The sequence below is a fragment of the Chiloscyllium plagiosum genome, unplaced genomic scaffold (assembly GCF_037043375.1).
Source record: "Chiloscyllium plagiosum isolate Xiang-an unplaced genomic scaffold, Cpla_swu_hap1 HiC_scaffold_16, whole genome shotgun sequence".
NCBI classification, from domain to species: domain Eukaryota; kingdom Metazoa; phylum Chordata; class Chondrichthyes; order Orectolobiformes; family Hemiscylliidae; genus Chiloscyllium; species Chiloscyllium plagiosum.
The window spans coordinates 19,906,462-19,978,550 of record NW_028270154.1 but is presented as its reverse complement, the minus strand read 5'-3'; the positions used below and the strand labels follow the sequence as shown (position 1 = coordinate 19,978,550).

The following is a 72,089-nucleotide window of genomic DNA, read 5'->3' as shown; positions in this document are numbered from 1 at the left end:
CTGTGTCTCACACCTGCACACACACACCATGGGTGCTGGGGAAAAAAGAAAAAAAAAAAAAAAAAAATAAACAAGAGTGTCACCCTCCCCCTCACTGTTTTTGATCACACAGCACTGCCCTTTGATGTGAAGGGCAGTGCTTGTCACTGGCCACCCGAGTGTTTTCCTATCTTCCTGGTGGTGGAAATTGAATAAAGATTGGTGCACTTTGTGTCTTTCACTGTGTCTCACACCTGCACACACACACCATGGGTGCTGGGGATAAAATAAGCACTACCGCACTTAGGTGGTAGTGTGGGGTTAAAAAAGAAAAAAAAAAGAGAAAAGAAAAAAAAATAAACAAGAGTGTCACCCTCCCCCTCACTGTTTTTGATCATACAGCATTGCCCTTTGATGTGAAGGGCAGTGTTTGTCACAGGCCACTTGGGTGTTTTCCTATCTTCCTAGTGGTGGAAATTGAATAAAGATTGGTGCACTTTGTGTCTTCCACTGTGTCTCACACCTGCGCACACACACACCATGTGTGCTGGGGAAAAAAAATAATAAGCACTACCGCAGTTAGGTTAAAAAAAAGAGAAAAAGAAAAAAAAAAGGAGAGAAAAAAAAACAAAAAAAAAGTGTCACCCTCCCCCTCACTGTTTTTGATCACACAGCATTGCCCTTTGATGTGAAGGGCAGTGTTTGTCACAGGCCACTTGGCTGTTTTCCTATCTTCCTGGTGGTGGAATTTGAATAAAGATTTGTGCACTTTGTGTCTTTCACTGTGTCTCACACCTGCACACACACACACCATGGGTGCTGGGGATAAAATAAGCACTACCGCACTTAGGTGGTAGTGTGGGGGTTAATATATATTAAAACAAAAAGAGAAAAAAAATAAACAAGAGTGTCTGCCCTTTGATGTGAAGGGCAGTGTTTGTCACTGGCCACCCGGGTGTTTTCCTATCTTCCTGGTGGTGGAAATTGAATAAAGATTCGTGCACTGTGTCTCTCACTGTGTCTCACACGAAAAAAAGAAAAAAAAAACAGGTGTGCCGGAGAGGTGGGCGCCACAGAGAGTGGAGTGCATCATTTCTCCCTCCAACTCTATTTTGATTTAGTCCTACCCTACCCTTCACTGTTTTGATCACACAGCACTGCCCTTTGATGTGAAGGGCAGTGTTTGTCACTGGCCACTCGGGTGTAAAAAAAAAGAGAAAAAAAGAAAAAATACATAAATAAACAAGTGTGTCAGAGATTCTGTTATCTCGGAGATGTGGCTCCGAGGAAGCCAGACCAATGTAAGTACTATGCATATGTCAATAAATGGTGATTTGATGATAGGATACTGGGCTCTATGGAGTTATTTCAAGAGTCAACTTTCAAGTTTCTTGTTAATAATGATTTTATAATAGCTAAAGAGATGCCTTTGTCTTGGGTAAAAGATGCAATCTCCACTGTGAGATACGTCAAGAGGGCTACATGAAAGCATTCTGACCACACACCCGAAAGCTATATCAGATATTCTTTGCTGTTGCTTTCAGTGTTTTGAGATTTATTTTGTTTGGCTATATAAAATTGCCAGATAAACAGAGAATGTTAGAAACTTACTGGAATTTTGTGAATGATTAGAATATGGATTGGGACAAATCTTTCACTGAAGTGTGTTGTGAATTTCATATTTTAAACCTGCAATTCAAATGGAAAATTTAAAAAAAGCTAAATTGCCATTGTAGAGAAGACTGTGCACGTAGGGTACCTGAAACTAAAACCTGACTGGAAATTCACGAACTGTCAGGTTTCTCTGATATTTTCTGAGCTGACCTGGTATCTTGTAGTATTTGCCATCTCTACCAATGTGGGGCACAGGGTAAGATGCTTGACATAGTTCACTTCACCAAATCCTCCTTGATCCTTGCTTTGTCTCGGGCCTGGCTGATAATTAGTGGTTGGATAAATCATTGCAGAGTACCAACAGGGAGAGGCACTGTTCTGAGATAACAAGTAAATGTATTGCATGATAGAAGTAAGTACAATCACATTTAGTCAGGCTTATTTACTCAGACCTGGTGAAACTGATACAGTTACATCTGTTTCCTCTGAAAACTGGAGTAGAACTCACGAGACTGTATGTGACATCAGCAGAATGGGTAGAGCCAATACAAATTGAACAAAATCTCTTCAGAACCATGACCTTATAAAATATCTCCCCCCCCCCCCCGCAAGCTTTCTTCCCCATATTGAATCCCATTACAGAATCATATATTTACTGTGCTACATTTACCCATCAAACATCTCCCACTGGTCTCTTAACTTCAGACATAGCAGTAGTCTGGACATTTCACACCTTCCTCAGAATGCATAGTCTTTCGAATTAGAAGGCAGCTAGATAGGGCTCTTATCTGAGGATTGTCAATCCTGGTTCAGATCTATAGATCATTTCTCTGGTGGGGATTTCTTTTATCCCTCAGATTATCCTTCATAGAGGACATTATTCTTTGTGGATTCATTGTTATCTGGAGCACCCTAATCTCCTGAATTTCCTTCATAGAGGAAATATTCTCAGTTACCTCAGGTCGTTTTATAATGCATCATTGGGAGGACCTTTAATCTCACAAATCTCCAACCTGGAAAGGGCAACTGCACTGTTGAAACAATCACTTTCTTCTCCATCATATTCTATATTTCTGTACCAGCCAATATCCTTGATTGGAACTGGCACTCAATAAGTTTCTAGATGCTTATAAAAGGTAGTTCCTTCTTCTTGACCTTGTCCTTGATTTGAGAGTATTCGACTGGTTCTGACTCATACAGAAATATAGAAAATAGGAGCAGGAGTAGGCCATTCAGCCCTTTCAACTTGTTCTACCATTCAAAATGAACATGGTTGATCATCCAACTCAGTAGCCCCTCACTGATTTCTTCCCACACTCTTCGACCACTTTATCTCTTAGAATTATATCTAACACAATCTTGAAGACGTTTAATGTTTTGGCTTCAACTGCTTATAATGCTTACTCCTCTGAGTTGTTGATCAGGCTGTACCTCTTCAATCACCAAATAGAGTTGCTTGATTAGTGAAACAAACTTTTTCAGACTTAGTCCTGCTACTAGAAAATTGTTTCTCACTCTATTCTCTTCAAAGCATTGATTGTTTTAGAAGATAGAGGATTGAATATTTCCACTATGACATCTGTGACTTTCTCTATGTTGAGAACATGAAACAGCTTTGTTATTCTAAACATAACTTATCTTATTCGATTCCTCCTTCTGGTTAGGTTATGCCTGGGAAGCCAGATAAGACATAGGAATTTGGCCAGTTATGGCTGATAGCTTTCTCAACCTCATTGTAGAGTTTATAGATTCATGCAGCATGGAAACAGACCTTTCAATCCAACTCATCAAGCAGGTCTCCTAAACTGAACTAGTCCCATTTGCCTTCATTTGACCCATATCCCTCTGAATCCTCCTTATTCGTGTACCAGAGTCCACCACTTCCTCTGGCAGCACATTCCACATATGCACCACCCTCTGCGTGAAAACATTGCTCCTCAGGTCCCCTTTAAATCTGTCCTTTTTCACCTTAAACCTATGCCCTCTAGTTTTGGATTCCCCTACCCTTGGAAAAAGGCCTTGGCTCTTCACCTCACCTCTGCCTCTCATGATTTTCGCCCCGTAACACTTGATCCCCTGACTAATCAAGAATCTTTCTTTGTTCTTAAATCCACTCCGTGAATTAGCCTCCACAGGCCTCTGCGACAATGAGTTCCACAGATTCACCACCCTCTGGCTAAAGGAATTTCTCATCTGTCCTAAACAGCTGTCACTTCACTCTGAGACTGTGCCCTCGAAACCTAGTCTGTCCTTTTGGAGGAGACAACTTCTCCATGTTCACTCTAACCAGGATTATGAGTATTCTGTAAGTTTCCATCATATCATCCTTCATCCTTCTAAACTACCCAAAGACCCAGAGTCCTCAACCACTGTCCATATAACAAGCCTTTCAACCCCAGGATCATTCCTGTAAACTTCCTCTGGACCCCCTCAAAGGCCAGCACATCCTGCCTTAGATACAAGATCCAAAACTGTTCACAATATTCAAATGTAGTCTGACTAGAGCTTTGTACAGCCTTAGCAGTACATGAAGTCAGAAGTCATAGAGATGTACAGCACGGAAACAGACCTTTTGATCCAACTCATCCATGCCGACCAGATATCCCAACCTAATCTAGTCCCATTTGCCAGCACTTGGCCCATATCCCTCCAAATGCATCCTATACCCATCCAGATGCCTTTTAACTGTTGTAATTGTACCAGCCTCCATTACTTTGGAAGCTCATTCCATGTACGCACTATCTTCTGTGTGAAAACGTTGCCCTTAGGTCCCTTTTATATCTTTACCCTCTCACCCTAAACCTATGCCCTCTAGTTCTGGACTCCTCCATCCCAGGGAAAAGATTTGGTCTATTTATCCTACCTATGACCCTTATGATTTTATAAACTTCTATGAGGTCACCCCTCAGCCTTCAATACTCCATGGAAAACAGCCCTAGCCTATTCAGCCTCTCCCTATGGCTCATATCCTCCAAGCCTGGCAACATTCATGTTAATATTTTCTGAACCCTTTCAAGTTGCACAGCATCTTTCCGATAGGAAGGAGACCAGAATTGCACACAATATTCCAAATGCGGCCTTACCAATATCCTGTACAGCCATAACATATCCTCCCAACCCCCGTACTCAATACTTTGACCAATAAAAAAAAAACAAACGCCTCTTTCACTATCCTACCTGTGACTCAACGTTCAAGGAGCTATGAACCTGTACTCCAAGGTCTCTTTGTTCAGCAACACTCCCTAGGATCTTACCATTAAGTGTATTAAATCCTGCTAAGATTTGCTTAATTACACTCCACTGCCACCCTTTGGAATCTTCTTCACCCCTTTTGGCAAAGCTATCTCATGTCCCCTTTTTGGCCTCCTGATTTCCCTCTTAAGAATACTCCTGCTGCCTTCATACTCAAAGGATTCACTCGATCTCTCCTGTCTATACCTGACATACGGTTTATTCTTTTTCTTAACCAAACCCACAACTTCTCTAGTCATCCAGCACTCCCTATACTTACCAGTCTTTCTTTCACTCTAACAGGAATATACTTTCTCTGGACTCTCATTATCTCATTTCGCATTTTCCAGCCACCCCTTAACCTTCGAGCATCTGCCCCCAGTCAGCTTTTGAAAATTCTTGCCTAGTACAGTCAAAATTAACCTTCCTCCAATTTTGAACTTCAGCTGTTAGATCTGGTCTATCCTTTTCCATCACTATTTTAAAATTAATAGAATTATGGTCGCTGGCCCCAAAGTGCTCCCCCACTGACACCTCAGTCACCTGCCCTACCTTATTTCCCAAGAGTAGATCAAGGTTTGCACCTTCTCAAGTACATACTGACTCAAACGTTTCTCGTACACTCTTAACAAATTCCACTCTATCTAAACCCTTAACACTATGGCAGTCCCAGTCTATGTTTTAAAAGTTAAATCCCCTATCATAATCACCCTATTATTCTTACACATAACTGAAATCTCCTTACAAATTTGCTTCTCGCTGACTATTAGAGGATCTATAATACAATCCCAATAAGGTGATCATCCCTTTCTTTTTTCTCAGTTCTACCCAAATAAACCCCCTGGATGTATTTCCACAAATATCTTCCCTAACTGAAATGCTATCCCTTAACAAAAGCACCACTCCCCCTCTTCTTTTGCATCCCTTTCTGTCCTTCTATAGCGTTTGTATCCTGGAATATTAAGCTGCCAGTCCTGTCCATCACTGAGCCACATTTCTATAATTGCTATGATATCCCATTGTAAGGTTCTTTTCCAGAGGTTTTGCACACAGGATGCAGTTCACACGCACAGTCTGCAAACAGTTAAAGTTTATTAACGCTTGTACAAGCTCGGTGACCCTCTTCGCAGGCAAGTGAAGTCGGGTCAAAGTGAGGCCCTGAACAAAGAAAATGCATCCCCTTTAAACAGGTCAGCTTGGCCATGCTCACAGATATTCTGGCCACTCCCCCACAGTCACATGCCACTCAAGACAAACCCCGATTGCTCAGTCACATTCTACCCCTGGTAAAATGGCAGGATGAGATCATCCTCAGAGATAAGGCAAATGCTAATTCCCTAATCCTGAGGAATCATTATGCAGATGATTTCCTGACTCAGTGATTCCTCAAGACAATGCAGGTACAACATGCTTCTGGCCAGAAAGCATTTCTGGATGGAAGAGACTGAATCATACTTTAACTTGACAATAGCAGGGATGTAATAGCAAATTACTGTCTTAATGGAAATGTAAATTGCAATGGATGGTCATCCATATTCTTTCATGATTGTCTTCCACACCCAAAGACAGTGCAGTTTAACCCTTTAATATTATATTAACTTACAGAGAGATATTCCCATTTAATCTTTTAATATTACACCAGTCTCAGTTCCTAACCATGCCCTGAGTTCATCTGCCTTCACTGTTAGGCTTTTTGTATTGAAATAAATGTAGTTTAATTTATCAGTCCTTTCTTGATCTCTACTTTGTCCCTGACTGTTTGACTCGCTTCTTTTCTCAACTGTACCAGTCTCAGATTGATCTCTTCCCTCACTATCTCCCTGGGTCCACCCCCTCCCCCCTCCTTACTCATTTAAATCCTCCCGAGCAGCTCTAGCAAATCTCCCTGCCAGTATATTAGTCCACTTCAAATTCAGATGCAATCCATCTTTCTTGTACAGGTCATTTCTACCCCATAAGAGATTTCAATGATCCAAATATATGAATCCTTCTCCCATAAACCAGCTCCTCAGCCACACATTCATCTGCTCTATCCTCCTATCCCTACCCTCACTAGCTTGTAGCACCGCGAGTAATCCAGATATTACTACCCTTGAGGACCTCCTTTTTAATATTCCTGCCTAACTTTCTATATTCTCCCTTCAGAATCTCATCCTTTTCCCTTCCTATGTGGTTGGTACCAATGTGTACAATGACCTCTTGCTGTTCCCTCTCCCCTTTGAGAACATTCTGCACCCTCTCTGAGACATCCTTGATCCTGGCACCAGGGAGGCAACACACCATTCTGATTTTTCCCTGCTGGCCGTAGAAAGGTCTGTCTGTGTCTCTGACTAGAGAGTCCCCTAATACAATCAATCACTTGGAACCCGATGTACCCCTCATTACATTAGAGCCAGTCTCAATATCAGAAACTTGGCTGTTCGTGCTACATTCCCCTGAAAGTCCATCACTCCCTACATTTTCCAAAACAGCACACTTGTTTGAAATGAAGATAGCCACAGAAAATTCCTGCACTACCTGCCTACCTTTCTTGGAGTTAACCCATTTACTTGACTGTATCTGCAGCTTTACTCCCTTCCTATAATTGCCATCCATCACACCCCCTAGCTCCTTGTCGCCTCTAACTGTCACTCCAACTGATCCATTCGATCTGATAGGATTCGTAATCAATGCCATTTATTGCAGTCAGTAGCCCGGAAACACACTCAAAACTGACACATTCGACAAGAGCAGCATATAAAGGCAACTTTTCTCCTTCTAATCTACAGACCCAGAAAATAACACCATCTTATTGCTCAACAAAACACTGCTCCAGGCTAACTTAATATTTTTAAAAGTTAATCAAGAGACAGAACCCAATAAAAAACATATAATCAAGAGCGAGCCCAATCTATTCCCTATTGCAGATTTACAACAAGGCTATTCTTAAAACGTGTAAATCACACTGTAAATTTTTGCTATAAATTCTGTGTTACGATCAAGCCCTCCACTATCACCTAATGAAGGAGCATCGCTCCGAAAGCTAGTGTGCTTCGAATTAAACCTGTTGGACTATAACCTTTTGTGTGATTTTTAACTTTGTACACCCCAGCCCAACACCGGCATCTCCAAATCATTCTTAAAACTATTCATTTATCTGTTTTTGTACTGTGACCTCTCCGAAACAGGCTCCTCCAAGATCAGTTGTGAATTTCGCTGTTTGTTAAGTTTTCCTAGAAACACTCCGATGTCCAGTGATACATGAATTCAAACAGCAAAGGTAGAAACTGCACATATTCACTGCTATGTCAGTTAGCATTGTAGGTTTCTTTCTCACTCCCTTGCAGACAATGTGCTCACTGCCTTTGTCTGTCTTTCTCTCTTTTAAAAGTGCCATTGTTTTGACTTTTTCTTTCTCCAAAGTTCCAAAACAACTACAACAGCTGATAAAACTGTAACTGTTGCTCCTGGAATTCAAGGAAATCACCTCCAACACTTAAAATACTTCAAAAAAAAAGAGCAGCTGTTACAGCTACAATTTTTTCACGCCCTCCATCTTGGTCAGAGTCATAGAGATGTACAGCATTGAAACAGACCCTTTTTGGCCCAACCCAACCTTGCAGGCCAGATATCCCAACCCAGTCTAGTCCCACCTGCCAGCACCCGGCCCATATCCCTCCAAACCCCTCCTAGCCATATACCCATCCAAATGCCTTTTAAATGTTGCAATTGTACCAGCCTCCACCACATCCTCTGGCAGCTCCTTCCATACCACCCTCTGTGTGAAAAAGTTGCCCCTTAAGTCTCTTTTATATCTTTTGCATCTCATCCTAAACCTATGCCCTCTAGTTCTGGACTCCCTGACCCCAGGGAAAAGACTTTGTCTATTTATCCTATCCATGACCCTCATAATTTTGTAAATCTCTAAGGTCACTCCTCAGCCTTCGATGCTCCAGGGAAAACAGCCCCAGCCTGTTCAACCTCTCCCTCTTGCTCAAATCCTCCAACCCTGGCAATATCCTTGTAAATCTTTTCTGAACCCTGTCAAGTTTCTCAACATCTTTCCAATAGGAAGGAGACCAGAATTGCATGCAATATTCCAACAGTGGCCTAACCAATATCCTGTACAGCCACAACATGACCACCCAACTCTTGTACTCAATACTCTAACTGAAAGGAAAGCATACCAAACGTCTTCTTCACTATCGTATCTACCTACGATTGCACTTTCAAGGAGCTGAGACACCTTGGAGTACAGGTTCACTATTCAGCAACAATCTCTAGGACCTTACCATTACGTCAATAAGTGCTGCAAAGATTTACTTTACCAAAATGCAGCACCTTGCATTTATCTGAATTAAACTCCACCTACCACGTCTAAGCCCATTGGCCCATCTGATCAAGATCCTGTTGTAATCGGAGGTAACCTTCTTCACTGTCCACTACATCTCCAATTTTGGTGTCATCTGCAAACTTACTAACTATACCTCTTATGCTCACATCCAAATCATTTACATAAATGACAAAAAGTAGAGGACCCAGCACCGATCCCAGTGGCACTCCAGTGGTCACAGGCCTCCAGTCTGAAAAACAACCCTCCACTACCACCTCTGTCTTCTATCTTTGAGCCAGTTCTGTATCCAAATGGCTAGTTCTCCCTGCATTCAGTGAGATCTAACCTTGCTAATCAGTCTCCAATGGGGAAGCTTATCGAATGCCTTACTGAAGTCCAGATAGATCACATCTACCGCTCTGCCCTCATCAATCCTCTTTGTTACTTCTTCAAAAAACTCAAATCAAGTTTGTAAGACATGATTCCCCACGCACAAAGCCATATTGACTATCCCTAACCAGTCTTTGCCTTTCCAAATACATGTACATCCTATCCCTCAGGATTTCCTCCAATAACTTGCCCACCACCGACGTCAGGCTCACTGGTCTATAGTTTCCTGACTTGTCTGCTCTTTTACGTTAGCCCTTTTAAAATGAATGCTAACATTGCATTTGCCTTCCTAACCACCAACTGAACCTTCATGTTAACTTTAAGAGAATCCTAAACTAGAAACTGTTGAAGGGCTTTTGCCCGACATGTTGATTTTCCTGCTCCTTGGATCTACCTGACCTGCTGTGCTTTTCCAGCACCACACTTGACTCGAAAAACAACTGAGATCAGGCTAACCAGTCTGTAGTTTCCCATCTTTAACCTCCGTCCCTCCTTAAACAGGGGTATTACATTAGCTCTAATTAGTTCTAGCAGAAATTAGCTCTAGCTTGAATTAGAACTAGAATCTGTATCACAGCAATGTATTTTTTCTGGAAATCTTTTAAACTATTTCTTTTGCATTGAAATCTTCAATAAATCTTAAAATGTCTTTGCTCACGTACAGACTATTATGTAAGTTGAATCTACCAATCTTTTTAAACTTCGTAACATCGTCTCTCTGCATTGCTGACTTGTTTTTTTTCCCCACCTTTAAGATTTTGCAATCTTTTCCAACGATTAAAAAGGTGGCTTCTGACTTATTCTAGGATTTTTCTGCCTTCTATAGCTAAGATGGTGTTTTCCAACTTCTAATGAGATAAAAGATTTTTCTGTCCTTCATAGTCAGAAATACCATGCATTTCTTTTCCTACACCTGTTAAATAAAGTGCTCTGGTTGGAGCCTTTATAAATCTTCCTACCATAATCAGAAATGACAAAGGTAAAGTCTTCCCCACTAGCATCAAGGGTACCTGTTCAACAAATTAATTAATTAATAGCCTGACATAGTCAGACCATGCAGTTCATGTCAAAGGTGCATCCATCACTATCCCTTACTTCATACTGCCTCACAAATAGGACTGACCTGGCCGAGGTGGTAGAAACACAATGGAATATAATCAAAATGAAACGATCCTTGAAGTCATCAACAATGAATGTGAACCCCCTGTTGTCAACTATGAACAAGGAAGTATTCTGCTGATTACCACATAGGGCCCTCCCATCAGCTGACAATTAAATTCAACTCCATGAACAACATGCAACCACATCAGGTTCACTAATGTCCTTTAGGGAAGGAAATCTGCCATTCTTATCTGGTCTGGCTAAAATGCGACTCCAGGCCTTCTGCAATGTAGCTGACTTTTAACTGCCCTCTGAAATGGCTATTGCAAGTCATGCAGATCTAGGGCAATTAGGGATGGACCAAAAAATAGCTGGCCCAGCCAGTAACACCCACATTCCAAAATTTAAAAAAAAACAAGCTAGAAAAAGCACTGAGGGCTGTAAAGGAACAGAATGTGCTCTGAATGGAGTTCCTAAAGTCCACCAACAGAAATAGCTTAATAAGTACCACTGACAGCCCTAAAAGGTCAGATATCAGAAATATTTATTGGACAATGTTTTTAAAAAAAAAACAATGACCAAATTATTTAAATTAATTGAAACATAGAAGGCATCTTGACAGGGTAGATATGGAGAAGAATATTTCATCATTTGGGAGGTCATAGAACTACAGTTCATGAACCTCTTTCTCTTAGAAGGTCACAAATCTTCGGAATTCTCTTCCTGAAAAGATAGAGGAAGCAACATCCTTCAATATTTTTAAGGCAGAGCAAGGTAGATTCTGCAGATGAAAGGCTGAGAGGGTAAACGGAAATGAAAATTTTGAATTACAAATCAGATAAGCCATGATCTTACGGAGTAGTGGAGCAGACTCAAAAGGGACCGAATGGCTGACTCCAGCCCCTAATTTGTATGTTTGTCAGTTCACCATACACAATGTCAAAAAGACAAAATTTATTAATCTTCCCTTGACATTCAAAAGAATTATCCTCAGTGAATACCTAATTATGAACAATCTGCACATGAACACTTACCGAAAAGTTAGAGTGTCAGGGTCACACACCATAGAAACAGACCCTTCAGTCCAACCAGTCAATGCCCGCCAGAATCTCAAACAAACCCCTCCAAACGTTTCTTATTCATGGATTTTGCTGTGTGTTTTTAAGTGCTGTAACTGTACCCATATCTACCACTCCTAGAAGTTCATTCCACACTGAGCACTGTAAAAATTGCTCATGTCTTGAAAATCTCTCTCCTCTAACCTTAAAAATATGCCCACTAGTCTTGAAATCTCCCAAGGAAAAAGATACCTACCATTCACCTTACTTATACATTAGTTATCTAGGTTTTATAGAAAAAAATATGCACAAGAGGATGCCAGAATCTGGGAATTTTGTGGCAAATAAGTCACCTCATGCTTCCAAAGTCAACCCAATGTCCACAAAGCACTGGCCAGGACTTTAACAGAATACTCTAAACTTTCTTGGATGAGCAGAGCTCCAGTAATACTCGCAAATCTCTATGCAATGAGACAAAGCAATTCACTTGATTTGACATCCATTCACAACTTCACTCTCACCTCACTGACACTGTTCAGTACTATCAACAGGATACATTGCATCAACTTGCCACAACTTACCAAGCCTTTCAACAGCACCTTCCAAATTAGTGACCTCTACTCTCCAGAGACACAAGGACAGCAAACAGATGGTGCCCCTTAAAGTTAGACAGTACCCCACTTTAGAACTATATTGCTATTCCTTCATTATTGCTCTGTTAAAAGTCCTGGAACTCCTTCCCTAATAGTACTGAAGGCATAGCTACATCAAATAGTCTGCATAGTTTGGTAAAACAGTTCACAATTACCCTCAAGGGTAATGAAAAATGGGGCAATAAATGTTAGCTTTGGCAATGATGCCACATCTGATGATTTAATTAAAAAACAGCTGCAAATGGCTTAGTATTACAAATATTAATGTGTTTATAACAGAGTCTGATATGATTTTAGAGGAAGAGTTACCTTACTTCTTGCCTCTACAATGCAATTGCATCCTAATGAGCTAACTACTTGGCAGTAATCCAAGGTTAAAACCATTTAAAAATAACTGATTAACTAACATTCCTTTGGGTTTGCACTTTTCGACTGACTCTCCAGCATCTGCCACCCTCATTTTCTGCTACTTTTGTTGTAATGTTTAGAATGGGCTCAAGATTTTAATATTTTAGATAGTGACCAGGTATTGCCTTCAGTCCATATTACAAACTTTATTTCTAAGCCACTAACTTCAACAATCTACATGGCAACTGTCTGAGCTTCAGTTAGATCTCTGTACATATCTAATCTTGATGTTTTGGGCAATCCCAATTTTAATCGCTGCACCACGAGCAGCTTTGCTTACAGCTGCCTGGTCAATAATCTCTGGATCCCCACAACAGTAGTCTGCCTCTCTGCCCTACTCTATTGTTCCATAAAGCCCTTACATGTTTGAACAAGGAGCAGCAGTGTGCCATTCAGCCCCTCGAGTTTGCTCTGCAATATGATCCTGGATGATCATATTGCAACCTTAAAGCCATATATCTGCCCATCTCTGATAACTTGTCAACCCCTTGTTTACAAAGGATCTTGAAAATATACTTACACACTGCTTACACTGCCTTTATGAAAGGGTGCCTGAAATATTCAAACACAAAATAGATTTCTACTCTTTGCCTTCTGTTAGTTAGCCAATCCTCTATCCGTCCTGGTTCTATGCCTCTAAAACCATTGGCCTATCTTATTCACAAGCCTCCTGTGCGGCACCTTGTCAAAGGCCTTTTTTGGAAATCCAAATAGATCATGTCCACTGCTTCTTCTTTGTCTAACTTGCTCATTAGCTCCTCATTAGCTAACAGGTTTTTCAGAAAAAAACATCTAGCTCATGAATACCCATTGGGGAAAACTGCAATCTTTACCTGTCTAGTCTACATGAGACTCCAGACCCACAGCAATGTGGATGACTCTTCACTGCCTTCCAGGAAAATTGGGATTAGCAATAAATGCTGACCTAGCCAGTGATGCCCATATCCCATGAATGAACAAAAAACATTATTGAATTTATAAGCCACATTCAGTCCCATTTAAAAGCTGGTTTGCAATAAGGAACTTGCAGGTTATAGTTATATTACCCATAGTCTAGAAGTGAGTCAATATATCTTCAACCTTGCGTAATTTTTATATCTCAGCAGTAACTTTGAAAGATGTGGTTATGATAAGATGGCAATGCAAATACAATACTCCATTGTCTCAGTGAACAATCACTGAATCCCTACGTGGGAAGCAGGCCATTTGGCCCATCGGTCTACACTAACCCTCCGAATAGCATCCTACCCAGACCCACACTCTACCTCATCCCTGTAACCCTGCATTCCCCTTGACTAATCCATCTAACTTACAATGTTTTGAACAATATGGTGATTCATTGATAAAGATAGGACCAACTTAAATTAAAATAGTAAAGAAATGTCACTACAGTTTTTCTTCCCATTGAAGCATGCAATGTCATTGGACTGATGTGAAGCAGCTTTGCGCCTCCAAGTTGCAGTGGTGGTCATAACTCCAGGAACAAGCACTACTCAGATAAACAAGGAAGTCAATGCTAATTAGTAAAGAACTCTTTGAAAAGGCTACCTTGCACCCATTTGCTTAATGTTAGTAGACATTAATCTAAAATATACAAAAGATTGCATAAATCCAAAGCTGACAGATGATGTTTTTAACAACACTGATCCTATTTATCAAAGTAGAGGTTCAATCCATTTATTTTTTTAAAAAGGCACAAAGCAATGCAGGTGCAGAATGCTTAAGAATGTTCAATTCAGGCTTTTTATGCTTCAGTAATGGCACAATATTGGTAGCACAAAATTTTGGAAAGGTCTGTACCATCTATTGTACCAAGCACAATAAACCATACTATTTGACTTCCAAACATTGTACTGGATACTTTGCAAATTTGATGGAAGAAATAGCATTTATAAAATAAAGCTTCTACTACTTTATTCATAAAACTAACATCCTAGTGCAGTTGAGATCACATCATAGAGAAGACCGAAAACAATGATCATGTAATTGCCTCAAAAACAAAAACTTCTGTCGCAAAGATGATAGCTAGTGGAGACTTTATAACAGGATTGTCTTTATAACTGAAACTTCTAGTATGAAAGATTGATTACAAATCAAAAGGCAGCCATTTGACCCATTAAACCCATGTTGCTTCTCTCAGCATTTAGGTGATTTTAATTCCTTGCCCTATTCCATGCAATTTTTTTAAAACATTAAACTATTTTTCTAATCAAGCTGTTCCGGGATGTTGTTATGCACCTCCAGAGCAGGTGAGATTTGAACCCAGGCCTCTTGGTCCTGGGGTAGAGAACCTCTGCACCACAGAAGGCCCCCCCCTAACTATTGCCTGCAAAGTCCCGCAATTGTGTTCAGGTATTTTAAAAAGCCATAACTGAATCAATCTCCACCCTTTCAAGCAGTGCATTTCAGCTTGTAACCACTTACTGCACTCAATACTGTTTTCACACGTTTGCTTTCTTCAGCAATTAATAATCTCAGTATTTATTACCCATCTCTAATTTCCCTTGTGAGCCACAGTATTAAGTACTTTCAAACAAGAGATATGAAGAAAGTTGAGAATAGTACAGGTAGATAGATTTGAGGTAGTGGAACCATTATGACCTTAAATAACAGAGCAGGCTTGTTAGCAAAGATTAGGAACTGGAGTAACTGATATGCTTACTTTTTTCATATTTGTTCATGGACATTACTGGTGTATCAGCATTTATTGCCCATCAGAAGATAGTGGGAAGCTACTTAACTTTGCAGTCTATAATATACAGCTTCTTGTTAGGAAGGGAGTTCAAGACATTTGATCCAGGAATACTGAAATGCATCTTGTAAATCATACCACTTTACTAATCACCTTAACTCAATGTCTAGTTTTCAGTTCTGCAACAAATAGCTACAAGGGTCACTTTCAATCATGATTTTGAACAGCCTCACTAAAGATCCTCAATCTTCTCAAACAATAATCCTTGCTTCTCCAATATATCAGTGTAACCGAAAATGCCTCATTCCTTGGCCTTTCCCATAAACTTCATCATTCCTAAATGGAGCTCAGTTTTGGTTGAACATACTAGTCGGCGTTGAACCAGTGTTGAATGAAAAAAAAAAATTGCAGCACTACTCTTCCTTTAGAGAATGAATTCCAAATACTTAACCCTGTTGAAAAAAAATTCAAGTATTTCTTATCTGTCTCACACAAGTGACCCTCTACTTTTGAAGTATTATCTAATTGTAGATTCACCCACAAGGGGAACATTTTCACATCCACCCTGCCAAGGCACCCCTGGATCTTGTATGGATTTGTCAACAAATTAGCCATATAAACAAATCAGCAATGCAATAGTTTGGTGCTTATATAATTTTAGGTTAATATTAAAGTTAATAATCCAAATGATGAAGTACTTTCAATTACGTTTTCAAAGTATGATTTACTAGGCTTCTCAAAATGGTTTGTTTGTAAATAGAACAAACATTTTGAAATGACACCGCATATAGATTAGCAACCGCTGCTTTTCCTCCAGTGTAAACCTACTAAATTATTAGTAATAAGAATTGTTACTCCTAAAGGGTAACAAACCTGTTCCTAGCTGGATCCTTACAAGATAATGTAATCGTATATGTTACATTTCACTGTATCCTTGGCGCTGTCAATACTACAGTTACAAAGGATTCTTCTGGATGAATGCAGTGGTGGTGATGGGAGAGAATGGTGTTTTTCTTCAATATAACTGTTGCCATCACCATAGCTGAATTGCTATAATTATTTCAGTTGTGTGCCCACATGTGTTTGCAGCTTACTGAGGCAGCTCAATTTGTTGATTATAGGCAATGAGCCAGTCACATCTGGTTATCCTGCACGGTTGAAATTCAATCCACACCTGTCACTGCTCCAACTTTAGATGTAAATTTTACTTTCCTCACGTTCAGGCATCTTTTGGCAGGATGTAGATCATTCCACCCAGCTGCAGATTTCCTCTTGGGCTATCAAATATGGCAAAATTATCAGCAGCTTCCAAAATGACAAAGCATGACCCTAATCCATATTTTCTAAATTAATCATTCATGCACTTTCCAATCTTGGTTCGTTCAGCTTATCCTGGTAGCCTATGGAGCAGATTTCAGATGATCAACCATCTTCTCTCCAGCCTTCTTAAACATTCACGTATTGAGTTCTTTTCATATCCCTGAGCCAGTACTCCATACTTCTGGCAAAGATCCCAATATTGCTTCGCATAATTATAAACTTGCATTGCCAGCAATCAAGCAGCTGTATTTATACTTTAACAGTTGAATGAACGTAGTGCACTTGGTGACAGGTGAGCCCAGATCAATATTTTTTTTTATTCAGCAGTCTGATTCCTTGTTTCGATCAACATTTAATCAAAACGCAAATAATAACAAAAATCATAAATGGTATAATATATTTGTATGTATTCCATCATTGCAGAAAATCTCATTGCAAGGGATCTATATCTAGCAAGCACAGTGGTTACCTCACAATCGTGTTGGGATAGTTGCTTAACTGCCAGGAAACATCACCTTTTCCTTGTGTTGCCAAATCAGTAACAACTGAAAGCAATGCTCAATAGCAATTAGCAAACAATCAGAATCATTACAGTGCAGAAAGTGGCCACTCAGATAGAGTCTGCACGAACCCTCCAAAGAGCATCCCAACTCAGATCCAGCTCCATGATCCCACATTTACCATAGCTAACTCACCTAGCCTGCACATTCCTGGACACCATGGGGCAAATTTACCATGTCTAATCTACCACTGGAGGACATGATGGAAACCATGCAAAGGGAGATTCTGAAAACTCTGCACAAAGGCTGGAATTGATCCTGGGTCCCTGGCGCTGGGAAGCAGGAGTGCTAAGCACTGAGCCACTGTCTTAAGACGGACAGTCAAAAATTGAAGACTCACTACCAATATTATCCAGTTTTCCTTTCTCACATTTGTAACTCAAAAAGACCCTTTCAAACCTCCATTTTCAGGCTTAAATACAGTGCACCGAACACTAATATCTTACTGACATTAGTTTTCTTAAATGAAAAAAGCTCAAATCTCTAATTTGCTACTAATATTTTTAAAATCTTCATTAGTGTTGATAATTCACATTTTGATCAACTGCCATTAACTACCTGCATACCATTACAAGGAGGGTGTTGGAAAAACTATTAAATTCAATTTATAAATGATGGCAAAATTTGAATTCAACTTGAAATGGGAATTGTAAATGCCCTATGTGAAAGTGAGTTACATATAGAATAATTACACTAAAACAGTACATAATTTGGTACTGAAGTGATTATTCTGGACCTCAAAATAATCGACTCCCCTCCCGTCCTAACTATACTCCCAGCGAAAATTGTGTTTTCATCTGAAGAAATTAACCATCTACCTATAAGATCAAAAATAAACTCAAAGATATTAGGACATTAAATGATGCTTCACTTTAAAAGTATTTGTTTTTCAACAAACATGGACAGGTGAAGGTATGTGTGTATGTGAGACACATGAAGGTAAGTGACATTAGATGGAGACGGTAAACATGATTTAATGTTTGCCTGGTTTTTAACCTAAAAAAATATAACTTGTTTTCTACAGCATGGGCAAATTCATTTGCTCTGAAGTCAAAAAGTCATGAACATTAAGCTCAACCAATGTCTAAAGCACCAAGCAGGACTAGCTGTGCTTTTCAGAGTCATAGAGATGTACAGCATGGAAACAGACCCTTTGGTCCAACCCGTCCAGACATCCCAACTCAATCTAGTCCCACCTGCCAGTACCCGGCCCATATCCCTCCAAACCCTTCCTATTCATATACCCATCCAGGGTTGGAGGATTTGAGCTATAGGGAGGGGCTGAACAGGCTGGGGTTGTTTTCCTGGACCGGAGGTTGAGGGGTGACCTTATAGAGATTTACAAAATCATGAGGGGCATGGATAGGATAAATAGACAAAGTCTTTTCCCTGATGTCAGGGAGTCCAGAACTAGAGGGCACAGGTTTCGGGTCATTTGATAATTGGTAACGCTTTAGAACTGAAGATCAATTTTTCTCCAACTTTTCTACCCTTTGCAATCAAAAGCATCTCCTATTATTGTCCCTTTTTTTTGTTACAGGTTAACTCAAAAAGGATTAGGTAGGAGACTACATTCTATAGTTTTTCCTGGCTCACATTTTAAATTTCCCACTAGTATTACTGAGTCATCAGTAGACTCAAATCTAAATTTTATTTGTAGTTATACAGGCATCTACATTCACCCAACACAGAATGTTCTACCACTGGAGATCATCTGGTGATCTTCTATGCCTGCGGTGGCTCTAAAACAGTTGCCATCCATTACAATTCCTCTGCTCTTATCTGGTTATCTTTAAAAGTATTGTCAAATATCTATTTATCTCCCTTATAAAATCTATCATGGATTTTACTATTTGTCACTTATTTCTGGTTGAGCATTCCATGTCCGAACAACTCTCAACACAAATAAACCCTCATTGCTCACTTATACTGATCTTAAACTCGGCATTTCATAACACTAAATCAATGAGAAAACACCTCCTTCCCCACAAATCACATCAAAAAAATCCTCAAATTTTAAATTCCAAAGTATTCCCTTCCAGTTTGACTTATTTGCACCATACCCCAATCAAATGTAAAGTTTAAAATAAAAGTCAGTCAGAGATATTTGAGTAATCCTTCTTATTGTCTCTATTACAAAACACCACTTTAGGGTAAGGAAATAACTTGTCAAATTAGTTTCTGTTCTACTTTATTCTTCTATGTTTCCTAATTGACGCAGCCAGAAATGAGAATCACTACCACAAAAGTTTTCTAACATGTGATCCTGGCATTATGACAAATGGTATGTTAAAAATAAAATACAATGTTACTTTTACATAAGCAAATTCAGTTTGCAGTTTGTAGAGCATGAATTGATCTGCTAAGTATAACTAATGCTCAATGAACTTTTCATATTCGAGAAGCAAACTCAGCTGAAACTCCAGTTGAAAACACAGTATAAAATCCACTTTGTTCAAAGTGAACAAACACTGCTTCGCAAACAAATGAAACAAAAACATACAACGCACGTGTGGAGTAAGCTCCTACAAATAAAAAACAATGGAAGAACTACCATGATCCATGCATGTCAATTATCAGCCATTGTTTTTTGTTACAGAACAATTATGAAAATCTGCCAGGTCAACACATCCAAGAGCTAGATGCTGCTACATAACGTGTTTCTCACGTTGATCACCTGGGCTTGTTTTCCAGTGATTTTTTAAAATATTAAAAAACATTCATAAACTAGGTTTATTTTGTACCAGCTGTGTTTTAAATGCAAACCATTTAAGCTTGAGGTTATAAGAGTCTCTAGACTGCATGTAACATGTACCTGAACTGAATTATGAACCAATGTAGCCCAGTTGAAGATTTCTTAAAACTTAAGCTTTTAGTATTTTCAGTACAATTTTACTCAGACAACCAAATACACACCCCAAATGGCCTTCATCCCTGAACAAACACCACAAAGTCGTGCATATTGAATAAAGCAATCTACATTTATTTGTACAACTTTGCCAAGATTGGAATGAGAGATAAATAGAAGGCACAACCATACGCTTTACAATACAAACTAAACCAGAAAAGTTTTCTGCATTTACAGTTTAAAAAAAATTCACAATTCCAGAGGAAACGTGTCTTGATGTCAAGTATGCCAGAGTTGAATGTTTTTAAAAAGTCCCACAGTAAAAGATTCTTCCAATGATAAAAACAAAAACGTTAAAAGAAAAAAGTTGAAGACTTACATCTATTGTATTAGTCCACTCCTGATCTTAACAGCACAGCAGTTCTGCACAGGAACTGATAACTTGCTCCAGTTTACAGCATTGCAGCTTATTATCAACCATTTAGTGATCACACAGGTTCCGTTCCAAATACAGATAGCACTGTGTTCCCTTTACCAAATAGGAGAACACTATGCCAAGTAGATAGAGTGCTTTAAAAATTGCTGAGTGCTACATTACAAGTTTTTCCGAAGATGGATGTCTGTGCAAAACAAAAAGCAACCTGGTTTCCAATTTAAAAAATATGCACCAAATTTCAAGGGCCAACACGTTCCTGGAGCAGCTGGGAGGCAGCAGGTACTAAAATCCAGTTCATAGCTGTTAGTCACCCCGATCCACTGGAGTCAGAATCTGTCTTCAAATCAAGATTCTGGTTTTAAAATCCGTTTTGCTTAAACAAATAAACATTTCAGACAGGATGTTTCGTGGGACGACGACTACTACACAAGTCGAGAACAAAAGAAAAGGCCATTTTCTGTACTGAAAAAATGATAATCTGTACAGGTCGAAATCACATTCCAAAAACAAAGCTGAATCACAAGAGCATGAGAGAGAACATCTGTACCATCAGCTCACACCAACAGCTAGTGAGGGTACTTTCAGTGGCGTGGTCCTGAGAACCGAGGCTCTCCTTGTCCACCTCCTCTTCCAGCTCCTGGTCCGGGTTTCTGCGTTAGTCCTCCTCTGGACAGACCGCCCCGGCCTTCCCGATCACGCATCATTCCACCACCAAGCCCACCACGGGGTCCACCAGGTCCTCTTGGTCTATTTTCTCGGCGGTCATCACCCCTACGTTCACCTTCACGAATAGGCCGGGTTTTCTTCTCCTCCACGTTTAGTCGGAGCTCTCCTCGGAACTTAATGGGCTGTAGAGGAGGAGAGGACAAAAAAGTAGTTTGAGAAAAATGCTTCAATTAATTTTGTACATATGTAGCTCTGAATTTACACTAACAAAATATGTACACATTCTTATATAACTGCGAAATACTGAATCTTCAACCAGATTCAATGCAGCAGTAAAGACATAGGTTTCAGAATAACAATGTATTTTCTAATCAATTTCTTGCAAATAAAAACCAGATTTGCTGGGTTTTAATAATCAAAATTATATTCCCTTGTTGAAATCAAAGTCTTAACTTATCAAAACAGGATATATTACCTTCAACTTTTTCATATTTCATGATGAATGATAATTAAGAAATTTAAAAACAAACATTGTACTGGTAGGGTACTGAAGGAGGAAAAACTCAAGCCACATTAATCACAAAATATGAAACATTCAACAAAATGGACAAACAGCTTACCTTCCTGGAATACAAAAAAACTGTTCTTTATTACATATTACCTTGCTGCTCAAGATTTTCTGAACTGGCTCTGGATCATCAAAAACCACAAATCCAAAATTGGGCAGCTTTCCACCACTACTCTTGGTGTTAATACGGAGTTCCACCACGTTGCCATACCCTGCAAAAGAAGAGTTGACAGAGTGATGCCCAAAACAGTTTGTACTTTATTATGCATGTCAAAATTCAATACGTTCATTTCCCCAAATAGGTGACGACCTACACTCCCGTGGGTGGTGCAGATTAACTATAATAAACTGAGTTACACACCTAGTTTCTACAAGCAACTGTTTACAGCCTCGAATAAATAGATTTCAGCATTAAACTCCATTTAATTCTGTATATTCTATCAAGATGATTTATTTCATGGTAAACAATCTAAACGCAGCAAGTAATACATTAAAGATGGTAGGATCACTCAAAACAAGTTTATATTGCAAAAATGTTGTTATTTTGTTCCTTTCGATAGATAAGTTTTTTGAAATTCTAATAAATGTAAAGTTAAAACAACAGTGAAGCTATCCCCTTCAGAAATTTATTTTCCAAGGCTTAAAAACAGAAAATAATAGTAGGCTATTCAACTCATCGAGCCTTCTCCACCATGCAATACAATCATGGTTGATCGTCTAACTAACGCCATACTCCTGCTCTCTTCCCACAACCATTGACACCTTTAATGTCTATTCCTTTCTTAATTATATTCAGTGACTTGGCCTCCACAACCTGGAGGTGTAGAATTCCAGTTTCACCATCCTGTGAATGAAGACATTTTTTCTCAGCTCTATCCAAAACCATATAGCCATTGCCCCAGACAACTCCTTGCATTCAGTCTATCCAGCCCTGTCAGAATTTGATTCGTCTCAATGAGACTGCATCTCATTTCTCTAAATGTCAGTGAATACAGGCCTAGTTGATCCACCTTATTAACATATGACAAACATACTATCCCAGCCATATCTCAATCAAATATTTTATACCACTACCCAAGAACTAGAGTCTGATCCTGTTTTTTTCTCCTAAGCTTCCTTAAGCTAAGCACTGGTAGCTACACTTAGAGAATCAGCAGCAATGAACAATCTTATACCTGAAGCAGTCATATACACACCAACACTTCTCAAACTATAGCATAATGGACAAGGATTTTCTGTCAATTTTAAAATGTATGCTCTCTATTTTGTAAACTTGCAATAAGGAGGCTGGTATAATTGCAATATTTAAGAGTCATTTGGATGGGTATATGAATAGGAAGGGTTTGGGGGGGGGGGGGGGAAGAAAGAGATATGGGCCAGGTGCTGGCACGTGGGACTATTTTGGGTTGGGACATCTGGTCAGCATGGATGGGTTGGACCGAAGGGTCTGTTTCCATGCTGTACATCTCTATGACTCGAAGTACAGAAGAGTGCAAGCACATATTCCTGAAGAGGCCAGTAATGCTCAGACAGTAATTGAAGGAATAATAAAACTGAAGCAAATAAAAGCAAAATATTATGAATGCTGGAATTTAAACAAAAACAGAGCTGGAGAAACTCAGCAGGTCTGGCACATTTCAGGAAAGAAAAACAGCTAATGTTTCAAATCTGATTTGACTCCCTTCGGAAAACAAAAAAAAAGAGCTCTCTATAAAGTGGTTTCGTTGGTGGCTTTACAGTAATGCACAATTTACCAAATAGTTAATACATAACACAAGAGTCATTGGACTAGAGTATATTGTTTTAAACCAATGGACTAGAAAGTTCCAGATACCACCTTCAGCAGATGTGGTTTCAACTAATCTCAACAAGTACAACAACTGCAGTGATAACTGCCCTGCATATTCATATCCTAAAAGATCCATTAAGGCCAGAATCAGCCTCAATACAATGCCCTAACATGTAGCAGGGTAGTAATGACACTTAAAGAACAGCCAACTATGTACAGAATTATGGTGAGTGGCACAATATACCTTCAGCAATTGTGTACCTAAAGGAAGCTCAAAACAAGGAAAAATGAATTCACACATTATTAAAAAGAATGCAATCTTATCCTAACGCTCAGAATACAACATTGTGTAAATTACAAAAGAAAACTGCTAAAATGTATTGAGATTTTAAGGAGCAGCAGCGCTTCTGAACAAGTTGCAGTAAACTAGAGAAAAAAATTCAACAAACCTGTGAAAAATTCTTTCAGCTCTGTTTCATCAATATCATGAGGCAGGTTCCCGACAAATAACTGATGACTGTCTGGGTATCGGATTGCGCGTCGTGTCTCTGTATCCCCTGGTTCATTTTCACTCCGACCTGAAACAAAGAAACCTACTTTCAAAAAGGGCTAGCATATTCCCGAAACTAATTTCAAAAGCATTTTAAATCAAAAATTAACGATTAGGATGTTCTTAAAAGGTCCTGCAAATACCATATATTTAATGAAAATTGCAAACCTGTACAAACTAGCCACACTTTTTTATCATCTAAAGTCAGTTAACAAAGTCAATTCACCAAATTAAGGTTTGAAATGACAAAATGCACTACCTCCCAACATATAACTGCATTGCTGTTGAATCAAATCCAATATTTAATTGAACGGTGATTTATTTCAGATTATTCAAGCCCTTGTTTTTCACACCAATATAAAACACCCCCCAATGACTCCCCAAAATTATCTTCGGAGAAAACTCAATGTCATCTCATTGATCAACTCTGCCAACTCCCATAGCTCAGCTTCTTCTTTATTCCTTCACCTAATCCACACGGGTTAAAAAGTGTACACATCATTTTTCTGTAATAAATGACTCAAATTTTATTTTTTAAAAAGTGCCTCAAGATAATCATTTTGGAGCAATTCAGGCTGAAGTCATAAACCTAGGGAATTCTGAATCTCAACTTATACAACAGTCCTGAGGGATATATTGTAGGCCCAAACAAGGAGGAGGGATTTCTAATAGGAAACAGCTACAGTAAGCTACACAGTAAGCTATACAGTTTAGCCATGGATCCTTCTACTTGTTCCTAAACTCTCCAGATTAAAGTCAGTCAGTCAATATTGTGCAGTATGTGAAATAGAAACCCAAAAGCTCTTTAAAGTTTGATTTATTTTTGTAATCAATTCTCAAAAAGTGTAGGACTGTACTTTCCAAACCTTTTCCCACACGTGATCTCAGTTTAATGCTTCAGACTTCTCTTCACCGCAAAATCACAATTATGGAGGAGGTGAGCGCTATGGGAGCTGCTGAGTAGTAGATGCAATGGGCTCACAGTGTCAAAGGCTAGGGAAGAGAGGATCAATTTTTTTTTGAGCTGGAGGCTTGAGTGGGAATGTGGACAAACTAGGTGCTACATATTGAGATATTTGATACAAAGGCAGGGTTTCTCAAACATGAAGCTAATGCTTTCCTTTTTGCAGCAGCAACCCATGAATATATAAAAACCGTGAATATATATTAAGCCTTTGAAGAAGCCTCACAAAAATCAGTCTATGCTTATAAATAACCACTGCTGCTCCAAATGTCCCAACCCAAAAATTTCATTAGGGGCGAAGGAGGAACTCAGTAGGGTCTGTTTGGACAGCAAGTTTAAAGTAACATTATTTCAATTTACCTGTTGACTTTTATATAGATGAGATGGTTGTCACTGTGCATCTTGTAGCATGTAGGTGGTTAACATTTAGGCTAGCAGATTAGGCACCAAGGAAGCACATTGCTTTGTACAGGGTAGTGTCCAACTTTACTATTGCAATTGCACCTATCCAAGAAAATAGACTAAATTCCATTTTGATGGTGTTAAATGTGAAGGACCCATCACCAACAACCAGAATCTAATCTGCTGTAGTTGGCATAGTTGAAATTCTGGTCAACGGTAAACCACAGATTGTTAGGTGACTCAAGAAATGCTAATCCCATTGAATGTCAAGTCGGTGTTCAGTTATTATGGGAGAGGTCTGCTGACATCAGAAAACTAGGTAGATTGAGTCTACAGACCCTGTATTAAAGTTTACAGCCTGAGAAGGGATCTCATTCAAGTGCACAAAGCTTTTGACAGGGCTGGACAGACTGGATACAGGGATGATTTTTGCCCTGGTCAGGGGAACTAGAACAAGAGAACACAATCACAGCATAGGCCATAAGCAGTAGGCCATTTTGGACACAGAGGGGAAATTTCTTCAGTGAATGGCAAACCTGTGGCATTCTCTACCACAGAGGCTGTGGAGGCCAAGTAAGTAAATCTATTTTAAGAGAGAGATTTTTAGAAGCTGAAAAAGGTGTAAAGGGGAATGGAGAGCAGAGATTACAGTGTTGAGAGAGAAGATCAGCCATGATCTAACCATCACATTCAATGACATTACCTTCATTGAATCCCCCTATATCTTGGGGATTATCACCGACAAGAAACTGAACCAAACTAGCCATATAAACACTAGCTACAAGACCAGGTCAGAGGCAATGAATCCTACAGTAACTCATTCCAGATTCCACAAAGCCTCCTCACAATTTAAGTCAGGAATGTGATGGAATACTTCCCTTTTCTTGGATGAGTGCAGCTCCAACACGCACATTCACATTCCCTCCTATCAACTCTCTCACAGTAACGTGCACCATTTGCAAGATACATCATAAAAATTCACCAAAGCTCCTTTAACAGTATTTCTAAACTCACATCCACTCCCATGTAGAAATCTTAGAATCCCATTAAAGGATATGAAATTATAGATATCTCTGAACACTATCAGCAATTTAGCATGGCCAATTCACCTCACCTGCACATCTTTGGATAGTGGGAGGAAACCGGAGCACTTGTAGGAAACCCACACAGATACAGGAAGAATGCGCAAGGCTGGAATTGAACCGGAATCCCTGGTATTGTGAGGCAGCAATGCTAACCACTGAGCCACCATGCCGCTCCAGAAGGGTAGAGGATACAAGGAAACATCACCACATGAAAGTTGCCCTCCAAATCACTCACTAGTTTGGCTTGGAAATATATCCTTTAGTGTTAGTTGCTCAAATCTTAGAACTCCTATCCTGGAACTGTCACACTGGTCAAAACACTGCTTTGTTGTTAAGGTCAATCAGTTTCACTTGATTTTTGGTGTGCATTTTTTTTTTAAAATCCTATGACTGGTCAACAGCTTTACTAGGCTCAGCAACCAAGTCATTGCGGCAATACACAAACTGAGCATTAGTAATCATGTTATGAACAAGGACACACCAAGTCCTCCTGACAGCACTGTTGATGACTCCTTCCATCACTCTGTTGTCGAATGGGAGTAAGGCAATTGGTCATTCATTTGTCTCACTCTATTTCGGAAATATCAAAGCAATCCAGCACATTAACAGTACATGCCAGGGTCATGGGTGCCCTGGATCAGTTTAGCAAAAGGTTCGACAGCAGAAATCTTCAGTACTATACAGAGGACACTCGATTATCCGAATATCAATTATTGGAATATCCGAAGGAGATCTCAAAGTCCCAATAGAAAGATTATATCGAAGACACGTTTCCAACACTGATCGTGTCTTTTGTTTACAGTGATTAAAAGTGAACTCGGCTGACTGAAATGCTACCGAGGACAATCCTGGACTGATGGAAAACCAGACACCATCTCCAAATAACTGACCTCCCGCCCTCCCTCTCCCACCCACCCCCAAAGACTTTCCCTGGAGTTCTACACAGGTTAGAAACATCAGTAACCTTGGCCATGACAGTACACTCAGACATATCTTGTTATCAACTGTGTAATTTTAATAGGCTGAAAACTGGCACAACTAGTGATCGAGAGCCCTCAAAGGATTACCCTCTTCAGGCATTTAGCCAAAGACTGATGAAAATGTTCAGCCTAAATTGTTTACACTCACACAATGAACTTCACCACCATTAAGTATTATGGTGTCATGGAGCTACGTCCTTCCATTAATTTCCTTAACAATTTACAGTCAACCATTGAGATGACGTGCTGATTACGTAATCACTTACCCGGCTATAGCCTGGTGCTTTTCCTTACCATCTTTTAAGTAGTTAAGTGTCGATTCAGAGTTGACACTTCATCCTGTCAAACACCTAGTACTACTCCCAACATGTTCCTCTACATATCTCACTGAAGCAGAAGTCGCTATCTGACTGGATGGTGATAATCTAGGAATACTCAAGTCATGACATGGCTGGGTGAAACGTGAATGCTCATGCTATTACAGATAAAAACTGCAGTCCATATGCCTTCAGGCCAAGATCAAATGTTTACAGCTTTCTCAGGGGTAAGTTAACATGAAACCACTCACAGCTAAATCATTAAGATAGCACTAGTCACTCAAAATGCACAGTACAGGTCATCTTTCCAGATGTCAACCTACTTCAGTTGTTGGTATTTTGAGATTGGTTAAAACGGTCACCTCCTCAAAAACTTTGTTTCCATTACCAATCACTAAAACAATATCATATGCCTCAAGTTACAAAAAAAAAGTTAATATTTTAAAGTCAGGATAAAAGGAGCCAGGGTACCAAAACCAACCATTCTGATTCTCCAGTTTAATGTAATAAAATAAATTTCAGCATAAACACTATCTGGCTTTTAAGACTGCTGTAATAAAAAGGTCAGTGCTTCAATTTCATCTTAAGAGCAAAATTTAATATGAAATGAAATTTAGCTTTACAGATTATAAATTAATCATATTGTTTAAAATAGATCAACTATTGTTCAGTCTTAACCAAAAACTGATACTGTGGTAGTGTACAATTATACTGCTATTGAAAGCCCATGCCATCTTTTAACAACACCCATGCCTCAAGTTGTTGAATCAGTTCTTCATCATTCCACCTACAAGGAGTTCAAGCAGATATGCTCTTATGTTTATTTTCTGACTACCTGTCATACAACTAGGTACACATTTGTCAGCTTGAGTTGGAACCTTCAAATACAGTCATGTTTTCGCATTACGTGGCAGATATCCAACTACTGCTAAAAGCGGTATTGCTATCATAACTTCTGGCATAACAACACTTTACCTGGTCTGGGGCCCCGAGGTGGCACACCTTGCCGTTCCCTAATGCGCTGATCACGAGGCCTTGGTGGTGGAATCTGAATTTCTGGTTTTGTCTCTGGTCGGGGCTATAAATAAGCAAAAAGAACTCTGCTCAGATTGAACTTCAAGAACAATCCTAGCAGTAAAATTTACAAAGATGCTGTAAGTGTTAAGCTTACACATTGAGGATTCAGTATTCGAAACTAATGGGATACGACATTAGCAACAGAGTGTGAAACAAAGAACATACAACACAGGAATAGGCCTTATGACCCACCAAGACTGCAAGATCACATGATGGCTTTCTGAACGAAAACCTTCCTGCCTCTACACAGTTGGGTATACCTCTCCTCCCTGTCTATTCAAACGTCACTTTACCTCAATCATTACTATTGTATCTGCCTCCACAACAACCACTGGCAGCGGATTCCAGACATCTATTATACTGTGTTTTAAAAAAACTCATCTCCTTTAAACTTACGCCTTTTTACCTTAAACTTGTGTAATTTAGTAATTGATATTTCTACCTTGGGAACAAGACTCTGACTATCCATGTCTTTCACTTTTGTAAACTTCCATTCAATCACCCCATATCTTTGGGCAATGGGCTGAGTGGCAGATGTTTAATTCAGATAAATACGAGGTGCTGTATTTTGGGAAAGCAAACCTTAGCAGGACTTATACACTGAATGATATGGTCCGAGGTAGTGTTGCTGAACAGAGACCTTGGAGTGCAGGTAGATAGGATAGTGAAGGCGGCATTTGGTATGCCATCCTTTATTGGTCAGAGTATTGAGTACAGGAGTTGGGAGGTCATGTTGCAGCTGTACAGGACATTGGTTAGGTCACTGTTGGAATATCGCGTGCAATTCTGGTCTTCTTCCTATCAGAAAAATGTTGTGAAACTTGAAAGGGTTCTGAAAAGATTTACAAGAATGTTGCCAGGGTTGCAGGATCTGAGCTACAGGGAGAGGCTGAACAGGCTGGGGCTGTTTTCCCTGAAGTGTCAGAGGCTGAGGGGTGACCTTATAGAGGTTTACAAAATTATGAGGGGCATAGATAGGGTAAATAGACAAAGTCTTTTCCATGGGGCCGGGGAGTCCAGAACCAGAGGCCATAGGTTTAGGGTGAGAGGGGAAAGATATAAAAAGAGACCTAAGGGGCAACTTTTTCACGCAGACGGTGGTACGTTTATGGAATGAGCTGCCAGAGGATGTGGTGGAGGCTGGTACAATTGCAACATTTAAGAGGCATTTGGATGGGTTTATGAAGAGGAAGGGTTTGGAGGGTTTTGGACCGGGTGCTGGCAGGTGAGACTAGATTGGGTTGGGATATCTGGTTGGACCGAAGGGTCTGTTTTCATGCTATACATCTCTATGACTAAAATGAAAACAAACCAAGTTTAGTCAATCTCTCCTCACAGTTAAGTACTTCATTGCGTCATTAATTTGTACCGCATGGATATTCAGAGTTTTAAGCAGTGCAGAAAAAGGCCCTTTGGTCTATCATGTCCACACTAATCATCAAGTATCTATCTATCTATTCTAATTCATTTTTTCTCAATTCCCTATCATGGGATATGGGCATTAGAGATGATGCAGGCATGATGGATTTAATAGCCTCTATCTGCACCATAATAATTGTGATGCCAACACTTAGAACATAGAAGAATACAGCGCAGTACAGGCCCTTCGGCCCTCGATGTTGCGCCGATCCAAGCCCACCTAACCTACACTAGCCCACTATCCTCCATATGCCTATCCAATTCCCACTTAAATGCCCATAATGAGGGAGAGTCCACCACTGCTACTGGCAGGGCATTCCACGAACTCACGACTCGCTGAGTTTATATTTTGCACACTATAGTATTTCAAGTGCTCATGTTATACTAAAATGGCTTGGTGGTTCCTATCTCTAAATGGTGAAAAGGCACTAGGGAGACAGGAGGCAACCTACTCAAAGAATTCAAAGAATCTGCTCTGCTCTTATAGCCATACTATTCAAATGTACTGTCTTTTCAAGTTCAGTTTCAATGGTAACCTTTGCAGGACGTTGATACTGGGATGGGCATCCATTTAAAACGCTAAAGGCCGATAGTGTGATTCTATTGTTAGAAATGGTTAATTTCTTGACACCTGGATAACATAGATCAGAGTTATAGGGAAGTAGTAACTCCAAAGATGGCAGATAGATGGGTGACAGTGAGGGGGACTGGGAGGAAGCAGCCAGTGCAGGGACCCCCTGCGGCCGTTCCCCTCAAGAACAAGTATACCGTTTTGGATACTTGTGGGGGGGGGGGGGGGACTTACCAGGGGTAAGTAACGGGGCTCAGGTCTCTGGCACGGAGCCTGTCCCCGTTACTCAGAAGGGAAGGGTGAAGAAGAGCAGAGCAGTAGTAATTGGGGACTCGATAGTTCGGGGCACAGATAGGCGGTTTTGTGGGAACGAGAGAGACTCACGTTTGGTATGTTGCCTCCTAGGTGCAAGGGTACGTGATGTCTCTGATCGTGTTTTCCGGGTCCTGGAGGGGGAGGGGGAGCAGCCCGAAGTCGTGGTCCATATTGGCACCAACGACATAGGTAGGAGGAGTGCCGAGGATGTTAGACAGGCTTTCAGGGAGCTAGGTTGGAAGCTCAGAGTTAGAACGAACAGAGTTGTTGTCTCTGGTTTGTTACCCGTGCCACGTGATAGAGAGTCGAGGAATAGGGAGAGAGAACAGTTAAATGCGTGGCTACAGGGATGGTGCAGGAGGGAGGGATTCCGGTTTTTGGATAACTGGGGTTCTTTCTGGGGACGGTGGGACCTCTATAAACGGGATGGTCTACACCTGAACCTGAGGGGCACCAGTATCCTTGGGGGGGGGGGGGGGGGGGGGGGGAGGTTTGCTAGTGCTCTTGGGGGGGGTTTAAACTAACTCTGCAGGGGCATGGGAACCCAGATTGTAGCTTCAGGGTGCAGGCCTGGAGTGTAGGGAGGTTAGGAACATGGCATCAATTTCCAAGGAGGGTGCCTGTAAACAGGAAAGTGGCTTGAAGTGTGTATACTTCAATGCAAGAAGTATACGAAATAAGGTAGGTGAACTTGCAGCGTGGGTTGGTACCTGGGACTTCGATGTTGTGGCTATTACAGAGACATGGCTAGAACAGGGACAGGATTGGCTGTTGCAGGTTCCAGGATTTAAATGTTTTAGTAGGGTCAGAGGTGGGGGTAAAAGAGGGGGAGGTGTGGCATTGCTTGTCAAAGATAGTATTACAGTGGTGGAAAGGACGATGGAGGAGGACTTGCCATCTGAGGTAGTTTGGGCTGAGGTTAGGAATAGGAAAGGTGAGGTCACCCTGTTAGGAGTCTTTTACAGGCCTCCTAATAGTCCTAGAATCATTGAAGAAAGGATAGGGAAGGTGATTCAGGAGATGAGTGATAGTAATAGGGTGGTTGTTATGGGGGACTTTAACTTTCCTGATATTGATTGGGAAAGCTATAGCTCAAGCTCGTTAGATGGGTCAGTGTTTGTTCAATGTGTGCAGGAGAGTTTCCTGACACAATATGTAGACAGGCCAACAAGAGGTGAGGCCATACTGGATTTGGTTCTGGGTAACGAACCAGGCCAGGTGTTAGAATTAGAGGTAGGTGAGCACTTTGGGGATAGTGACCATAATTCGGTGATTTTTACTCTCGTGATGGAGAGGGATAAGTGTGTACTACAGGGCAAGAGTTATAGCTGGGGTCAGGGAAATTATGATGCGGTGAGGCATGACTTAGGATGTGTGGCTTGGAAAAGTAGACTCCAAGGCAAGAGTGTAAATGATATGTGGAGCTTGTTCAAGGAGCAACTATTGAGTGTCCTTGATAATTATGTACCTGTCAGGCAGGGAGGAAAGGGTCGTGCGAGGGAGCCGTGGTTTAATAAGGAATTGGAATCCCTTGTTAAATGGAAGAGGGCGGCCTATCTTAAGATGAGACGTGAAGGTTCAATTGGGGCGATTGAGAGTTATAGGGTAGCCAGGAAGGACCTGAAGAGAGAGCTAAGAGCAGCAAGGAGGGGACATGAAAGGTCCTTAGTCGGTAGGATTAGGGAAAACCCTAAGGCTTTCTATAGGTATGTTAGGAATAAAAGAATGACTAGGGTAGGAATAGGTCCAGTCAAGGATAGTAGTGGGAAGTTGCGTGTGGAGGCGGAAGAGATTGGGGAGACACTGAATGAATACTTTTCTTCAGTATTTACTCAGGAACAGGGCATTGTCGTTGATGCGAATACTGAGTCACAAATAAGTAGAATGGATGGCTTTGAGGTATGTAGAGAAGAGGTGTTGGAAATCCTGGAAAAGGTGAAAATAGATAAGTCCCCTGGGCCTGATGGCATTTATCCTAGGATTCTCTGGGAAGCAAGGGAGGAGATTGCAGAGCCATTGGCCTTGATTTTTATGTCCTCTTTGTCTACAGGAGTAGTGCCAGAAGACTGGAGGATAGCAAATGTGGTTCCCTTGTTCAAGAAGGGGAGTAGGGATAACTCTAGTAACTATAGGCCAGTGAGTCTCACTTCTGTTGTGGGCAAAGTCTTAGAGAGAATTGTAAGGGATAGGATTTATGCACATCTGGATAGGAATAATGTGATCAAGGATAGTCAGCATGGTTTTGTGAAGGGCAGGTCGTGCCTCACAAACCTTATTGAATTCTTTGAAAAGGTGACGAAGGAGGTTGATGAGGGGAAAGCGGTAGATGTGGTATATATGGATTTTAGTAAGGCGTTTGATAAGGTTCCCCATGGTAGGCTACTGCAGAAAATACGGAGATATGGCATTGAGGGTGAGTTGGAGGTTTGGATTAGGAATTGGCTGGATGGAAGAAGACAGAGGGTAGTAGTTGATGGCAAAGTTTCTTCATGGAGTGCCGTCACTAGCGGTGTTCCGCAAGGATCTGTTTTGGGACCATTGCTGTTTGTCATTTTTATAAATGACCTGGAAGAGGGGTTAGAAGGTTGGGTGAGCAAGTTTGCGGATGATACGAAAGTCGGAGGAGTTGTTGACAGTGAGGAAGGATGTGGCAGGTTACAGCAGGATATAGAGAAGCTGCAGAGCTGGGCAGAAAGGTGGCAAATGGAATTCAATGTAGCTAAGTGTGAGATGATTCACTTTGGGAAGAATAACAAAAAGATGGGGTACTGGGCTAATGGTCGGATACTTGGTAGTGTGGATGAGCAGAGGGATCTTGGTGTCCATGTACACAGATCTCTGAAAGTTGCCACCCAGGTAAATAGTGCGGTGAGGAAGGCATATGGCGTACTGGCTTTTATTGGTAGAGGAATTGAGTTCCGGAGTCCTGAGGTCATGATGCAGTTGTATAAGACTCTGGTGCGGCCGCATCTGGAATATTGTGTGCAGTTTTGGTCGCCATACTATAGGAAGGACGTGGAGGCACTGGAACGGGTGCAGAGGAGGTTTACCAGGATGTTGGCTGGTATGGAAGGAAGATCGTATGAGGAAAGACTGAGACACTTGGGGCTGTTTTCATTAGAGAAAAGAAGGTTTAGGGGTGACTTGATTGAGGTGTACAAGATGATTAGGGGGTTAGATAGGGTTGACAGTGTGAACCTTTTCCCGCGTATGGAGTCGGGTATTACAAGGGGGCATAGCTTTAAATTAAGGGGGGGTAGATATAGGACTGAAGTTAGGGGTAGGTTCTTCACTCAGCGAGTCGTAAGTTCATGGAATGCCCTGCCAGTAGCAGTGGTGGACTCTCCCTCTTTATGGGCATTTAAGCGGGCATTGGATAGGTATATGGAGGATAGTGGGTTAGTATAGGTTAGGTGGGCTTGGATCGGCGCAACATCGAGGGCCAAAGGGCCTGTACTGCGCTGTATTCTTCTATAATAATTCTATAATAATAATAACACTAATGCTACTCCTCATGTCCGGGTATTGTCCAGGTCTTGCTGTAGATGGGCATGGGCTATATCAGTACCTGAGGAGTCACAAATGTTGTGCAATGTTCAGCAATCAACGAACATCACAACTTCTAATCTTATGATGGACAGAGAGCTACTGATGAAGCAGCCGTAGATGGTTATGCCTATGGCACTACCGAGGATCCCCTGCAATACCCCTAATAACTACAACCATCTCTTTTTGCACTAGGTATGATCCAATCAATAGGAGTCTCATCAACTTAGTTTTGCTCAGGCTCCTCGATGCCATATGCAGTCAAATGTTGCCTTGCCAATAAAAGCAGTTACTCTTACAACACCCTGAGTTCAATATTTTGTCCATGTTTGGAGCAAAGCTGTAGTGAGGTCAGGAGCAGAGAATCTTTAAAGAACCCAAACTGAGCACCAGTGAGCAGTTTACTCCTTTGCACATTGCCACCTGATATCTCTATCAATGTTCCCTTCCATTACTTTGATGATGATCAAGAGTAGACTAATAGGGTAGCAACTGGCCAAGTTCATTCACCCTGCTTTTTGTACACAGGATATAACTGGGCAAATGTCCATGTTGTTGGGTATATGCCAGTACTTTAGCAGTACTGGGACGGCCTGACTTGGGGTACAGCTAGTTCTGGAACACAGATCTTAACATTATTTTATGCTGTCTAGGCCTACAGCCTTTGGAGTATCTAGTACGTCCAATCATTTCTTAATGTCATGTAATGTCATGTTCAAGACAGGCACCTCTGATACTCAGAGCCTCAGGAGAGGCAGCAACAGATCAACAACATTGACAAAGCAGCTTCAGGAGGTTAACATTTCATTTTTTAGGTATGCATGCTGCTGCTTCTGGCATACCATCCTGCAATCTTCAATACACCAGGGGCAATCTCCTAGCCCCATGCTAAAAGTAGAATGGACAATGTGCCAGGCCAAAAGTTACAGAATGTGGTTTAATGAAATTCTGCTGATATAGGCTATATCAGGTCATTGCTACCCAACTTTGGTTTGCTCAATCTGTTTGAAGTCTGTCTCATTTTGCAGTGTCAGAAAACAAGACGAAGGGCAGCCTAAACACCAACTACAGTACAACCTCAATTATCCACACATCAATTATCCAAATTCCAGATTACCTGAAGAGGTCAATCACTTAAATGTCATTATGGTGTGCATTGCCAGATGACCAAGAAACGTTCGATCACCGGCACTCAAATTACCGTTGGTTTACAATAGATCAGTTATCAGTTAAACTGCATTATGGTTTGCATTGCTGGATAACTGAAGTGTTCAGATAACCAGTACTCAAATTACTGGTTGTTCAGGTAATCGATCTGATCGTAATCAATTATCTGAACAAAATTCTCCCCCCGCCCCCGTACAAAGTTTAGATAATTGAGGTTCTACTGTATATTCTTTAGGGTTCAGCCAGCTTGGTCAGTAGTGGCCCAGCTCAGCCATTCTTGGTTTCCCACTGAGAATCCATTTAGCGGCCCTGCCACTGCTTCCTCCAAGTGGTGCTCTACATGAGAAGTACTGATTCATTCATCAGGAGTAGATGGCAAAACAGCTGGATGTACACAATCAACTCCAGCGATTGTGCATTTAGCAAGTACCTTGATCACTATTCAGCAAGCACACATTTATTTATGGTCGGATTAGGCTGAGAGATGATGATCAGTTGCTGTTTGGTAAACTACAAAACAGCAATTGATATCCAGTGAGCTGCACATTGGCAAGCAGTTATCAGGAAAAGTAGTGGAGAAGGAAACTGGAATGAATGCGTTTTAAGAAATATTGGCACTGAGGTCCCATTAATACTTAATGGATTACCTGCGGTGTTGGCGCTTTGACAACATGAGGTGGAATTCCAGTGGTAGGGACAATGCCACTCGGGGGTAGGTTCTTGCTTGTTACTGAAGCCCAAGAGAACGCCTGAAGAGAAATCAATTAAGATGGTCAGAAACAAAGAACAGGTGAGCACGGTTTACAATAATGCACACATAAATAACACACTGTACTCAGCATACTCATATTGTAACAGCCAAAAAACCAACTACCAACACTCTGTACTACTTATAGCTCCATGCGAATAGGTTTTCAATAGGTTATAATTAGACTCAATGTATTCACAATAAGTTCATGAATAAAGGATAGTGACAACCCACGAAAAGACCACTGGTTCACTGAGGTTCAATGAATAGAGTTGACGGAATGCCAAAAGCAGCACCAGGCACATGTAAAAAGGTGTCAACTTAGTTATACTACAACACAGTACAACTGACATGATAAACAGCAGAAACAGGTCACAGAGCTGTGCAATCTCACAACTGCCAGATCTAAGCACCCACATCCAGTCATGGGATGGGGCTCCTGGGGTTTGTGGTGACCCCTAACCATACATCAAAGAAGTTTCAGCAATGACAGCCAGACTACTAAGTCCCCTCGGAATCAGAGTAGCACACAAACCCACTCTAACAAACAAAAACTAACAAACCTAAAAGACCCAGTACAACCCATGGACAAAACCATCGTCATCTACAAAATTCCATGCAAGGACTGCCACAAACACTACGTAGGACAAACAGGAACAAAGTTAGCCACCAGGATACATGAACACCAGCTAGCAACAAAAAGACACGATCCTCTCTCTCTCGTAGCCCTACACATGGATGAAAAAAATCACCATTTTGACTGGGACAACCCATCTATCCTGGGACAGGCTAAGCAAAGACATGCCAGAGAATTCTTAGAGGCCTGGCACTCCAACCACAACGCCATAAACAAACACATTAGATCTAGATACCATCTATCAACCCCTCAGAAAACGAACAGGAAATGACATCACCACAAACCCCAGGAACCCCATCCAGGACAAACATATAAATAGAAAACAGGAGACAACAGCTTCGCTTCACTTGGAGGTTGCCACTGATGATGTTACCTAGCCAGGTAATGAAACGTCTGGATATCAAACCTACAGCTCAGCGAGCAAACCTACACCCTAAACCTCAACCTGAGCTACAAACCTTCACTTACCTTAACCTCTTAGAGGTTCCCAGCAAAACAGATTCTGGTCTTCAACCAATTTAGTTTATTCCAAAATGTTATAGGGAAGAGTGCTAAAAATAAACCCCACAGTACCAGAGACTTCACAAATGTGCGACTACTCAATTAAATCACCATGAGCTATTTGCCTGATAGATGACTATTTACAACAAAGTAATTTGCAACAATTTTACTTGTGCTCCAAAACATGTCATGCCTAACAAAACTGCTCCATCAATATGGAAAACTGTTCTGCTTTGTCCTATATTCACAAGACATGACAGATACAACTTGGCTAATCACTGCTCGTCAGACTATTTTCAGTCAAAGTGATAAAAGAGGTCAACTACAGTTCTACCAAATGACACTCAGCAATGACCTGCTCACTAGTACTGTTTGGATTGTACTTCAGCTTCTAACCTCATTTCAGTTTGGTCTTAACACAAACAGAAGGATCAAGTAGAGAGTGACTTCACTTGACAGCAAAGTACACCAGCTGAACTGGAGGCAATGGAAAGCAGGGGAAAACTCTACAGCTTAGAGTCATAATAAAAAAAAGACTGTGATCTTTGAAGGTCAATCATCTCAATATCAGGTCAAAACTTTAGGAGCTCAACTAGGTAATGTCCACAGTTTTCAGCTGCTTCATCAAAAACTCTCTCTTCACAAAGTCAGAGGTCGAGATGTTTTGCTGACGATTGCACAATTTTAAAGCACCACCCATGACTCCACAGGTAATGAAGCAGCCTTGGCTATTTGCTGTAAGACCCAGGCAGCATCGAGTTTGGGTTGAATGGTGGCATGTGGCAGGCAGTTATCAATTCCAAGAGAATCTCGTCATCACCCTTTGACAGTTAATGGCATTAATAATACAGAATCCCCCAATGTCAACATTCTGCGTAGGTTGCCAGTGACCAGAAAGTGAACTAGTTAAGCCATATAAATCATATGCCTACAACAGGAGATCAGAAACTGGGAATCCTACAGCAAGAAACCCACTTCCTGGCTAATATTCATAGGGCACATAGCTGGAATGCAATGGAACAGACATCTTTGCCTGGCTAAAGGCAACTCCAATAGCACTCAAGAAGCTTGATGAGGAAAAAAGAAGCCTGATTGATGGGCATCCTGCCCACCATCAATATGTACTCCCTTCACCACAGACATCGCAGTAATATGCACCATCCACAGGACATACAACAACAAACTCACCAATGTTCCTTCAATAGCACCTTCCAAATACATGGTACCTACCATCCAGAGGATATGGGCAGCAGATTCTGGAATACAAAACCTGCAGATTCCCCTCCAAAGCACATACAATCACAAAAAGTAACTATATTGCTACTTCTTCTACACTTGCGGTGGGAAAATCCTCAAACTACCCCCGAACAGCACTCTAGACGAAGCTATATCCCAATAACAAGTTGTTGAAAAAAAGAAACTCACCACCACCACCTTCTACAGGGTATTTAAGAGACTGGTAATAAATGCCAGCCTAGCCAGAGATACTCACGTACGTGAATGAATACATAAAATTACGATCACAAGAAATCAAGAGAGAGTATGGAACTAGATACAGGCTTTCTACAGCAAATTCAAAATAATATTCATACCCTGGAATCCTCAGCTACAACAGGTGCTGGATCTGCAGGTGGAGGCGATGGAGATTTTACCACAGGGTCCTCAGGAACTTCCTCCTCCAACACAGGCTCAGGCTTTACCTCCTCCACAGGTGGTTCTGGTTCTGCTTCTGATGCAACGATGTGTTCTTCTAAAGGTTCCTCCAATCCATTACTGTAATTGGACAATGAAAGTAGTAAAGACATCCAGTGTATCCAGATTAAATAAATCAGTTAATTAACTATTGTCCAGCAATCCAAGTATCTGCACCATTAATTTCATGTCATCAGTCAAAAAGTGCTTGGTAGTCAGACACACAGCCAGCTTGGTTTCATTATTAACAAGGCACATTTGTCTTTACTAAAATCATCCTTCTTGCCTTTCAATAATGTATACAATATGGGGAATAAAAAAGAATGAGAACAAAGTTATGCATTTCTCAGTCACATTTATAACAGTGCAAAGGCCTCAAAATAGAGAGAGTGATACTCCGGGGAACCTAACAGATGTGGAAAACATACAATAGTGACTGAGAGGACCTAACTCACTTAAATATTGATAAAAATAATGGAGTTAAGAGAAAGGAGGGGAGGAGGAATTTCTGACCTCTGTAGCATGTTATAAATGGGTGTTTGTGGTTCAGGTGGATTGAGTGCACAGTAGGGAGCATTTGGCTAATAATGATCATATAAGATCATGAATAGTAATGAAGAAACTCAAGGAAGTAAAATGTACAACATCGAAATTGGAAAAAGGGAGATGAGAAGAAATCTATTCAAGATAAAATGGAACCATGGAGGAAGAGGGCTACAGCAGAGAAAAAGATTCTTTGCTCCATTAAATCCAAATCACTCAAAAACAACCCCATTTTCCAACACTTAGCGATAAGCCTTGCATACCTTGGAATCTCAATATGAAAATGAACGGGACTAACCCATATACTGTTGCTACATAAACGGGCCAGAGACTATGAAACCTGCAGTGAGTAACACATTTTACTACTGAAGGTCTGTCCACCGTCGATAATACACGTCAGAAATATTCACCTTTGCCACTCCTTCCACCACCAAATCAGTAGTAGCAGCATATACCATTTACAAGATGCACTGCAGAAATTCACAACTCCCCAAATAACACCTTCCAAACCCACAGCCACTGCTATCAAGAAGCTCAAGAACAGCAGACATATTTGAGAATACGACCACATGCAAGTTTCTGGCCAAGTCACTCACCATTGTCCTAGAATCACTGTTCTTTCAGTGATGCCAGGTCAAAATCTTGAATTCCCTCCCTAACAGTACTGTGGCTCTACCTACAGCAAAAAGACTGTAGCAGTTTTCAAGAAAGCAGCTCACACCACCATCTCAAGGACAACTAAGGACAGGCAATACATGCTGGCCGAGCCAGAAACACCCACATCCCAAGAGTGAATAAAAACAAAACGAATCAAAAAGATGAGACTAGGAAGCATCTGCAGAACATAAATACACTTTAATTTCTGAAGGCAATTATAGAGTCATTCTGTACAGCACAGAAACAGACCCTTTGGTCTGACTCGTCTATGCTGACCAGATATCCTAACCTAATCTAGCCTCCATTTCCTGCACTTGGCCCATATCCCTCTAAACCCTTCCTTTCATATACCCATCCAAATAACTTTTAAATGCTGTAATTGTACTAGCCTCCACCACTTCCTCTGGCAGCTCATTCATTACACAAACAGTGTGTGAAAATGTTGCCCCTTAGGTCTCTTTTATAACTTTCCCCTCTCACCCTAACTCTATGTTCTCTAGCTCTGGACTCCCCACCCCAGGGAGAAGACTTTGTGTATTTAATCTATCCATGCCCCTCATGATTTCCTGAACCTCTAAGGTCACCCCTCAGCCTCCAACACGACAGGGAAGACAGCCTATTCAGCCTCTCCCTATAGCTCAAATCCTCCAACTATGGCAACATCCTTGTAAATCTTTTCTGAACCCTTTCACGTTTCACAACACCCTTCTGAGAGGAAGGAGACCAGAACTGCACACAATATTCCAAAAGTAGTCTAACCAATGCCCTGTACAGTACATGACCTCCCAACTCATACTCAATGCTCTGACCAATAAAGGAAAGCATAACAAACAACTTGTTCACTCTTATCTACCTGTGATTCTACTTTCAAGGAACCATGAACCTGCACTCCAAGGTCTCTTTGTTCAGCAATACTCACTAGGACCCTACCATTAAGAATATAAGTCCTGCTCTGATTTGCCTTTCCAAAATGCAGCACCTGACATTTATCTAAATTAAACTCCATCTGCCATTTCACAGCACACTGGCCCATCTAATCAAGATCCCATTGTAATCGGAGGTAACCATCTTCGCAGACCACTGCACCTCCAATTTTGGCGTAATCTGCAAACTTACAAACTATACCTCCTATATTTACATCCAAATCATTTATATAAATGCTCAACAGTCATGGACCCAGCACCGATCCTTGTGGCACTCCACAGGTCACAGACCTCCATTCTGAAAAGCAACCCTCCACCACCACCCTGTCTTCTACCTTTGAGCCAGTTCTGTATCCAAATGGCTAGTTCCCTTGCATTCCATGAGATCTAACTTTTTAGCCAGTCTACCATGAGGAACCTTTTTGCATGCCTTACTGAAGTCCATACAGATCCCGGCTACTGATCTGCCCTCAATCCCCTTCATTAAGTCTTCAAAAAACGCAATCAAGTTCATGAGACATGATTTTCCCCTGAAAACGCCATGCTGACTAGCCCTAATCAGTCCTTGCCTTTCCAAATAATGTCCATCCTGTTCCTCAGGATTCCCTCCAATAACTTGCCCACCACCGATGTCAGGCTCACCAGTCTATAGTCCCCTGACGGTTCCTTACAACTTTTGTTCAATAGTCACACCACATTAACCAATCTTCTGGCACCTCACCTGTGACTGTTGATGATACAATTACCTCAGGCAGGGCGCAGCAATCACTTCCCTAGGGTGCAAAATGTATTCTGGTTGGGGGATTTCAACGTCCACCATCAAGAATGACTCAGCAGCAGCATTACTGATCAGGTTGGTCAGGTCCTAAAGGATATAATTGCTAGACAGGGTCTGCAGTTGCTGATGGAACCAACAACAGGCAAAGAAAACATACTTGACCTCATCCTTACTAATCTGCTGACTGAAAAAGCATCTGTCCATGATAGTACGGATAGAAGTGACCACAGCACTGTCCGTGTGCAGATGAAGTCCAGCCTTCACACTGAGAATAACCTTGATCGTGTTGTGTGGCACTATCACCGTACTAAACTGGACAGACTTTGACACGATCTAGTAGCTCAAGACTGGGCATCCATGAGATGATGTGTGCCATCAACAGCAGCAGAACTGTACTCCAGCACAATCTGCAACCTCATGGCCTGGCATATCCCCCACTCAACCGATACCATCAAGCCAGGGGATCAACCCTGTTCAGTGGAGAGTGTTGGAGGGCATCATCAGGCATACCTAAAAATGAAATATCAACTGGTGAAGCTACCATACAGGACTACTTGTGTGCCAAATGGCATAAACAGCAAGTTGCAGACAATTAAGCGATCCCACAACCAACAGATCAGATCTAAGCTCTGCAGTCCTTCCACATGGTGAATGGTGATGAACAATTAAACAAGTCTCTGGAGGAGGCTCCACAAATATCCCCATCTGCAATGATGGAGGAGCCCAGCACATCAGTGCAAAAGATAAGGCTGATGAATTTGCAACAATCTTTAGTCACAAGTGCCGAGTGGATGATCTACCTCTGCCTCCTCCAGTGGTCCCAGCATCACAGACATCCATCTCCAGCCAGTTCGATTCACTCCACATGATATCAAGAAATGGCTGGAGGCACTGGCTACTGCAAAGGCTACGGGCCCCAATAACATTCCAGCAATAGTACTGAAGAGGTGTGCTCCAGAATCTGACATTCTCCTAGCTAAGCTCTTCCAGTACAGATAGAACACTGGCATCTACCTGACAATGTGGAAAATTGCCCATTATGTCCAAAGCAGAACAAATCCAACCCGACCAACTACTGCCCAATCAAGCTACTCTCTCTGTCATGAGTAAAGTGATGGAAGGGGTAATCAACGGTGCTATCAAGCAGCACCTGCTCAGCAACAACCTGCTTAGTGATGCCCAGTTTGGGTTTCATCTGATCTCATTACAGCTTTGGTTCAAACAGTGGCAAAAGAACTGAATTCCAGAGGTAAGGTGATAGTAACAGCCCTTGACATCAAGGCCGCATTTGATAGTGTATGGCATCAAGGAGCCCTAACAAAACTGGAATCAATGGATATCGGGGGCAAACACTCCATTGGTTAGAGTCATACATGGCACAAAGGAAGATGGCTGTGGTTGTGAAGAGTCAGTCATCTCAGCTCCAGGACTCCCTCAGGTAGCATCCAAGGCCCAACAATCTTCAGCTGCTTATTCAACGACCTACCCTCTGTCAGAAGCAGGGATATTCGCTGATGACTGCAATGATCAGCACCATGCACAACTCCTCAGATACTGAAACAGTCAGTGCTCAAATGCAACAAGACCTGGATGATATCCAGGCTTGGGCCGACAAATGGCAAGTAACATTCTAGCCGCACAAATGCCAGACAATGTCCATCACCAATAAGAGACACTAACCACCGCCCAATGACATTCAACTGTATTACCATCACTGAATACCCCAGTCAATATCCTTAGGGTTACCACTGACCAGAAACTCAACAGGACTCACCACATAAACAGTGACGACAAGAGCAGGTCAGAGATGATGGATACTGTGGCGAGTAACACTCCTCCTGACACCCCAAATTCTATCCACCATATACAAGGCACAAGTTAGGAGCGTGATGAAATATATCCCACTTGCCTGGATGGGTGCAGCTCCAACAACACTAAAGAAGCTTGACACCATCAAAGACAAAGCAACCTGTTTGATTGGCACATCTACAAACATTCAATCCCTCCACAACTGATGCTCAGTACCAGAAGTGCATACTATCTACAAGATGTACTGCAGAAATGCACCAAAGATTCTTAGACAGTGTCTTCAAAACCCACAACCAGTTCCACCCAGAAGGACAAGTGCAGCAGGTACTTAGAAACACCACTGCCTGCAAGTTCCCCTCCAAGCAATTCACTGCTCTGACTTGGAAACATACCATTCCTACAAACGTTAGGTTAAAATCCTGGAATTCCCTCCCTACTGGCATAGTGGGTCAACCTACAGCAAGTGGACTGCAGCGATTCAAGAAGGCAGTTGCCCACCACCTTCTCAAGGGCAAGTAGGAATAGGCTATCCATGCTGGCCAGCCAGTGACGTCAAAGTCCCACAAATGAATTAAAAAGCTTCCCACAGATTGCTAGGGTACACCTGATCAGGTCCTGGAAATTTATCTACTTTTATGCGTTTCAAGACATCCAGCACTACCTCCTCTGTAATATGGACATTTTTCCACATTTCCCCACATCCTACATCTTCCATGTCCTTCTCCACAGTAAACAATGATGCAAAATACTGATTTAGTATCACCCCATCTACAGCAGCTCCACGGAAAGGCTACCTTACTGATCTTTGAGGGCCCTATTTTTAACATATTTATAAAAGTCCTTTGATTTCTTGTTACAGCCTATTTGCAAAGCTCTCTCATGCTCCCTTTTTGCTCTCTGATTTCCCTCAAGTATACTCCTACTGCCTTCATAATCTAAGGATTCACTCGATTCCTCCTGTCTGTACCTCACATATGCTTGATACTTTTTCTTAACCAAAACCTCTGGCTCTCTAGTCATCCAGCATTCCCTAAACCTACCAGCCTTGCCTTTTACCCTAACAGGCATATGCTGTCTCTGGATTCTCGTTATCTCATTTTTGAAGGCTTCCCATTTTCCAGCCTTCCCTTTACCTGCGAACATCTGTCCCCAAACAGGTCTTGAAAGTTCCTGCCTAATAATTAATAATTTAAATTTTAAGAACAATTGTGATTTAATCTGTCTACTCAGACATCAATTCCCATGGTGCACTGTTGTTCAAACTGCACAATATAATTCAATTCTGTAACTAGTAACTATCCTGTAGCTATTAAACTGCAAGGCAAAGAGGAACAATAAAATAAATCATTAATAAAACAATAATTAAAACCTTTTACAGGCACATTAATAAAAGGAAAGTTGAAAGGGTAATAGGTATGTTAAAAGATACACTGGATAATACCACAGGCAACAATTGAGAAATGGCAGAAAAATAAGTGAGAAGGTGCAGGAAAGATTTACAAAGACGTTACTAGGATTGGAAGATTCAAGTTATAAGGAAAGACTGGATAAGCCAAGACATTTTTCACTGGAGGGCAGGAGGTTGAGGGGTGACTTCGTAAAGGTTGATAAAATCATGAGGGGTATAGACAAAATGAATAGTAAGGGTTTTTTTCCTAGTGTTCGGGAGTTAAAAACTCTGAGGCATAATTTTGAGGTGAAAGGAGAAAGATGTAAAAATGGATTTGAGAAGCAACTTTTTCCACAGAGGGTGGTTCGCATGTGGTATGAACTGCAGAGGAATTGGTAGATGCAAGTTCAGATATAACATTTAAAAGATATTTGGAAAAGTACACAAATAGGAAAGGTTCAGAAGAATATAGGGAGAAAGGTTAGCACTGCATATGCTGGAGATCAGAGTCGAACAGCGTGGCGCTGGAAAGGCACAACCAGTAAAGCAGAACCCAAGGAGCAGGAGAACTGACATTGAGCATAAGCTCTTCATCAAAATGAGGTGGCGGCCCAAGGGGGCTGAGAGATAAATGGGAGGAGCTAGGGAGAAGGTAGCTGAGAATGCGATCGGTAGGCAAGGTTGGGGGTGAAGGTGATAGGTTGGAGAGGAGGATGGAGCAGATAGGTGGGAAGGAAGATGGACAGGTGGGACAGGTCAAGAGGGCAGTGCTGAGTTGGAAGGTTGGATCTGGGATAAGGCGGATGGAGGAGAAATGAGGAAACTGGCGAAACCCACATTGATCCCATGAGGGTCCCAAGGCGGAAGATGAGGCGCTCTTCCTCCAAGGGCTTGGCAGGGGAGGCAACCCAAGACCTGCATGAATATAGGCCAAATGCATGTAAATAGATTGAGTTTAGATTGGGAAACATGGACACATTTAGCCAATGGGTCTGTTTCCGTGTTGAATTACTCTACTGGATCTATTCTCATGTGAAAAACAAATGAGGAGGGGGAATCTAACAGGGGTTTTAAATTCACAAAGGTTTTGATATATTGGAAGCCAGAGTGAAATGGTTCCACTTGAGGGGAAGAACATAATTGCAAACTACCAATACTAAGTCAGCAAAAGTCTCAACAGGAAACTCAGGAAAATTCTATGCCAGAAGTGGTAATGTCAAGCTTGGCAGCACAGGGCATCTTTCAAGGACACAGCAAAGTTTTTAAAGGGAAACCACTAAATTCACACAATGAGCATTTTTAGATATTAAAACTAAAAAATATCAACCAAAAGCAAAGAACATTGTTTTACCTCACAGCTGGATCATAGTAAACCCCACTATCATCTTGCACAGCTTCTGGTGATGGCTGACGCTCTTCAGGTTCCTCTACTTCTTCCTCAGACTCTGCAATAAATAAATGAATAAGCAACTCAGACCTTCATAAGCTTATATTATTGCCCAGAGGCAACATGATCCAGGATATTTGCGCAATACCCAGAAACACCTCTTTTCCGAATCATATTCATTTAACAAAGAACAATCACCTGCATTCATATAGATTTTATTCCCTTATGGACAGGATACAAGTATCACTAGCTAGGTCAGCATTTATTGCCTATGCCTATATGTGCTCAGCATGAAGGTGGTCAACTAATTCCTTGAATTACTGTAATATATTTGGTGTAGGTACCCCTATAATGCTGTTAGGGAGTGTGTTCCAAGATCTTAACCCAGTGAATGAGCAGAAATATTGTTCCAAGATAAGATTATTTATCGCTTGGAGGGAACTTAAGTGTTCTTGTGCATCTGCTGCTTTTGTTCTTCTGGGTGGTAAAAGTTACACGTTTGGAAGGTTCTGTCTAAAAAGCCTCGAGTTGGTGCAGTGCATTTAACAGATATACAAACTTCTACTACTGTGTGACAGTGGAGGGAGCAAACATCTAAAAGGTACATTTTTCCTGGATGGTTCTGAGTTGCACTCATCCAAACAACTGGACAATATTTAACCACATTCATGAATTATGCCAGTTAGCAGGCAAGCTTTGGAGTCAGGTGGGAGTTACTCAACACCGAAATCCCAGACTCTGACCTGCTTTTATCCTGCTGCTCCAACTCAGATTCCAGTTAACAGTAATGCCCAAAGTGTTGATAATATAGCAGGATTCAGTAATGGCAATGCCACTAAATATATCTGGGTGATGGCTTAACTCTCTTGAAGATGGTAACTGCCTGGTACTAGCATAACAACATTAATTGCAAATGTTGGACTTCTAACGAATTATGGAAGGATAACTAAATTCATGAAAACTGACATAGAAATAGCTTGGATAGAGATGAGCAATGATAAAGGTAAGTGACTTGTGGAAGTGGTATAAAGTTCATAGAATATTTTTGAGACAGTATCTTAGTATATGCTCCGGGGTCAGCCAGATAGATTATACTGGATGTGGTAGCAAAGATTTGATAAAATAGGATTAATTGATCTTAGTGATCATATTCCTAGGTAGCAGTAATCACAACAGTGCCGAAGTTCACACGCAGTTTGACAGGGAGAAGATTGTATCCGAAACCAGCATTTTGAATTTAATTGAGGGCAATTATGACAGCATGAAGGCAGAGCTAATAAATGTAAACTGGAAGGGAAAAATAATTAGGTTAATGGATTGAAAGATGCAATGACAGTATATTTAAGAGGAAACTAAAATACAGGCAGTCCCCAACTTGCAAACAGGTTCCATTCTGGAATCTGCTTGCAAATCTATTTGTATGCAAGTCAGAACACAACACAGGACAAGATAAAAGGAGCTGCTTGTACAGGAAATACTCATATGTTTGGTCCTGTGCGAGATCACATTCGTAAGTGAGAGTATTCATTAATCAGTAAACCCTCTGGACAAAGAACGAAGACATTCCATTAAGAAATAAAAATTCCAAGGGAAGGCCCTTGATTAAGTGAAAAGGTTAAATATCAAACTTAAAAGCACGTAATTACACAAAAGCAGGTGTCAGGTGAAGACTGTAGGGACAATAAAAACAAAGAATGACCAAACGATTAGTAAAGAGGGAAAATTAAGACTATGAGAGAAAGCTTGTGTGCAATTTAAAAACAACGGTAAGAATTTTAGATATGTTTAAAAAAAGTGAATGCTGTTATCCAACGTATTGGAAAATTAATGGAAAATAAAGGAGCTGACAGTTGAATTGAAAAATATTTGCATTGGTCTTCATGAACAACAGTAATAGCTGTGAAAGTCATGAAAATTACAATCACCAGGTACTGAGCAAACTGTTGAGTCAGCAGGCTGACAAGCCTCCAGCACCTGACGGATTTCACTGTGACAGAAATACAGAAAACTATAGCCCAGTTTGCTTTACATTTGTCATGGGAAAGATGCTAGAAGCTATTAATGGCATTATAGTATTCAGAAAAATTCAAGGCAATTGGGCAGAGTTCTGTAGATGGGAATCACATTCGACCAATTTAATGGAGTTGTTTGTGGTGGCAACACTTTGAGCACAAAGGGAAACCAATGGATGCACTGTACTGCACTCAGGTACCTCAGATTAACAGGAAAGATAAAACCGCAATTAAATAATATTCGACATGGACGTAAAATGGGATTGCTAACAGCAAACAGTAGACACAAATAGTTCATTTTCTGGTTGACAAGGGATAAAAACAAGTGGAGTCAAAGATCATGACATGAAGATAGGCAAGTTGTGAAAAGGACATAAAATTAACTAATTTTTTAGCTTCCTTGTCAGAAAAGATCTGGCAAATGGAAGTACTATATGGGAAAATGTGAAATCAACTATTCTGGCAAGAAAATCAAAAAAGCACCCTATCTAAACGGTGGCAGATTGCAAGGCTCAGAATTACAGAATGACTCGGGCACCCTAACGAATGGATTGGATAAAGTCATAATGTGGGTAAAACGCATACCAAAAACACTAAAGACTGTTAACTTTTATTCTAAGAGGAGCTGAATACAAAGTAGGGAGGTTATGCTTCAGGTATACAGGGGATTGGTGATACTGTTGGTGAAACTGCATAGTATTAGTTTATTTAAGAAACAATGTAAACATATCAGAGGACTACTAGACTAATATCTGAAATTGGAATGTTGTCTCATCAGGAAAGGTTGGACAGGCCAGACCTGCACCTGAAGTTTAGAAGAGCAAGAGATTTGTTTGAAATACAAGAGGTCTTGACAGGGTGGACCTGGAATAATTATTTTTTTTGAAGTAAGAATCTAAAACTACAGGTCACTCGTTAACATTATGCATATTTCTCATTCAAAATGGAAATTTGGAAACATTTCTCAAAGGGTTGAGAATGTTCAAAACTCTTCCCGAAAAGTTAGTGGAAGCAGTCTTTGAATATTTTTTTTAAGACAGATTCTGGATATGCAAACAGACAAAATTGGTGAGGATAGGCAATGTGGAGTAATCAAATCAGCCATGAGCTTAGTGATAGAATAGACATGAAAGAACTACTCCTGCTTCTCCATATGTACTCATCAATTAATGGCTGAATTCTGAATGCTGACCACATTGGAATTGAATCACAATAGTAAGAGTACCAAGTGTGGCTGGACATTGCACGAAATCAGCAAACATCAAGACTTGTGACATTATGATGGACATTGACAAGCAGCTGAAGTTGAATAGAATACTATCTTGAGGAACATCTACGGTGATAGTCTCTGGCATAGATGAGTAACATCCAACAATCACAACCATATTCTTTTGTGCGAGATATGGCTCCAATCTGAAGATTTTTCTCCCAGATTCCCATCGACTCCAGTTCTGCTAGGGCTCCATTATGCTCCATTCAAAGTCTGCATTTTACTTCCTGAGGTAAAAACAGGATGATGAAGGGCTTTTGCCCTAAATGTCGATTTTCCTGCTCCTCGGATGCTGCCTGACCTGCTGTGCTTTTCTAGCACTACTAATCCAGACTTTAGAAAAACATAGAAAAATACAGCGCAGTACAGGCCCTTTGGCTCTCAATGTTGTGCCGATCCAAGCCCACCTAACCTACAATAGCCCACTATCCTCCATATGCCTATCCAATGCCCGTTTAAATGCCCATAAAGAGGGAGAGTCTACCACTGCTACTGGCAGGGCATTCCATGAACTCACGACTCGCTGAGTAAAGAATCTACCCCTAACATCTGTCCTATACCTACCATCCCTTAATTTAAAGCTATGCCCCCTCGTAATAGCTTTACTTCCTGAGTTCAGCTGTTTTGTCCATGTTTGAAGGAAGAATCTGCCACCGTTTAGATAGGACAAATGCAGAAATAAAGTCAGGATCAGAATGGCTGCATCAGATTTCAAAATGAGCAAGTAGATGACCGTCGAATACCACCTAATGACACTGTCAACAATGCCTTACATCACTTAACTGGTGATTAAGGGTAGACTGAAGTGGTGATAAATGGCTGCGTTGAACTGGCCTTGCTACTTGCACAGGTCATAACTAGGTAATTTTCCACATTTCTGGCCGAATGCCAGTATTAATAACCATTCTCAAACAGCTTGGCTAGTTCTGGAGCAGAATAGTTCTCTGTACCCATAAACAATGCAATATCCAGTGCCGTCAGTTGTTTTTGTCCTCACTTAAGAATCAATCAAAATAGTTCAATAACTGTTGCCTGTGATCTGGGAAGCTCCAGAGGCCAAGACTAATAGTCCAAGCTGAATTTCTGGCTGATGATTGTTGCAAATGTTTCAGGATGGTCTTTTGCACTGATGTGCTTGGCTCTTCTGTATGTTGAAGATGAAGCTACAATCTCCAGTGAACTCTTAATTGTTCAGCACCATTCTGGATGAAGCAGGACTGGTTTGTTCATTGAGAGATTGCTTTGCTCTACAACTGTCATGCTCCTTATGCTGATTAGAATGCAAGAACCCCAAATTGTGGCTTCACAAGGTACGCAATTCATTTTTACAAACATTTTGCTGGATTCCCTCCAACAGAATTGACTGTACCCAAGGTCGATCACCCAGTCTGGTAAGAGTAAGAGCAGAAGATATTCAGTTATGACTGAATACAACTCTACTATTGGTTCATAGCACCTCACAGAAGCCCAATCTTGAATTACCAAACTTGTTGGAAGTATATCCCATGCTGCACATCGACAGGGGCACTAAACATGAAAGATGACAGTGACACAACCTCCACAAGAAGTGTCTGGTGGCTACTCCTACTCTCATGGTCAGATGCCCCTGTTACACAGATTGGCAAGAATGAGGTCAAGTTCCCTCATGACCTCCTACAGGACTCAAGCAACTTGATTGGCAGGTGGTGGACAATGAAGTTGCACATCCAGAGTACATTCTGTGATCTTACCACCCTGAAAGGATGTTTAACTTGGCGACAAAACGATTTAGTTTGGTCTGGATAGAGGGGTAAAGAGAACGTGAGCAAGCGAGACAGAGACACACAGAGAGAAAGAAATAGAAATAGGTAAACAGCAGCCAAATGTTTTCACCTAATGTCATAAGGCCCCACATGGTAATTCTGTCTCAACTGTATTTCACCATAGCTGAGGGATATATTTGCAGGATTGACAGGGCTGAGAATGCTGCAGGTGGTTTGTCTGCATTCATGCTTTTGTCAGGCATTGTAGCAGGTTACAGCCAAATGACTTATTAGCCATTATCAGGAGCATTTTAGGGCAGAGTGCTATGGATCTGGAGTTATAAGCAGGTCAGACAAGTCGTGGTTAAAAAAGGCACAGTGGCCTTTTGACAATCAATCAATATGGTTACTATTAGTCGAGGAGTCTTATTCCAAATTTTTATCTACTGCCATCAAATTTCACTTTACAGCATAGTGGGATGAACCCATGCTGCTACAGCATTATTCTCAGGATTACTAATCCAGTGATAACACCACTACCACATTTATATAATAGGGACTTTAATACAGTTAAAAAGGGACTCTATAGCAGCATTACAAAACTAAATCTGACATCAGACGACAAAGATTTCAGGAGAGATGACCAAAAGCTTGGTTGCAAGGGCAGATTGAGTGATGCTTAAAAGCAGACATAGACGTTCAGAGAGGAAATTCTTTTTAAGAGGAGCTGAATGGTTGGTCGTCAATATGGACCACTGAAAAAATGGAGATGCTCATGCGAATAGAACTGAACCAGCACCAATATTACTAAGGCTGGAGATCAGATAGCAAATAGAAAATTGAGACAAGAATTTAAAAGCAACCATTAGGCATTTCTTAACTACAAATTAGCTCAGCAAACAGAGGTGATGGGTGAACAGGATTTAACATTGATTAGGACAACAGAGGATATGAAATCTTCAAATTTACACGCGGTTGAACATGCAAGGCCAAGAGTGAACTGGAATACTTGAGATGGGGTACTTGAAGTGTTGGAGGTAATTTCCTCAAATTGCAGGATTGCACTGTTTTGGAAATTTGGGGGAAAAAGTCAAAACAGCACTTTTAAAAGGAACAAAATCAGACAAAGGCGCCAAGCACATGGTCAGCAGGGAAAGAGAGAAAGAAACCCACACTGACAGAGTGCATCCAGTAAAATTTAAACAGCGAAATTCACAGCTTGTAGGAGAGCTCACAACACAGGAACAGGTAAGTGCATAAGTTTTTAACTTGTAACCTTGCTATAAGTCTGCAGCAGTGAACAGAATGGGTTATTTCTTGATTATATGCCTTATTGAAATTTGTCAGGATTAAATTTTAAAAATACAAACCATAAAGAACCAAGTTAGCTCGGAGCATTTTTTTTTAAGAACAAAAAGACAATGCTATTTTCTGGGCCTATAGATCGCGAAGGAGCAAAGTTGGCCTTTGGTAGAGTGACATGCTCTTCCTTTCGGATGTGGGAGTTTAGGGAGACTTTCAATGTTACTGCTGATGATTATGTCTGCAGTAAGTGTGTTTGGTTAAGATTCCTATCAGATTGCATGGATTGGTTGGAGTGACAGGCAATAAGGAATTCTCAAGAACTGCTGGGTGAGATGGATGGCAGTTATACGAAGGGAGAAAAACTGCAGATACAGTCAGGCAGATGGATTAACTCCAGGAAAGGTAGGAGGGGTAGGCAGGTCGTGCAGGAGTCTTCTGTGGCTACCCCCATTTCAAATAAGAATACGGTTTTGGAAAACGTAGGGGGTGATGGACTCTCAGGGGAATGTGGCACGAACAGTCAAGTTTCTGGTATCGAGACAGACTCTAATGTAATCTGGGGTACATTGGGTTCCAAACAATCAATTGTGATAGGGGACTCGAGTAAGAAGCACAAACATTTCTGTGGCCAGCAGCAAAAAAATCAGAATGGTGATATGTAGCTTCCCTTGTGCCAGGATCAATGATCTCTCAGACAGGGTCCAGAATGTTCTCTAAGGAGAGAGGGGCTAGCAGGAGGTCATTGTACACGTTGGAACCAACGGCATAGGAAAGGGAAAAAGATGAAATTCTGAAGGGAGACTACAGAAAGTTTGACAGGGATTTAAAAAGGAACTAGAGGGTAGTAATATCTGGATTACACCTGGTGCTACAAGCTAGTGACGGTATGAACAGGAGGATAGAGCAGATGAATGCAAGACTGAGAAGCTGGTGAATGGGAGATGGGTTCACATTTCTGCATCACTGGAATCTCTTCTGGGGGAGAAGTGACCTGTACAAGAAGGATGGACTACACCGGAATTGGAAGGAGATTAATAATATACTGGCAGCGAGATTGGAGAGAACTGTTCAGAAGGATTTAAACTAGTTAAGGTGGGGTGATGGGATCCAGGGAAATATGAGAAAAGAGATCAATCTGAGACTGGCACAGTTGGGAAAGGGAGTAAGTCGAACAATCAGGGCAGGAAAGAACAAAGCAGAGAACAAGGTAGGACTGATCAGTTAAACTGCATTTATTTCAATGCAAGAGGCCTAACAGGGAAGGCAGATGAACTCAGGGCATAGTTAGGAACATGGAACTGGGATATCATAGCAATTGCAGACACATAGGTCAGGGATGAACAGGACTGGCAGTTTAATGTTCCAGGATACAAATGCTATAGGAAGTTTAGAAAGGGGCACAAGAGAGATGGGGAAGTGGCACTTCTGATAAGGGACAGTATTACTGCTGTACTTAAAGAGGATATCCCTGGGAATACATCCAGGGAAGTTAATTGGGTGGACCTCAGAAATAGGAAAGGGATGATCATCTTACTGGGATTGTATTATAGCCCCCTAGTAGTCAGAGGGAAATTGAGAAACACATTTTTAAGGAGATTTCAGTTATCTTTAAGAATAATAGGGTGGTTATGGTGGAGGATTTTAACTTTCCAAACAGACTGGAAATGTCATAATGTTAAGGGTTTAGATGGAGAGGAATTTGCTAAGTGCGTACAAGAAAATTTTCTTGTTCAGTATATGGATGTACCGACTAGAGAAGGTGCAAAACTTGACCTACTTTTGGGAAGTAAGGCAGGGCAGGAGACTGAGGTGTCAGTTGGGGAGCACTTTGGGGCCAGCGACCATAATTCTACTAATTTTAAAAGAGTGATGGAAAAGGATAGACCAGATCTAACAGTTATAGTTTGAAATTGAATGCCAATTTTGACAGTATTCAGCAAAAAAACTTTCAAAAGCTGATTGGGGGCAGATGTTCACTGGTAAAAGGGACAGCTGGAAAATGGGATGCCTTCAGAAGTGAAATGAGTGTCCAGAGACAGTACATTCCTATTAGGGTGAAAGGAAAGGCTGGTAGGTGTAGGGAATGCTAGATGACTAGAGAAATTGACGTTTTGGTTAAGAAAAAGAAGGAAGTACAAGTCAGATATAAACAGGAGAAATCGAGCAAATCCTCAAGAGTACAAAGGCAGTAGGAGTATACTTAAAAGGGAAATCAGGAGGGCAAAAAGGGGACATGAGACAGCCTTGGCAAATAGGGTTAAGGAGAATCCAAAAGCTTTATAGAAATACATTACAGAAAAAAGGGAGAGAATAGGGCCACCCAAAGATCAGCAAGCAGCCTAAGCGTGGAGCCACAGGAGAAGGGGGAGACAATACTTTGTCAATATTTTGTGTCAGTATTTACGATGGAGAAGGACATGAAAGATATAAAATATGGAGAAATAGATGATGACACTTAAAAAAATCCATATATTAGATGTGGTGGTGCTGGATGTCTTGAAATGCATAAAAGTAGACAAATCCCCAGGACTTGATCAGGTGTACCCTAGAACTCTGTGGGAAGCTAGGGAAGTGATTGCTGGGCCCCTTGCTGAGATATTTGTATCATTGATAGTCACAGGTGAGGTGTCGGAAGACTGGAGGTTGCCTAATATTAGCCAACTATTTAAGAAAGGTGGTATGGAAAACTCGGAAATATAAACTGGTGAGCCTGACATCAGTGGTGGGCAAGTTGTTGAAGGGAATCCTGAGGAACAGGATTTACATATATTTGGAAAGGCAAGGACTGATTTGGGATAGTCAGCATGGCTTTGTACGTGGGAAATCATGTCTCACAAACTTGATTGAGTTTTTTGAAGAAGTAACAAAAGAGGATTGATGAGGGCACAGCAGTTGACATGATTTATATTCACTTCAGTAAGGCATTTGACAAAGTTCCTCATTGTAGACTGGTTAGCAAGATTTAATCTCCTGGAATACAGGGAGAACTAGCCATTTGTATGCAGAACTGGCTCAAAAGGTAGAAGACAGAGGGTGGTAGTGGAGATGCTTTTCAGACTGTAGGCCTGTAACCAGTGGTGCGTCACAAGGATCAGAGCTGGGTCCACTACTTTTCGTCATTTGTATGGGAACACAGGAGGTACAGTTACTAAGTTTGTAGATAACATCAAAATTGAAGTGGATAGCGAAGGTTACCTCAGATTACAACAACATCTTAATCAGATGGGCCAGTGAGCGGAAGAATGGCAGATAGAGGTTAATTTAGATAAATGCGAGGTACTGCATTTTGGAAACACAAATCTTAGCAGGACTTCTACACTTAATGGAAAGGTCCTCGGGAGTGTTGCTGAACAAAAAGACCTTGGAGTGCAGGTTCATAGTTCATTGAAAGTGGAGTCGCAGGTAGATAGGATCGTGAAGAGGGGAACAACATGCCTTTAAAACACTCAGTGCCCTTTGAATTGTATCTTCAATATCATCCACATCCTCTGGAAGGAAATTAGGGGATATGTGGTTTTTCACGTTCAACATACTATCGCATGAGAAGTAGAATAGATTGTACACTTAAAGCTTGATTGAAAATTTAGCCTTAACTTGAACACTACCAGCAGATTTTTCTTTAAAAAGATATATACATTGATCCAATTATACATCGTTGACTTGGAATTCCAGCTGCAAGCGGTTAGACTAGTCCATCATCAGATGCTTTTACTGAAAATGAATCTTATTGTTACAATGATATCAAGCTATATAGCCCACTAATCACATGTGATTTTAAGGACTAGGAACATTTATAATTAGTATATATTTTGGCACAGAAAGGACATACTGAATTGATCAGCATTCAACCAAACAGAAGAGTAATTGGCATGTATTTCGAAATCTTGAAAAGGACACCAATTTCAAATAATGAGTAAAATCTCCCAGCTTTACAAGAGAAAACACCTACATGTCAAGAGAAAGTTACATGCAGCATTCCATACTTGATTAGACATCAGGGTCACAGTTAGTCTAGTTATATAAAGTATTAAGTATGATAACTAGCGTTCCAGAAACTGCTTCCTGGACAAAGTGTTAAAATCAGAGGAACAAAGGATGTACAGTGGTTGAAGGTTACAGAGACAGGGAGGAAACAAGACTAGAGGAAGAGATAAAAACAAGATGATAATTTAACCTTTAAGCTCCAAAAGGCCACAAGCCAACCAAAGTTAGTGAGAAAAGATTTTGTTGTAAGTCTAACACCAAGTACAAGACAAGATAATTTGCACTTCACAGTCCAAGTGATAACACTGTCTAACCACTTGCACATGAAAACAAACCAAACAAGTTATAAAAACACTTGTGATGTACCAATGGTTAGTATTAAAAACCAATTCATAAGTAGGCTTGTTAGAACAGCCTGTAGACCTGCAACTGCACTTTAAAACTTTCCCCACACAAATCTCTTTGAAAAGCCTTTCCCAAATTAATAAAATATTTTATTCATCACTCTAAATATTCAATAATTGACACCTTTGCAGATAACCAAGTTATACACAGGTTAAAGTAAATTTTAACATGGGACAAAATTCAACTTGTAAGTAAATAATATGGCTGTTGCACATTGCTAATTTGGGAGATTACAAACACACAGTTTCTCACCTTCCGGAGGCTCAGTGTCTGAATCCCCAAAAACTTCATCTTGATAGCGGAAAATATCATTGTGGACATAAAACTTGTTTGCAACAGAACCCTGATAGAAACACAGATGGGGCAACAATTAAAAGTAAATATCAATTCATATTTAATGACCCCTCTATACTGTGCACTTCACTCTGTACTATGCTCAATTTTAGTATCAGAGGTTTAATATTCAGGCAGTATGTATCGTATAACTGGAAAGGCTGCAGAGGGCCTGGAAAAAAGTGAAACTAATTTAGACTGGTTTACCTTCTTTCATTTCTAGCCATGCCCCATTTTCAAAAGATTGATTCTTTGGTGGAACAGGATTCACAGGTACCCACACCACCATCTCAAATACTGGCCAATTCCCATAGGCAAACCATAAGCACAAGTCACAGCACACTTTTAACTACAGAGATCCAAGAGCCAAGCTGTGATTTTTTTTCCCCCCACACATTCAGAAACTGCTGAACATGTTTCTCATATGCTGTAAACTACACGAGCCCAGACTAAGAGTGCCATTGGTAACACAAGAAAACATGGTAACTGGACAGCACAAAAGATGCAGTGGCAAAGTAACATAACTAAATTTACCAAAAACAGTGGAATGCATTGTTCATGGTTGTATGAAATGGAAATTGTGGCTCACACATGTAGAGTTGATAATGGTATCACATAGATAGGTTTCTGCACAAGAAACTCCATGATGTTGAGAATAAAATAGCAGTTAGAGTGTTGGCTAACTAACTGGGGATGTGCGACACAGTAAGTATCAAGTATATGTTTCTTGTCATGAGCGAATCTGGATTAAGTATAAAGTTTAAAGCTCCTCCTTGTCCAAAATATGCATGAGGAATTTTCTCCTCCAGGCATTATTAATAATAGAAGCATGATTAATGGAGATACATTAAAGACAAGGTAGATGGACTTGCAGCCACCAAAGAGTATGAGAGACTAGCAAGCACATGGAGTTATGGCCATAATCAAGTTAGTTATGACATTATGGAATGATGGTGCAGGGGCCAACATATTTATGTTAAAAAAAAATTGAGATACTGGAAATCAGAAACAAAAACTGCAGGTAAACTCAGCAGGCCTAAGAGAGGTCAAGTGCATGCACATGGCAATGCAACTCACTGAGGGCTTATTTCAGTACATGGCGCGAGGGCTTGAGCACCTTCATCATGTCCTTACCTTTATCTCCACACACACCAGACCTTGTCATCAATTAGACTGCTACCACAGCCAACCCACTGTTAGCCATTAATGGTCCCCATTAGCAGCTATTGATTCTCCCAGGCTGACCTTTCCCAACTATTGTTCACTTTCTCTGGGCTTCAACTCTGCTTAGCGGTTACTCCTCCCCAACCCCATCTTCAGCTGATTTCCCAACGTTTTTATATCTACAATCAGTTCTAACCAATGATCACTGGATGCAAAATATTAACTCCACAGATGCTGCCCAGAGCTGGCAAATGTTTCCAGCAATTTCTATCAAAACATTTATTATGTTTAATTATTTTTCTTTTACAGAAATATGGTGAAACCCACAAAACATAATCAGCATCAGTAATTCACCAGAATGAAACTCTCTCTAATCAGAAGCATAATACTTCAAAGAGGGACCAAGGCTTAGGATACTAAATTTTCTTACCTCCGGAGCTAGAACAAATGTTTGCATGAAGCGTCTCATTGGCTGTCTATTGTTTGACAGTTCACCCATGACCTGTACTACCACCCCGTCATTCAATGTAGCATGAGCATCCACATGCTTGATCTTTGTGTGGCAGTCACGGAACTGAAGTGACATAACTTTCTTGTGGATTTCCTAAAGAAAGAAAATATAATATGAAAGGTTTAGTTTAAATTTTAGGATCCTAGAATTTTAAAATCTAGCACAATTTGAAAAAACATTGTTGTTGCTTCAAAGATCAATCAGATGGACACAATGAAAAGAATCCTGACATTTATGTTTGACTCATGAACAGTGTACATCTTGCAGATTTCTTCTCAAGGCATTATCCTTCATGTTGTAAGTTACACATCAAGACATTCAGACAATAAGAAATTTACTCTCAAAATAGAACATATGGCAAGGGCCAGCCACAACTATAGTCTGTTTCTTCTTTATTGATGCTGAGTGACAAGCTCCATTGTCAGTATTTTGTACTGGATTAGCAACATAATTATTTTGCTTTTCACTTGATGGTACTGGGTACACGCTACAAATTCAGCTAGGCAATAGAGTCAGAGATGTACAGCACGGAAACTGACCTTTTGGTCCAACTCATCCATCACAAATTAATCTAGCCCCATATCCCTGTAAACTCTTCCTATTCATGTACCCATCCAGATGCCTTTACTATTGACTTTACTTATGCCCCAATTTTATAAACTTTGATAAGGTAACCTCTCAGCTTCCAATGCTCCAGGAAAAACCTATTCAGCCTCTTTATAGTTCATAACCCTCCAATCCAGGCAACATCCTTGTAAATCTTTTCTGAACCCTTTCAAGTTTCACAACATCTTTCAAGTAGGAGGGAAACCAGAACTAAATGCAGTATTCCAAAAGCGGCCTAACCAATGTCCTGTACAGTCGCAACATGATATCCCAAATCCTATGCTCAGTGCAATGACCAATAACGGTAAGCCAACCAAACACCTTCTTTACTACCCTGTGCCCCTACGACTCCACTTTCAAGGAGCTACGAACCTGCACTCCAAGGTCGCTTTGTTCAACAACATTGCCCAGGACCTTACCATTAGGGTGTATAAGCCCAGCATTGATTTGCCCTACCAAAACGTCGCACCTGACATTTATCAAGATTAAATGCCATTTGCTACTCCTCAGCCCATTGGCCCATCTGATCAAGATCACGTTGGACTCTGAGGTAACCTTCATTCACTATGCCACCAATTTTAGTGTCATCTCCAAACTTACTAACCATACCTCCTATATTCACATCCAAATCATTTATATAAATGACAAAAAGCAGTGAAGCTTGCAGCAATCCTTGTGGCACACTGCAGGTCACAGACTTCCAGTCTGAAAAGCAATCCTCCACCACCACCACCCTCTGTCTCCCACCTTAGCTCTGATGTTACTGAACGGCAGAGCAGGCTCAAACGGCATTCTTTTTCTCATTTCACATTCTGGGAATGAACAATCATTCAACTTCAGAGAACAGTAGAATGTGGATACAGTCAACAACATAACTCATTAATTGTGCCTAATTTTGTCTTCACAAAACGTCTACTCAAAATACTTTCCAACGGCTAGTAAACTGCAAGTCATTGCTCAATTTCAGCTTTATACTTCAGGTATTATTCAAGTACAGGTGCAGAAGCTGAGTTCAATCTACGTTTTAACGTGGGACGCTGAAGACTGAGTTTTAACTGCATAAAGATACAGATTTAGAAACGATCCTGACATTAACATAGTCTATTCAGTCTTAAGCAGATCAAGGAATACTGTTAAAAAAAAAGTTGGAAAATTTGATGAGCAAATCATATCAATTGTCAAATTAAAATCAGCTCTGAAATAAGAATGACTAGCTCAAAATACCTTATTGCTAACTAGGGAGATGTGTAAATACCAAATGGAATTGCAAGACAATTCCAAAAAGCTGACTCTAGCAGTAGGATTATCAGGTAATGAAATATCGAACCCTCAGCTATATAAGTAATCCTGTAACAGAATCTTAAAGCTGAACAGACTGCCAAGGCACTTACAGCACTGAATCCAAACTGCCACAATGAGAAGAGTCTTGTTTCATGTAGCAGGGTTCAAATTGCAACCTCCCCTTGAATAGTAACTAAATGCTGAGCACACTGACTTAATCCAGAACTACAGCAAGCAGCTGCAAATCTCACACATAGTTGGACTCACTGGATACTTTTGTAAGCAAGTTTATACATTTGTATGTGCATAAGAAAGACCATTACCGCTTGTCCATATACTGCTTCTGCTGGATCTCCATTTGAAGTCAAACCACCGTGAACATATGAAGAATTTTTTCCATAAAACCTACAATACAAGATTTCTGTTTTAGTGGAACATCCTTTTTTTTGTAAATGAGAGACAAAATACACAAGACCATGAACAGCTAAGTCTTCCTGCTAAGACAGAGTATAAATTGCAGCACAGTGCTGTAGAGCTGTCAAATACAAGAAATGCACCTCAATTACACCAAATCAAAATCCTGAAATTTACTTCTTTACTGTACTGACAGAGCATCCACACTCCAAGAACTGCAACAGTTAAAAATATTCAGCTCACCACCTTCTAAAAAGGTAACTGCGATGAAAAATAGACGCCAGCCAAGCTAGTGGCACCCACATCCCATGGAATAATACAGTTTTGGGTTCTGATTTTTCAAATTTTGAAGTCACGTAAGGAATCACAAAGGACAGAAGAACATCAGTTCTGCCCAATCAGAAACTATCCCAGCCAGAAGCTTAGAAAACACTCAAAACTATCCACAAGAAAATTAACAGACCTTTAGGTCTATTGAATGGAAGCTGAAATGCATAAAGATGAAACTCTTACACTCTTTAGTGGAAAAGTTTTCAAAACATTATGAACAAACACAGAAAAACTCAAACATGGCAAATTTCAAATACAATCAAAAGGGTAAATTTAATCACAGCCCAAATGAAGATGAACAGACCTGTTAGTTTGAGTGATGATTCACAAGCTCTGCATAAAGAGCAGTAGAAGCAATTTGAATAATAACTGTCTTAAGGGAAGTGGACTTAATGAAAAGGAAAAATAATTTAGGGCTATTGGAAAGATCAATACACTGACTGGATAGCTCCAATTCAAAGTGTTGGCAGAGTCACATTGGACTGAATGATCATAGGATTCTAAACAGAAAGCAGCCAATCATCTGACTCCATATGGTAGCATCAGTATTTTTGCTCACCAGTAATCCTCATCAAAAAATGTGCAGGTATGCTGTGACGTGAAAATGAGCAGCATGTTTTAGACCTAATACAGATTGCCAAAGTTCTGATGAGATAGCAATAGCAACTCTTAAAGAAATGTTTAGCAGTGTTTGAGTTTTATTACAGAACCATTGAAACCAATAGGATAAATAGATAAGTTTTTCTCCAGGGCATAGATTTAAATGGGACCTAAGCGGCAACTTTTTCACAGAGGATGTTTAGTGTATGGAATGAGCTGCCAAACGAAGTGGCGGAGGCTGGTACAATTACAACAGTTAAAAGGCTTCTGGATGGTACATGAATAGGAAGGGTCGAGGGGGATGTGGGCCAAATGCTGGCAAATGGGACTAGATTAATTTAGGATATCTGGTCGACATGGGTGAGTTGGACCAAAGGGTCTGTTTCCGTGCTGTACACCTCTATGACTAAGTCACCAAAAACGCATACAATGAAAATAAGACCATTCTCAAACAGTACTGGAAAGAGTATATAAAGAAGCACCATTACTGGTTCAAATGACAGATGGATTAGCCTATTTCCTTACAAGTCTAACAGTGGGTTGGCTGTGGTAGCAGTCTAATTGATGACAAGTTCTGGTGTGTGTGGAGATAAAGGTAAGGACATGGGTGAAGGTGCTCAAGCCCTCTCGCCATGTACTGAAATCAGCCCTCAGTGAGTTGCATTGCCATGTGCATGCACTTGACCTCTCTTAGGCCTGCTGAGTTTACCTGCAATTTTTGTTTCTGATTTCCAGTATCTCAATTCTTTTTTTTTTTAAAACATAAATATGTTGGCCCCTGCACCATCATTCCATAATGTTATAACTAACTTGATTATGGCCATAACTCCACGTGCTTGCTGGTCTCTCATACTCTTTGGTGGCTGCAAGTCCATCTACCTTGTCTTTAATGTATCTCCATTAATCATGCTTCTATTATTAATAATGCCTGGAGGAGAAAATTCCTCATTCATCTTTTGGACAAGGAGGAGCTTTTAAACTTTATACTTAATCCAGATTCCCTCATGACAAGAAACATATACTTGATACTTACTGTGTCGCACATCCCCAGTTAGTTAGCCAACACTCTAACTGCTATTTTATTCTCAACATCATGGAGTTTCTTGTGCAGAAACCTATCTATGTGATACCATATCAACTCTACATGTGTGAGCCACAATTTCCATTTCATACAACCATGAACAATGCATTCCACTGTTTTTGGTAAATTTAGTTATGTTACTTTGCCACTGCATCTTTTGTGTTGTCCAGTTACCATGTTTTCTTGTGTTACCAATGGCACTCTTAGACTGGGCTCATGTAGTTTACTGCATATGAGAAACATGTTCAGCAGTTTCTGAATGTGTGGGGGAAAAAAAAAAATCACAGCTTGGCTCTTGGATCTCTGTAGTTAAAAGTGTGCTGTGACTTGTGCTTATGGTTTGCCTATGGGAATTGGCCATTATTTGAGATGGTGGTGTGGGTACCTGTGAATCCTGTTCCACCAAAGAATCAATCTTTTGAAAATGGGGCATGACTAGAAACGAAAGAAGGTAAACCAAGGAGAAACAAGTCTAAATATTTTCTTTAAGGGGCAATACTTCCATTAGAAATTAGTCTGCAATTGCACTAAGCTGATGCTTACAAGAAAACATTGGGTAAGTGAGTATACCACATTGAAAATTTGCTACAATAATGGTTATACGCTAGACTACCTGTTAGAAAAACCTGATGAAAGGTAATAGATAGTGACAAACATTTTATAACTTTTAAGTCTTTTGTCCTTCGTAAAATATCACTTCTTTAGTTTGTTGCCTTCTAAGCTAGTACTTTTTATCAAGTTTAATTCTGTACAGACCTGACAGATGAGTAAGGCAATAGCTAACAACCTAGAGGGAGCTTCAGATGAAAGAAGCTTGAACAAAATGAACAAGTACCGTTATAGTCACCCACTTCCACTTTTTTTAAACCTCTTGCCATAACTTCCAAACCAAATTGACAAAGCAATCTTTAGTTGATCCAATCACAGACAGGCTCTTGTCTTCAATCACTTTAAAAAAAATGGTTACATAAAAATGCCAACTTACCTGTGTAAATAGTCAGGGGCCTGGTTCAACAGTGTGTAATACTGCCTCACAAATTCCCGCCCTACAAGCAGGGGACTTGGCTTCTCCATCACCATCTCTTTGGTCAACTGAGAATTGCTATACAAGGAAAAAACAAAACAGGGCTACCTTATTACAATTGTACAAGCCAACCAACCCAATTAATAAGAGTTTAAATTGATCAAGCCAAAACCATAGAAATACAATTAAAATTCTGAAGTAAGAATTCAAAGATTTAACTCAACAATCAAAGGATTGTAAAACTTGGTATAGTGGAGTTTTATTTGGGTTCTGATAGTCAAGTGCAGAATGAAATTTTTTTCACTTTATGTAAGGTTGAATTGTGGAGTATATAACAGAAAGAAGAGTATAGGATATAGAACAGAATCCCTACATTGTGGAAACAGGCCATTGGCCCAGTAAGTCCATACCAACCCTCCAAAGTGTCCCACCCAGACCCCATTACCCTACATAGTCTCCTGCCTAATGCACCTAACCTACACATGCCTGAACACTATGGGCTATTTTAACATGGCCAATTCACCAAACCTGCACAACTTTGGACTGTGGGAGAAAACCCATGCAGTCATGGGAAGAACATGCAAACTCCATACAGTAGCCCAAGGCTGGAATCGAACCCAGGTCACTGGCACTGTGAGGCAGCAGTGCTCACTATTGTGCTGCCCAATGTACCCTGAGCATCCCTTACCCCTTTGCTTAGAGAATCATTACTTGCGGAAATATTAAAAAGTCAAATTAACATTGCCAGATTACCAAAAAACATTATAACGCTCCAATATGGACATCCAATTTTGAGAAGTGATTACAGTTATGTGATCCTGACAGAAAAAAAAACAAGACCAGAGTGCAAAACATTGCAGCACTCTGGTTTCCTTTTGTTCCCCCCCCCCCCCCATTCTGCAGATTTATCACTGACAAAATTAGAGTGGTGCTGGAAAAGCACAGCAGGTCAGGCAGCATCCGAGCAGCAGGAAAATCAGCAAAAGCCCTTCATCAGCACCACTCTAATCTTCAGCATCTGCAGACCTCACCTTCGCCCAGATTTATCATTGAGACAGGAATAGGTCTTCTCAGTCTCCACTTTCATCCCAGAGAATTCTGCAAATATTAAAGGGATTGCTGACAGCGTATTTTCAACATTTTGCTTACAATTACAACCAGCAAACGTTGTAACTTTCTGGTTCACGCAGAATTAAAAGTAATTTACAAAGGATTACAGTGAGGGGCCGTCTGCTTGAACCTGTCAACCAAAGAAATGCAAAACCTCAAGGAGATCTGGCCATTTTGCGTAACAATGGCGAGACATTTTCCTGAAAGACAAACGCTGAACGGCAGGAAGAAAGGCATCGTTCTCCCTTTCCAAATGATCCACTGTTTCCGTAGGATTCGCTCGTATGTTTAAGGGCAAGACTCCACTACTCGGGAAATAATCTCAAGTGACAGGAGAGGAGACACGAGCGTCCTCAAAAAAGTGGGGTGGGGTGGGGAGAGACCCAGACAATGCCCCAGCCCCTGAACACACACTTCCCGCCCTGTCACATGTGGACAAAGTGATCGGATGGCACAGGGCAGGTAGAGGCCGAGCCGAGCTCCACAACACGTGGAGCTGTAAGGGACAAGGGAGGAAAGGCCTCAGGGTGGGAGGCATTAAAGACGCGGGAATATCGGGTGCATTCCACGTGCAAAGATGGGGGGGGGGGGGGGGTGAGTTGTTTGATTAAAAAAACACACACACAGACCGCCTCGTCGACCGGAGGGGTCCGGTCCCTCTCAGCTCTGCCTCCCCTTACGCCATTACCCAGACGGGAACAAAGGCCGGACCACCCCCCACACACACACCTCATACCGTCTGTCCTCCCCCACCCCCAACACCTGGACCTCCGCGTCCAGACAAACAACCGCTCACCCACCCCCACACCTCGTCGGCCGGGGGGGGGGGGGGGGGGGAGGGAGGAAGAGGGGGAGGGGAGAATCACCGGGCTTCCCTCACACGCCAACCTCTCTCGGGTCGCCGTCGCGGCCTGTGTTTAAAATGGCGGCGGTGCCGCGCGGCCCGGACTCGCCTGGCCTTCCCTCACTATCTTTTCTCTCTCTCTTCCCCTCACCCCAGGCCCCGCCGCCGGCTTCCCCCCCGAGCCGCTCAGTTCACTCACCGCAGGAATCCGGGAGAGAGAAGAGTTTCGAGCAAGAACAAGAATGCTAACAACCTCCCCAGGCCGCGCAACTGATTTTTTTTTCACTCCCGGGGTTATGGGGGTGGGAGGGTTTGGAATATTTTGGGTGGGAAAATTAAAGAAAAATACCCGCACCGCCGAGGAGAGCGCCGGCCGAATCACGCACCAACCTGCTGGGCAGAGAAGGAAGGCCTGATTGACAGCTCCGACCGTCAATGGCATGGGGATCAACCCCGCGAGCCAATAGGGGCTGGGGGGCCGCACGAGGGCGGGGCTTGACCTGCCAGCAAGTTCGGTGGATCGGCAACGGCTGCAGGAGCCGCGGGGAGACCCCGTAGAGGGGGCGGTGCAATGTGCGGTAGCAACCAATCGCATGAGGAGTTAGCCTTGACTGACAGTTCGAAGGGCGGGCTCTGTCTGAGAAGGCGGTCGCCATGAAAGGACTAGGAGGAGGAATGGCCAGGATGCGATTAAAGATAGGGAGAGTTTGGAACCCCATATAAATCATGCATTTTTTTTCACAGTTGGCGGTGAAATTTTGAATTCTGAAATTGTGTTCTCACCTTTCACATAACATACATTTTGAAATATATTCAAAGTAATAATTACACTTTAAAGGTTAAATATTATTAAGAATCAATATTATTCGACGTCGAAAGATCCGTGAAGTTTTAAAGTGAGTAAAAAAAAGTAGACGTCAAACTCTCCCCACAAAGAAGCCTGCCGCTTGTTTTATATTTTTTTTCAGCTGAGGTGGTTCGTTATGTCACAAATGTGGTTCATCAGACAAGCACAGCGTCACTGATTAATCATTTTACATATACTCTCAATATTGAACGATTTAACATTGCTGTGTGTGGAGAGTCAAAGTATTTACTACGATCTCTTCGCCCGGGTTAGAAGAGCAATTCATTCTATAAGGTAATGCATCATTGAAGTGAGTTTGTTGCCTAGTGTATCCTAACATACTGTCTCTGCCAGTTTATGGTGCTCTATGCATTCACTTGCTTTAATTTTGTTTTGGTCTTGCTACATTTGCTACTGTTTTCAGTCCACTGTGCGCTCTACTCAGGTTCGTTTTTTTATAAAGACCATTCAACGATTCTAACATGCTCTCCCATTCATTATGATCATGACTGATTTACTACCTCAAATCAATCTTTTTCCACTCGCTCCATATTCTTTATCTATATTTGTATCCAGAAATCTAGTCAGCTCTCTTGTTTAAATATGATGAACTGCAAAGCATTCACAATCCTGTGGGATAGAAAATTCATTTGTTTAATTTGAAAATTGTGTGCAACATTCTCATATCATCCACCCTATCAGATCTCAAGAATTCTACATTATTTGGTGAAATCCCCTTTCAACCTTCTAGTTTCTGTGGAAAAAGACCAAATCCATCCAACCTTTCTACATATGCAGGGAGTGATCTGGATGTCATGGTCATATTGACTGGAAAAATGCTTTGGGTTGGAATCCCATCACAGTCAATGGTGAAATTTGAATTCTATAAAATTTTGGAATTAGATGTTGACTAATGATAATTGTGCTATGATTGTCATAAAACGTAGAGTTGTTTAAATCTACATGTGACGTCAGAACCACAGGAATGTGGATTGACTGTTAAATGTCCTCTGAAATGGCTTACCAATCATCTAGAGAATTTGGAATGACATTAACACAAACATTGCATGAAAAATAAAAATATTCCATCACCTTTTTTTCAGTTTTTTCTGTTAAAAAGTGTTGTGGGCAGCACAGTGGCACAGTGGTTAGCACTGTTGCCTCACAGCACCAGAGACCTGGGTTCAATTCCCATCACTGTCTGTGTGGAGTTTGCACATTCTCCCCGTGTCTGCGCGGGTTTCCTCCGGGTGCTCCGGTTTCCTCCCACAGTCCAAAGATTTGCAGGTTAGGTGAATTGGCCATGCCAAATTGCCCATAGTGTTAGGTGAAGGGGTAAATGTAGAGGAATGGGTCTGGATGGGTTGCTCTTCAGAGGGTCGGTGTGGACTTGTTGGGCCGAAGGACCTGTTTCCACACTGTAAGTAATCTAATCTAAACAATCTTTCCATATGGAAGGGCCTGTGCCCGAAACATCGAATCTCCTGTTCCCTGGATGCTGCCTGACCTGCTGTGCTGTTCCAGCAATAAAGTTTCAACATATGGCTGACATTCTCCAGTATTACCAAACATCTCCTCTGTACTCTCTCTATTTATCTAGATCACATCCTTCATGTATGCAGTAACCAAAACTGCACTAGTAGAATTTGCAAATGATTACAACACAGAAGAAAACCATTCTGCACTTTAAGTCCATTTCAGTTCTCTGCAAGAGCAACTCAGCCACTCCCACTCCTCCATCCCTTCCTGTCGCGTTGCACTTTTTACTCTTCCCTTTTGTAACTCACAATTGAATCCATTTCCACCACATGCTCCTAAGATGCATTACAGAGGTTAACCATGTGCTGCATTTAAAAATAAACTTTTGTCGCATTTGGTTCTTTTGCCATTCACCATAGATTTACGTCCTTTGGTTCTCAATCTTCACTATCCATTCTGTCCAGACCTCTGATGATTTTGAACAGCTATGAACCTTGTTTGTCGAAGAAGAACTTCTCCATTCCATCCAAGTAACTGAAGTCACCTCATCCCTGGAACTATATCATAATTTTCTTTCTACACCCTCTTTTATATTTCTAAGCTTCCTTCACCTTCATATGGCCTACCTCTGAATCATTTACCTTTCTTGATTTCTCTATCACTATTTTGGGAGAATAAGTTGTCAAATGGATTTCAGTAAAGCGTTCGACAAAGTTCCCCATGGGAGACTGGTTAACAAGGTTAAATCTCATGGAATAGAGGGAGTACTAGCCATTTGGATACAGAACTAGCTCAAAGGTAGAAGACAGAGGGTGTTGATGGAGGGTTGTTTTTCAGACTGGAGGCCTGTGACCAGTGGAGTGCCACAAGAATTGGTGCTGGGTCCACTACTTTTTGTCATTTATACAAATAATTGGATGTGAGCATAAGAGGTATAGTTAGTAAGTTTGCAGATGACACCAAAATTGGAGGTTTAGTGGACAGTAAAGGAGGTTACCTCATTACAACTGGATCTTGATGAGATGGGCCAGTGGGCTGAGAAATGGCAAATGGAGTTTAATTTAGATAAATGCGAGCTGCTGCATTTTGGGAAAGCAATCTTAGCAGGACTTATACACTTAATGGTAAGGTTAGAGGGAGTATTACAAAGAAACCTTGGAGAGCAGGTTCACAGCTCCTTGCAAGTAGAGTCGCAGGTAGATAGGACAGTGAAGAAGGTGTTTGGTATGTTTTCCTTTATTGGTCAGAGTATTGAGTACAGGAGTTGGGAGGTCATGTTGTAGCTGTACAGGACATTGGTTAGGCCACTTTTGGAATATTGCATGCAGGTCTGGTCCCCTTCCTATCGGAAGGATGTTGTGAAACTTGAAAGGGTTCAGAAAATATTTACAAGGATGTTGCCAGGGTTGGAGGATTTGAGCTATGGGGAGCTATAGGCTAGGGTTGTTTTTCTTGGAGGGTCAGAGGCTGAGAGGAGAAGTTTATGAAATCATGAGGGACATGAATAGGATAAATAAACAAAGTCTTTTCCCTGGGATGGGGGTGTCCAGAACTAGAGAGTATAGTTTTAGAGTGAGAGGGGAAAGATATAAAAGGGACCTAAGGAGCAACATTTTCACGCAGAACGTGGTACATGTATGGAAAGAGCTGCCAGAGAAAGTGGTGGAGGCTAGTACAATTGCAACATTTAAAAGGCATTGTGATGAGTATATGAACAGGAAGGGTTTGGAGGGATATGGGCCAGGTGCTGGCAAGAGGGACTAGATTGGGTTGGGATATCTGGTCAGCATGGATGATTTGGACCGAAGGCTCTGTTTCTGTGTTGTACATCTCTATGACTATGACTCTAAAATCCTTAAAAGCCCACTATGTCCAACTGCCTTCCTATAATGCAGTGCCCAGAATTGGACATAATAGTTGAGGCTGAGCTAATTTTCTTCTGAAAGATTTATCATAACCTCCTTCCCTTTGAATGGATGTGGAGAAGATGTTTCCACTTGTAGGAGAGCCAAAGAGAGTAGCACAGACTCAGAGTGAAGGGATGACCCTTTAGAACTGAGATGAGGAGGAATTTCTTCAGCCAGCAGACGGTTAATCGATGAAACCCATTGTCACAGAGGGCTATCGTAGCCAGTGTATTTAAGACAGAGATCAATAGATTCTTTCTTGATGGGCCCATTGATTGATATGGGAATCAAGGGTTACAGGGAGAAGGCAGATGAATGGAGTTGAGAAACATATCAGCCATAGTCAAAATGGAGCAGACACAATGGGCCCATTGGCTTAATTATGCCATAATCTCTTATGGTCTTATGATTTATTTGCCTTATTAAGAACAGCAATATTTTCAAAATACTTTAGCCGTGGCCTAACTTGTGTTTCATAAAGTTGAACAATCAATACTCTCATGATAGTCAACTTATCACCAATATGCCAAGTGCTGGCTCGTCGGACTAGATTGGGTTGGATATCTGGTCGGCATGGACGAGTTGGACCGAAGGATCTGTTTCCTTGCTGTACATCTCTATGACTCTATAACAATTTTTTAAGAAAGTAGGTGTGCAGTAAAATTTCAATACATAAAGGGCAAAAGAGAGGCAAAAGTGGGTGTTTGGGCGCTGGAAAATGATGCTGGAGAGATAGTAGTGGGGAACAAGGAAATGG

General features: G+C 41.1%; 1 protein-coding gene across 2 annotated transcripts; it reads right to left on the bottom strand.

The window, feature by feature from the left end:
• Nucleotides 1-20,280: 20,280 nt before the first annotated feature.
• Nucleotides 20,281-67,479, bottom strand: g3bp1 (GTPase activating protein (SH3 domain) binding protein 1). 2 transcript variants are annotated; one of them, XM_043703241.2, is made up of 12 exons: nt 67,449-67,479; nt 65,107-65,223; nt 62,020-62,101; nt 59,729-59,902; nt 58,054-58,144; nt 47,048-47,141; nt 39,497-39,677; nt 36,666-36,767; nt 28,899-29,001; nt 24,075-24,203; nt 21,930-22,048; nt 20,281-21,450 (listed from the first exon to the last, which is right to left on the bottom strand). In XM_043703241.2, exons 2-12 carry the CDS (start codon nt 65,199-65,201, stop codon nt 21,184-21,186), a joined length of 1,437 nt encoding a protein of 478 aa, XP_043559176.1. In that variant the 5' UTR covers nt 65,202-65,223; nt 67,449-67,479; the 3' UTR covers nt 20,281-21,183. The 2 variants fall into 2 exon arrangements, with proteins under 2 accessions (XP_043559176.1, XP_043559175.1); XM_043703240.2 differs by lacking the exon at nt 67,449-67,479 and adding an exon at nt 67,299-67,442.
• Between the last annotated feature and the right edge of the window lie 4,610 nt (nt 67,480-72,089).

Bases quoted from the DNA above. Each gene is read 5' to 3' on its own strand.
- g3bp1 (XM_043703241.2), bottom strand. From the start codon at position 65,201: ATGGTGATGGAGAAGCCAAGTCCCCTGCTTGTAGGGCGGGAATTTGTG. The intron at 39,678-47,047 runs GTAAAACAATGT...GTCCAATTACAG, and splicing joins TACTATGATCCAGCTGTGAG to TAATGGATTGGAGGAACCTT. The intron at 21,451-21,929 runs GTAATATGTAAT...CCTCCTCTACAG, and splicing joins AGAAAATCTTGAGCAGCAAG to CCCATTAAGTTCCGAGGAGA.